The 72,089-nt window shown below is 34.9% G+C and overlaps 6 protein-coding genes across 7 annotated transcripts in view; 1 reads left to right on the plus strand and 5 right to left on the minus strand.

The window, feature by feature from the left end:
- LOC108981453 overlaps positions 1 to 573 on the minus strand; it is a 946-nt gene extending 373 nt beyond the window's left edge. The window contains exons 1-2 of the mRNA XM_018952633.2: positions 296 to 573; positions 1 to 105 (exon numbers count right to left, since the gene is read on the minus strand). The exon at positions 1 to 105 is cut by the window's left edge and continues 373 nt beyond it. Coding sequence (XP_018808178.1) covers positions 1 to 105; positions 296 to 395 — 205 coding nt within the window. The 5' untranslated portion in view covers positions 396 to 573. The remainder of the gene's footprint in view (positions 106 to 295) is intronic.
- Positions 574 to 2,747: 2,174 nt separating this feature from the next.
- On the minus strand, positions 2,748 to 6,041 carry LOC108981459 (histone deacetylase 6-like). Its single transcript, XM_018952639.2, has 6 exons — positions 5,391 to 6,041; positions 4,551 to 4,991; positions 4,296 to 4,438; positions 3,814 to 3,904; positions 3,595 to 3,710; positions 2,748 to 3,058 (listed from the first exon to the last, which is right to left on the minus strand). The coding sequence occupies exons 1-6, from the start codon at positions 5,934 to 5,936 to the stop codon at positions 3,004 to 3,006; spliced, it is 1,392 nt and encodes a 463-aa protein (XP_018808184.1). The 5' UTR covers positions 5,937 to 6,041; the 3' UTR covers positions 2,748 to 3,003.
- A 13,337-nt stretch (positions 6,042 to 19,378) lies between these two features.
- LOC108981451 (transcription factor MYB4-like) lies at positions 19,379 to 21,088 on the plus strand. Its single transcript, XM_018952631.2, has 3 exons — positions 19,379 to 19,739; positions 19,846 to 19,975; positions 20,066 to 21,088. Exons 1-3 carry the CDS (start codon positions 19,607 to 19,609, stop codon positions 20,913 to 20,915), a joined length of 1,113 nt encoding a protein of 370 aa, XP_018808176.1. The 5' UTR covers positions 19,379 to 19,606; the 3' UTR covers positions 20,916 to 21,088.
- A 3,132-nt stretch (positions 21,089 to 24,220) lies between these two features.
- LOC108981457 (copper methylamine oxidase-like) lies at positions 24,221 to 32,864 on the minus strand. Its single transcript, XM_018952637.2, has 12 exons — positions 32,381 to 32,864; positions 31,197 to 31,306; positions 30,783 to 31,088; positions 29,442 to 29,554; positions 29,013 to 29,343; positions 28,684 to 28,899; positions 28,360 to 28,596; positions 27,816 to 28,001; positions 26,893 to 27,033; positions 25,709 to 25,977; positions 25,255 to 25,336; positions 24,221 to 24,692 (listed from the first exon to the last, which is right to left on the minus strand). Exons 1-12 carry the CDS (start codon positions 32,670 to 32,672, stop codon positions 24,558 to 24,560), a joined length of 2,418 nt encoding a protein of 805 aa, XP_018808182.1. The 5' UTR covers positions 32,673 to 32,864; the 3' UTR covers positions 24,221 to 24,557.
- Positions 32,865 to 50,788: 17,924 nt separating this feature from the next.
- On the minus strand, positions 50,789 to 51,537 carry LOC108981460 (60S ribosomal protein L27a-3). Its single transcript, XM_018952641.2, has one exon. It carries the CDS (start codon positions 51,383 to 51,385, stop codon positions 50,945 to 50,947), a length of 441 nt encoding a protein of 146 aa, XP_018808186.1. The 5' UTR covers positions 51,386 to 51,537; the 3' UTR covers positions 50,789 to 50,944.
- A 492-nt stretch (positions 51,538 to 52,029) lies between these two features.
- On the minus strand, positions 52,030 to 56,673 carry LOC108981456 (DEAD-box ATP-dependent RNA helicase 20). 2 transcript variants are annotated; one of them, XM_018952635.2, is made up of 10 exons: positions 56,435 to 56,666; positions 55,632 to 56,323; positions 55,370 to 55,549; positions 55,100 to 55,261; positions 54,845 to 54,999; positions 53,962 to 54,054; positions 53,748 to 53,833; positions 53,446 to 53,672; positions 52,461 to 52,694; positions 52,030 to 52,352 (listed from the first exon to the last, which is right to left on the minus strand). In XM_018952635.2, the coding sequence occupies exons 1-10, from the start codon at positions 56,488 to 56,490 to the stop codon at positions 52,249 to 52,251; spliced, it is 1,989 nt and encodes a 662-aa protein (XP_018808180.1). In that variant the 5' UTR covers positions 56,491 to 56,666; the 3' UTR covers positions 52,030 to 52,248. The 2 variants fall into 2 exon arrangements, 1 of the variants encoding a protein (XP_018808180.1); XR_001994561.2 differs by lacking the exon at positions 52,030 to 52,352 and having other exon boundaries at positions 52,578 to 52,694; positions 52,845 to 53,672; positions 56,435 to 56,673.
- Between the last annotated feature and the right edge of the window lie 15,416 nt (positions 56,674 to 72,089).

The raw sequence follows: 72,089 nt of genomic DNA on the forward strand, positions 1-72,089 counted from the left end.
TGTTCACCCTTTCAGAGTTGCCACCTTCTTTTTCCCTGGGAAACATTTTCATGGAGCCATCTCTACCCTGCACTAGCCATAAACTCTTCCTGCCTCCTTTCAGGCCTAACAAAATGCAAAACCACATGATGAAATGAAAGCTGATTTCCTCGATTTCTTATCTAAATTTGAGAACCTCAAATTCGGATAACAACTTTGACAGATATTTCCGTTCAGCATAATAGTACATGAACTGCATGATGAAATGCTAATATGGAGTCTTAGCAAGATGTATGATAAAAATGAAATGCTATACCGGAAGAAAGTAAGGCAGAAGTTGTTGGGAGAACACCCACGAGAAGGAATACTCCCACCAGTACTGCTGCCATAAACTTTTTCAGAAAACCCATCATCATCGTGGAAATTAATTAGCTGAAACACAAACTTGTACAAGGAAGGCAATTCAATTTGTGATGAATTACTGGGAGTCTGGGACAGTGAGATCCCGGAGGAAGCTGATTTAAAGGGGCAGATAGAGACCTAAGAGCCATCCTTTTTTGTCTTTCGATGCATATTATTATACTATGATTAGGTAGATGAAGAATCATACAAGTACTTGGATATATATTATAAATATCATTATTATATCCACAATCTTGACTTCAAAGGTGCACTTTACCTTTAGTTGAAAGTGCTGGATACCATATATGTGGTGAAATGGTAATTGGGTTACTCTCATATGGTTTGCCAATTACTAGGTCGTAGGTTCGAATTTGAGATAAATTCATCTTAGACTATTAGTATTAGCCGCGTATAGATTCATGGAATTCCTTAGTATAACTGAAGTCTAAGTTATAGTTCAAATCCAATTTAAGGGAGCGTCTACGGCTTCCTGCCATCTAAGCCCCTCATATATAATTTCTAACGGATAGGATGTTACTATGTCTTTTGAGATTGGACTCTAAGGTATGACTCAAATTCAACTTAAGCGAAGTCATAGCCCCTCTTATTGAGTTCTCAATGGATAGGGTGCTATTGTAGGGAAGCCACATCCTACCCTTTTCACACGGCCAAAAAAAAAAAAAACAGTTTGAAGGTGCTTGGCCACTCATAGACCTAGGACTATGAAAACGTTGAGTCGGAACAAAACATTGAAACTTTGTACCCAATTTGACGCGCATATGAATGTGTCAAAGTAAACTGTTCCTAAGCAACTTGAGGATGTTGTCTTATATGACCAATGACCAATAAAGCAGTTTGGAAATTTGTACTTTGGTGTTTGATAGACTAGTGGAAGACCAACTAAAAGAACATGCAGTGAACCTAGGCACTGAATTGTCAAGTACACCTCACCATTAAGCCCCCCAAAACAACTCTATTGACTTGGCAATCCAATAGGCAAAGGCAAGAAGAAGACAGGCCCCCCAAAAGAGAAACTTTCTAGTGTGAAATTAAAATATGACTGACTAGTGGATATCAAGGATCTCTGTAATAATGCGGCATAAACTCATATAGTAAGTATCACAACTTTATTTTTCCCATTACAATTATCTGCCAAAGAACTTAAAATGAGTTCGTTTATACAATAGAAAAGGGCATTGGAACTTTCTCTACGAGAACAACTCAATAAATAGGTCGAGAGCGTGTGAAATATTTTAATTATATAGGATGAAGTATAGACTTCGTCTAATAACAGAGTTAAAATCACCGCTTGTCTCAAAAATCTAAATTCACTAATGAAAAGAGATACATTGAATTATTTAAATTATATATTAACCTCGAGTGATATGCCTCGTTCAAGGTCAAGTTAATTGGTCTCAAGTCTACCTCTATCAGCTCCCATTTCCCTACCTCACTCACAGTTGATTAAAATATGGTATTAATTTCTCAGTGAAACAAACTGACATGTAAGGTCCATAAATAAGAGTTGGTTTCAAAGAGGAATTAAGACGAATACAAGAACAGCAAGCATATGCAGGGTTTGTCTACATTATACACAGGCCAACAATGCCATAAAACCAGAAAGATCAGCAGCGACGTCCACATTTCAACATAAACACCTCAAAGAACAAGGAAGCCCCTTCTTCCACGAACTAGGATCCGTCAAATCACCGGTAAGAAAAGGAAACTCAGCTTCTCCCAAGTGATCTGAAGCTCCGGGATCAGACTACCTTGCTAAACAAGTCGACAAAGACCCCCCCCCCCAAAAAAAAAAAAAAACCTTAGGTGGGTATTGTTTCTCAAGCTTTTCAAAGCCTAAATACTCTATCCCCACAACCATAGACGGATGGATTCATCTCCCATCCGTAGATAACCAATTTGGAGGACTGTTCGGGGCACAAACAGGCGGCAACACTCAGCCCGAACCCGATAAATCCTCTTGTGACAGCAACTATTCTGGTTATAATGTTTTTTTTCCCCTCAAACTCTCGGTCCCTCCTCCTTTGGAATCTTCGATTTTATATAAATGTAGACATTCTTAGAAGAGAAAAAATAATCTCTCATGTGAATTTTTATGTTTGGAAAGGCTGGCACTAAAAAGAGAAAATTCAATGGCATTGCCAATTTCTTTCAGATTTTCTTTCTTTTTCTTTTTGCTGGAAACGGTAGTAAAACCTAAACAGCTAATAACAAGGATAGCAATTGGAAGTCCAATTAGAGAGAAAACTTTGTCCTGCTTGTAATCAAAATCTGATTATAACTGCCAGCTATCCAAAAATGGCCTAACATTCTTAATGATAAATCAAAATCCACTACACAATTAGCAATTAGTTGCAAGCATTAATAGATAAAAGCACGCTCCAACTAATTCGTTATGGACAATGTAAGTATCAAATACTGTGTATTCACTCTAATTCCGACTCTGATACATTGTAATTACCCCCGCCAAAAAAAGTACAAGAACAAGAAGAAAAATGAGTATACTTAATTATGTGTAAAGTTCCTATTCTAATGCTCCCTTACCAAATGATCAGATCTCGGCCAAATGAGACAGAAATATAGAAGCTACAAAGGTAATTGATGTCAAGATGGTGGATGCTCATTGCTTTTATCTTCATCCATTTCATCGACTACATTTCTGCATACACAATCACAGAAGATTGACATAGAGCTTAGACAACATTCAAAGACATTCTGAAAAGCCATCACAATAATTTGTCTGACTTATTATTATTATTATTATTATTATTATTGTTACTACTACTATGATGGATTGTGAGAGAAGGTTAAATATGCATCTCACGCTTCTTCACATCTCCATGACTAGGGCCATAAACAATCCCATTGATTTCCTCTCCCACACACTCCGTTTGTGTGCATGTGTTATTTGTCTACTAGGTCAACCTCCTAAAACCACCTTGGGTCATGCAACTCTATTTGAGTTGGGTATTTGTATACCAACCGTTTGTATCTAAACAACTACAGTAATCTGCATAGAGAGAGAGAGAGAGAGAGAGAGAGAGACTGATGCCAGCATAGATAGTATTTATATTTCTTTGAGGTTAACATAGCAATCCTAATCAAAAGGACCAAGTCAAACTGATGTTGTATCATAATTTCATGGACAAAAAGAGTATGACATCTCCGATGTGCATAATGAGAAATAAAGCTTACCTCATCTCAGAATTTGGCTCAATATGTCGAGGCTTCTCATCTTCATCAGGGTCAGAGTCATAGTCCTCACCATTCCATATGCGACATTTTGGCCTTCGGTCCATGTCCTCTTCCGCCTACATCCAACCAAATTCTCCAGTTAGACCAAAAACAAGGGCACAGTGATAAGGTAAACATTCTTGATAAATATAATTGAGATATTTGCTATAGGCTGCCAACCTCTTCTGGAACTTGTGACACAGGTGGTGTCGTCTGAAAAGGTACACTAGGTACATGGGGTATTCTGGAAAGTTGCTCTAGCAGCATAATCCTGAACAATTACTTAATATTTATATGAAACTAGCGCATATCTACAACAATAACAGCCATGTCAAACTGAAATAACCAATACAAGGTGCTGGAGAAGGGATAACTTCAATGAATGATGCTCCATTGGACAGAGACACACAAACAAAAAAACGAATACAAACACAGATTATTCAAGATAAAGGTACGAATTTTATTAGTGGTTTTGCCCCGCTAAAAGGTTTAGCTTAAAATTTTGCAGAGAATCCATCAATTCAATCACTAGTAGTGAATATGATTTTTTTTTTTCTTATAAGTACTAGCAGTGAATATGATATTAAGTGAAACAGACTTATGGTGGGGAAAGGGAGGAGGGGAAGGGGGACCAAAAAGCAAATAAAACTTCTTAAAAGTACCTAATTTTCTCCATGTCTTTGGGCAAGTTTAAATTCTCCATGTTGCATGGTTCTACATGAAGAGTATAATCTGGACCAAAATATTCATAATATTCATTGTAAGGCAATTTATTATCAGGCTCCACTCCAACTGCAACCGCTGTCTGTAACAAAGTAACAAACCAACTCATAAAGACAATGGTACAATCACCTCCTACAAAGTCACTGACAAGTGTGCCGAAAAGATAGAGAGAGTAAGGAGATGGAGAGAAAAACCTCGTAGCACCAGCAACGGGCAACATTGCGGATTGTATACCCTCCCCCACCCAAGACCATTAAAGGTACATTGAAAGATCTAAGAAAACGGAGGCAATCTGCATGGCCCTTCACAGACAAGTTGAAGCACCCCAACCTGTCACCAGACAGTGAATCTGCTCCACATTGAAGAACAACCGCATCTGGCTGATAGACCTCCATGACTTTGTGAATAATGGGCCTAAACAGACCACGGAAACTCTCATCATCCAATCCATCATTTAATGGGACATTCAGGGCATAATTCTTCCCAGGCCCCCACCCTGTATCCTTAATGTGCCCAGTCCCCGGAAAGAAATCTCCAAATTTATGGAACGAGACAGTCATGACTCTATCCGTGGCATAAAATGCCTCCTCAACTCCATCTCCATGGTGGACATCAATATCGACATAAAGTACACGCTGCCCAATAAAATAGTGTTCAGCAAAATGTATCAACGTGTGAGCCCAGAAACATTCACCTCTAATGACCAAACACCAATTAAGCTCAAAATTCAAAACTACATGGCAAAAAGGGAGTAACTTGTCTGGTCTTGCGGTGCAAAACATATCAATATCATTCATGTTTCACAATAATGAAAAGCCAAACAACACCTCTAAGTTTGAAAGAACAGAGAACTTTTCATGCTACTTGAACGCAACATCAAAAGCACAACCCAGCCAAAAAAAAAACTCAAAACTTGATCACAAATACTTATGAAATGTCTAATAAAACACGGCCCAAAATCCGAAGCACATATAACAAATAGCAGAGTAATGAATACTAGTGAATATTACGAGAATAAAAAAGAAAAAAAATACCCTATGAACTTTGAGCAGCTCAAGAATACCGAGCACAATATCATTGACGTAGCAGAAGCCGGAGGCCTCGGACTTCTTGGCATGGTGAAGACCACCCGCCCAATTAAGGGCGATATCGGAGTCGCCACGGTTGAGCTTGACGGCGGCGCCGATGGAGCCACCGGCGGAGGATTGGCAGAAGCCAAAGAGGCCATCGAAGACTGGGCAGTCCTCGCCGACGTTGAAGCGCTTAGTGTGGCGGGAGAAGGCGTTGTCTGAGAGGGTATCGGGGGAGACGGAGGCGAGGAAGTCCACGTACTCCTCGGAGTGAAAGCGGCGGATGTCTGCGGGACCAGCGGGGAAGGGGCGGCTGATCTCCATGCGACGGTGGAGGGCGTAGTGAACAATGAGGTTGTGGGCCATGCGGATCCTGTGGGGCTTCATCGGGTGGCCCTGACCATAGTAGTAGTCCCCGATGCAGGGTTCGTAGAAGTAGCTCACTCGGCGCTTCGTGGCGTCCGGTGCCGCTGCGGCCGGGAGCGAGGCGCCTTCTCTGCTATCACCCATTAGCTCACAGGTGAATCAATGAACCCCTACGATCCTCGCACCCTCCGAACGGGGAATGACGAAAGGGAGACAGTTCCAAAAAAAACAAAAAAAAAAACAAAGAGTGAATTCGTCTAGGCAAGAAGAATTGATTTAAAGCTTAGACTGGGCCCATTGGGCTTCAGATATCTAACCTCCAAGGGCTTCAAACCCAAACCCAAACCCACTTAAAGGGCTTACAAATAAGAGAGTGACATCAGAAGTATGACCTCGAGCAAAATTAAATCTTTGTTTTTTTTTTTTTTTTTTGCTAAATAAGAGCATAATTAAATAATGAGTTTTGCTACTCATCATAATCACACACCATATATCACACTTTATTTTTTTTTAGTTTTATTCTTCCTAAACTAATTAAATTTTTCTACTCATCATTCATACATCACATATTTGATAAGAGAAAGAAATTAAAAATTAAAAATTAAAATATTATGTATAGTGTGTGGTGTGTGAGGATGATAAATATAATTTTTCTTAAATGATATAGGACACATTCATGTAAGCGAAAATCTTCAAATCCCACATTGTGTAGAGTCGCATTTTACGCAATCCAATAAGAGGTTAACACGCGGTCACAATCACAGACCAAAGAGCATGGAACAATAAAGAGTAGTGCTACATATATGTACACTTTTACTTACAAGACTCATTTTACTAGTTTTCTTTTGAAATTTAAATTTTGAATCAAATTTCATGATTTTTAACATATCAATAACTGCTACATAGAGAAGTAAGTTTTGGTCGAAGCCACGGAGGGAGGGAGAGAGAGAGAGAGAGATGGCTCAGTTGATGCATTTGTGATGCCGTGCATCCTCAACGCTGCCAAAGGCCTAAAGCCACCGTGCATTTGTTTTGTCTAGAAGATGCCTTGACAAAAACAAAAATTGAAAATTGAAAACGGAGGAAACGAAGAGAGGAGAATCAAAGATTGAATACTTATATATGTGCACTCTATCTAAAAAAAAATCAAGCCATTGATGAAAAGGAGCGAGCGGTGGGGATTTGTACACCATGAGCCTTGAGAATATGCAAGATCTTGCTTCCAATAACTCTCTTGACCTGAGCGATACCATGAGAGTCACGAAGAATCACACCAATCAGGGACGGCGTTAGACCATTCTTCGCAAATTTATAAATGTTCTCCTCAACCTAAAACCCACACAAAAACAACAGCCCATCAATTCCTCAGAACTGGAAAAAAAAAATTTACATACATATCCGCACATCTCACACGAATCGAATGAGAGAGTTTAGGTTTTTTTATGGGTACATCTTGAAAAGAGATCTTAAACCAACGCGACAGAGTTCTCATGTAGGGCAGAGCCCAGGCCGAGATACCCTTACTGGAATCATATCGCAAAAATCAATTAGATTTTGCCATGGCTAGGAAGAGAGGCAATATGCATATATATATATATATAGAGAGAGAGAGAGGTACACGACTGTGCATACGACCCATGGTGGCAGCGAAGAAGTGGAGGTGTCGTTGCTTTCGTTCCTATGCTTAGACGAGCTGCAACAAACCCTAGGTATCCTTTGAAACATGCGGTAAATGAGATTTATTTATGAGGATATTAAAAAAAGACCCAAAATGACGGTGAATTTTGAACCCAAAGCAAAGAAAACAAATGTGACAAACCGATTGAGATAGACACGGATTGACATACTGGTGAGATAGAAAGACAAACAGACACACAGCTGACGTTCCTATGCTTAGACGAGCTGCAGCAAACCCTAGGTATCCTTTGAAACATGAGGTAAATGGGATTTATTTATGAGTATATTAAAAAAAGACCCAAAATAACGGTGAATTTTGAACCCAAAGCAAAGAAAGCAAACGTGACAAATAGATTGAGATAGACACGAATTGACATACTGGTGAGATAGATAGACAGACACACAGCTGAATTAGACAGAAAATGAAGATTTTGAAGACTTAGACAGATGCAAAAGGAAATCACAGATATTTTTTTGTTTAGTCGGAGTTCGGAAGTTGGAGTGAATTTTTCCTCTGACTCTGACTATTTTTTTCACAATAACTCCGACTCCAAACTCTGTTTTTTCCAACTCCGATGGAGTCAAAATCAGAACGGACATCGGCTGGGATCGAAGCCGGCGAAGTTTTTGCCCACCCCTACTTCATAGCATCTTTACTGCCCAGATGGGCAAAAGGTCACTTTGCCACTCGACTAATAGCAGGAGTAAACCTCATACAGCTAGCAAAAGAGAGCTTATCTATATATTTGGGCACCCCTCATATGAAGTCATAGCTCAAACACATTTTGGACAGAGACCCACAAAATAAACACCAGTTGGGTCAGTGAAAATTCTCCAAAAGGACCAATACGTGGATTAGAAGGCTACCCAAAAACAAAAAAACACATTGATGTGACACGTTTTAAGTATTTTAATAAATTAACTATTAAAATAAAATCCAACTTAAAATATGTCACATCACTTAATCTAACTGAAAATGATAAAAAAAAATAGTTCTTCTATACATAGTTGTCTCATGTAGATACTATGCAGTCGGCTGAAGTGGCATGATGCCATGTTAGCTAATATTAAAAAAAAGAACAAAAAACAAAAACGAAGACGAATACGAAATCAGAGATGAAAACCCATTTCGTTACTCGCTTCTGAGACCAAAACATTCTGAAGGTGCGCGAGAGGAAATCGTCCATCCAGAATCCAATGGGCTTCTTCCTTCCTCGTGTGGGTGCAGAAGATTGGGATGGGTACTACGTTGGGTGGGTCAACCCAACCCAAGGCCGACATCAATGTCATTTTGGGAGTCAGGGAAGTAGTGGCGGTGGTCGAGTTGAGATCGGGAGTGAGAGAGGTAGCTATGGAGGAGAGAGACCGAGAGGAGGAGGAAAAGAGCTGAGATGACGGCGCAAATGTGGGCGCCGTACCGTGGCCGCCGATGTGTCCGAAGGTTTCGTAGCATTTCTCGCCATTGGAATTAACTCGCAACAGACTTCATCTGCATGCAATGAGAGCAAGCAGAATGGTAAGGATTGTTTAGGTTCGAGGTTCTATCTTACTGTGGATTTTAGTGGGATCCGTGATCGACCATAGTCTAAACCTGCCCAAGGCACTGAGGTGTTACTCTATGAATAGAGGCAACGGGTACAAGCCTCGACCTTCATCCCTACGTTGTTCTCGTCGTACTCACCTATGGCATCAATAAACATACGCATGAGGTTGTTGTCATTGTCTTGTCGGGAAGAGATTAAAAAAAAAACAAAAAAAGCTTAAAATTATTTACTTAACTGTAAGACAATCCTTGTTTTGTCAGGAGAGAAATTTATTGAGGGTCATACAGATTATGCCATGAGGACGGACGGAAGGGGCAGCTGGGGAGAGAAAGGGGGAGAGAGGTTGAAGCAACACGATGAGGTCTCGGGGAAGGAGAAATACAGAAGAGGGATTGAAACTTGGAAAGAAGGAGGGAGAGCTGGGGAAATGGGAGCAAACTTAATAAAATTAAAACGGCGTCGTTTTGTTTTTTCCAAGTCAGCGTCGTTTGCCTCACGCTTGCACCAGCCGATTGCCTCCAGCATTTTTCTAAAAAAAAAAATTAACCAACATGTAGGTTCTAATTAATCCGTACACATTACTAGATTGCGTGGCCAATGATTTATACATTTATCTATATACATTCCTCACAGATTGCAATACATATTTATAAATTTGTTATGGTTTCTTTTTCTTTGTTTCAATAAGTAATATGTATCTAGGATTAGAATTACAAATATTTTAGGACTGATTTGGATAGAAAGATGTTTTCATCTCATCTCAATATCTAAATATCACAAACACAAATAATTTTTAATTTCAAATCTTTAATTTTTTTTATCTAATGATTACATAATTATTATAACTCTCCCAAATTTTTAAACGAAACACAAAAAATAATTTAACTTTTTCAAATTCTAAAACAAAAATAATATTAAAAAAATAATATTTTAACTTTATAATATTTTTATTGATCAACTTTTTATCTCTAATTTTTCAAAATTCTATAAAAATTTCAAGTAAAACTATATCATTATTATTCATAAAACATCTTATTACTATTCATAAACTATTTCATCTCAACTCACCGTCTGAACCGGCCTAAAGAAATGCGTCTTGGCAAAGATCTATCTATACTTATGATGGTGGTTGTACCATACATTCTTTGACTTTGAATGTGAGCCTGAAGAAAACTGAAGCTTTAATTTATAATTTTGAAGAGCTCCTTTGAAATATTCTAATAAAAACAAAATTATATATACACAACTAATGAAATTTGGAAAAATATTATTGGTTTAAGCATTCAATCATACAAATGAAATTACGTGTAGAATAATAATATAATAATTAAGAACATGAAGATCATGCAGAATCAAACTTTTCCAGACAACAAAATATTCGGATTTCATTTTCCAAGTCTGAAATAATTAATCATCGACCACTCAAGGAGTTTTCGCGGAAAGCAAGCGATGTCGGTCAGTCATGTGTTACATTAATGTTATCCTTCATTTTATATATAACACATGCTACTAAGATATATTTGTAACATAAATAATCATGTTGAATCCTATTCATCATCTATCTTCTTATATTTACGATATTCTTGTTAGGTCATACCGAATATCATTGTATTTAAGATTATTATTGATATTATTTATAACAATTCAAAGAAGACCCATTGAAGTCACATCTAAGTCTATATTTCAAAATGATTAGTCAGTATTATACCTGTATTAGCTCATTGTAATCATTATAAAAGGTAAGAATTTCTTCTTTCCACGCAATTTTAAATCACTTAATTTGAATTATCATAATCTTTCTCTTTTAAGGTCTTGTTTATTTTCACAAACATTCTTATCTTATATTATCTCATATCATCTAATTATTATAATTTTTTTAAATTTTTACATAAAATTAACTAAACAATTCAATTTTTTTAAATCTTAAAATTAAAATAATATTAAAAAAATATATTCTAATAATATTTTATTCAACTTTTAACTTTTATCTCAACTTATCTCATCTAATCTGTAAAAACAAATGAGACCTAAATCTCCGATAATTCTATTTGGATCATTCTCTCGCTCATACATGATACAACTCAAGTATCACATTTTTAACTAAGATTAACTCTAATATCATTAATTTATAACAACTCAATAAAGAAAGGTTTCAACCAAATACTATGAAAAAGGATCAGTCAATATTGGACATAACCATTAATATTCATCCAATTGGTTGGTTTTCTTTTAAACTAAAATTTAAAATTTTAAAAAACTTTCATCTCATTATTAATATTCATCATAAATAATTTATTTATTTATTTTTAATTTTAGCATAAAAATAATATTAAAAAAACATATTTTAATAATATTATATTTAACTTTTTAACTTTAAATGTTTAATTTCTACTCGATTCTTAAAAACAAACAAAAGGGACCTTCTTACGTACGTTAAACCATGAAATTTCAAAACTAGAAACCACTCTTGGTGTCGGCTGGAATCAACGTTGTCCTCTTAACGGAAGGTAAACTCGAATATATAAGGAATGGGACATTATTATTATTAATTATAGAACAGTTTCATTGGTGTCAAATCAAACATTGTCATGATCAATTGCAGACATGAAACTTTAATCAGGGTTATCATTTTGGCTTTATGATTAGACATGGAAGGTGTTGTGTTCTCAAGGCATTCTAATTACAACTTTTGACTTCGATTACTAGTGGATTTGGTGGATGGATGGACTCAAGAGGGACCAAGGAATATATTGGCACACTGTACAGCTTAGTTAGGGGAGTTGAAACAAGTTAATTAATGATCCCAGTTTGAAGTTAACTTATGCAATTATGTGCGATAAGTATATTCAAGGACTAAAGTAACTTTGGCATAGGAATAATAAAAGGTTCCCAATCATTTTTTTTAAGTTCTTGTTTGAATTTGAGATTTTAAATATAAAAAAATAGACATGTAAAGTGAGCAATATGATATTTATGAGTTATGCTACTTGCAAATTTGGTGTGTCAACACAACATTTACGAGTGGTTTGAATTCAAAGATAAATTGAGATGTATGGATTGAGATGATTTGTAAATAGTAAAATAAAAATTAAATTATTTATTATATTTTGTGTAGAAATTTAAAAAAGTTGTTTTGAAATTTAAAAAAATTTAATTGTTTATTATATTTTGTGTAGAAATTTTAAAAAATTGTAATTATAAGATGAGATGAGTTGAAGTGGGTTTTGAATGCAAACGAGACTATGTTACTCTTCATATCGATAACAATAAATGTTATATGGTGTTTATCTTTTTTTTTTTTTTTTTCATTGGCGACCTTCAAGTATCGATAAGAACTTAATTGAGAAAGATCTTAATCCTAAAGAACATAACCTTTCATGCATCCGTTTTTTCATACCATGCATTCATGTTGTTTTTTTAAGGATGCATAGCCAAAATGATATCACAAGCTATAATCTTCATCGTACCTCATATCTCATTTAAGCTATATGTTAATTTGATTGATTAAATTATATTCTAACACTAGACTTTATGTGTGTGTAAACTTTCTATAATAATTAAGTACTAGACCTAAAATATAGAATATATAATTAAATGAGATAAAGTACGGTAGAATTTTTCGAAACTCCTCTCTAATGAAAAGATAGAATTTTAGTTATTTAAATTATATTCTACATATATAAGTGAATTAATCTACCTTTTCTAAAGTTGATTAGAGACGTCACCTTCAATCTTTAACCTATAAAAAGTAATTTTACTCAATGCAACCTCATGAATCTCTACACTTATAAAGGGTTTATATTATAATAATAAGATAAGGTAAATCTTCTCATGATTATAAAAGAATTACATCTTGATATCTCGTAATGATAAATAATCAAATCAAATTCTTTGATCGAACTCTTAGGTCTCGTTTCTTTTCACAGTTTCTCTAAATTAATTTTATCTCATCTAATCATTATAATTTTTTCAAATCTCAAAATAAAAATAAAATTAAACATATATATTTTAACAATATTTTATTCAACTATTAACTTTAATCTCAACTCATCTACAAAAACAAATGAGACTTTAATATCTCTAACATTCCTATAAGAGAAAAGCACGCATATATCACATGGATGATATATATAGCAACAACATGGCATTAACATACTAGGACGCATGATGTGTGATCACCAACTAAAATTATACCATCTTGATCAAGACTCCTTTCAACCAAGTGGTAGATCGTTACATTTAATTTTAGGTCTCGTTTATTTTTACAGATGAAATAAATTGAGATAAAAGTTAGAAGTTAAATAAAATATTGTTAGAATATTATTTTTGTTTTGAAATTTATTTGAAAAAATTGAAGTGTTATTTTCTTTTGTATAAAATTTTAAAAAAATTATAATGATTAGATGAGATGAAAAATTTTGTAAAAGTGAACGATACCTTAATAGTTGACATAAGATGAGCTTAATTGAAAGGATGAGATTTTTGGGTAAGTGTATAAATTTGAGACTAGCTTCTAACAAATAGGACATGGCATATAAATATATACATATATATATATATATATATATATACACACTAGCGGTTATATAACGTGCAAATTACGTTTATCCATTTATCTAATTGAAAATGATGTGTTCAAAAAAAGAATATGATGTATAAAAATAATATATTTTTTAAAGAAAATTAATTAGTTAATAATTTAATGCACAGGAGCAGGAAAATAAATTTTAATAAGCATTATAATGATAACAAAACGTTACAGTAGTAATATGAGTAATATGAAAATTAAAAGATTTTGGATATTTTAACATTAGTTTTCTTAGCAAAATATATGAATTGTGTAGAATTCAATCACAATACTCAATGACCTAGGGAGAACTGAAAAAATACAGAATCTTTTAGTTAATTAAGAATATTATGAGATTTAAATTATATTAAAAACTCTAATTATTTATATAATTTTACTCTCTTAAAAATATTTAACAAAACTCTATCATTTATTTTATTATTTAGCATTGTTTATTACTATTCACGATCACTGTTTATCATTGTATAACATTACTGTAACACTATTCAGCACTGTTAGCATGTTTCAGGATATGGGTACTGTTTATAAATACTATTTATTATTGTTTATAAATATTATTCATTCCAGGATACGTATTTTTAAGATATAGGAGATATATAACTACACATCACTAATTGAAATATTTGATTGATTCATAAAATGCTTGAGATCCACGATATTTAAAATTAAAAAAAAAACAAAATAAAAAATTGCCACTACATGATCAGCTAGATCGGAAGATCATGTTCACTACCCCAAAACCAACTCCATGGCGGCCGACCACCCCCGATTGCCATGCATGCACCCACCTTTTTATTTTATTTTATTATTATTATTATTATTCATTACTGCGAAATAAACGTGTAGTTAAAGTTATAATATCCTAAATTATTCCTAACTAATTCAGAAAGAAATTGGTTGAAATCGCTATGAAATAATTGGATGGTCATGATCTTATATATGCCTTTTTGACTCTTATGTTGTGACCAAAATCTTACTCAACCTCTTAAATACAGCACTTAAAAATGGAGGAAAGGAAAACCCATCCAATTCCCATCATCAGTTCAGTAGTACTCTTCCACAGTACGTCTGGCAGAAAGTGATGTAACACAAAAAAGAAATCTCAAAGACCGATTCCAAGGAAAGAGATACTTCATGCAAAGAGACAGACACGTACAAGTCTAAATTTAATGCTAGTTATAAGGTTGTATTCTCCCCCACCTCATTCTTAATTTGTAAGCACCAATTTCTCTTAGGAAAAATATTTACATCAGCCTCACACCAGCACACACTCAACCTATTGAGTGTAAAAAAAAAAAAAGTGATATGAAGTGTGTGCTGGTGTGGGGCTGATGCATAGCATTTCCCTTTCTCTTAACATCTTGCTTACATCACTTTCATAGCCAATGGCTCATTTGTTAGTAAAAGAAAACATTTTTTTATGTATTTCTCTTTTAGTTTAATTAAACGGTTTTGAGTTTTCTTTTCAAAAAAAAAAAAAAAAACATTGTTAGATGTCATACGTTAGATTGTAAAGTTATTTTTATTATAAAGTAAATCTAATAGATCATACGAAATCACGTCAATTTATGAATTTACTTTGTGTAATTTCTTTGTATCGTAATACTTTTCTGCATATAAATTTTCATGATAACTTTACATTTTTAATAAATACAATAAGATCCACCTTATCATTGTTTTGTTGAAATAAATTATGGGAGTAAGAGGTTATATAGATAAAAAAAAAAAAAAAAAGTAAATAAGATTTAAAATATAACTCCTAAAGTAGCTAGAAAGTAGGAACTCCCAAACAATAATAAAAGAAGACTTGCCCAAAAAATTTGGCAAAAGAAAAACAATGATTTATTTGTCACGCGAAAAAGGTTACAAGATTAAAATCTCCATTGCTTGTTTAATTATGGTATTTTATTAGACAAACTAACGTACTTTAAAAAGGGAAAATTATTTGTTAATCTATCAATCGGATGTGATTTTTTCTAATAAAACAAATGAATTAAATAATATTAAATTATATAAATGACAATTCATTTGGATTTAGAGACGAAGTAAGATGAATTAAAATAATTTGTGAATAATAAAATAAAATCTTATTTTTTTAATATTATTATTATTATTATAAAATTTTAAAAAAATTAAATTATTTATTATATTTTATATAAAAATTTAATAAAATTATAATAATAAAATAAAATGAGATAAATTGGCCTGAGTATAAACTAAATTTCATTTTTTTTTATAAAAAAAAGATTTTTAAATCCAACGCCGACCGCATCGTGTTTTCTTTCACACTTCGACAAACCAAGTTTTCACGTGCGATACAAGATCTTCATGGCCCATTACTATCTGTCGTATGATATCATTGTTCTTTTTTCGAAAAAATAAAAGAAAAAATTATTCTTTGAAATTATTAAACAAGTAATCCCTGCCGTGCAACTCAATAATTTCCCTAATCTTCAATTCGCATCGACCGTCCATTAATATATATATAAATAAAAAAGCCAATCAGATTGATTGTGAAAGGACCAGAATCAATGATTGATGTAGAAGCATTATTCACTTGTCCTGAGATAGTACCACAATATAATACAGTGTCGATATACAGTTCATATTTTGTATGGATTCTCATTCTAATTAAAAAAAAAAATTAAAAAAAAAAATTATAAATAGATATAATTTAATATGTTAAATATAAAATTATTTTTATTATAAAATATATTTAAATTATAATATAAAACTATATCGAATTTATTTTTACAAAAAAAATTTGTAATTATAGCATTTTTATTTTTTAAAAATATTAAAAAAATATAAAAATAAAAAATAAAATACATAAAGTACGTAAATTTTACCTAAATAGTACGTCTAGCTATCATTGTTTGACGAGAACCTAACATTAATTTTTACGAAAAGGTGTATGAGCATAAAATCTTGAAAGACGAACACAAATAAAAAAGAAATATTTAGCTCATACATAAATTTAAAAAATAAATTATTAATTGATGTAGTTTATTATTATTAATATAATGATAAAATCATGTTATAAATTGTATATTAAATTTGTTATATAAATCAAGTATTTAATAATAATAATAATAATAATTATTATTATTATTATTATAAATTTTGTTGTAAATTGTATATTAATTTTTTTTATATAAATCAAGTATTTAATAATAATAATAAGAGCTGTACCAATTGGAGGTATGTGGGGGAGTGTGGCGCTGGCTGCGTAGCTGTCAAGACTACTTTGCATTTATAACTGCTGACGTGTAATTGTCGGTCATGGTTACGTCTATCGAAGGAACACTCCAATCATTGACTATTGAGACCAATTTCATTCGGTTTTTTACAATGTCATGTTCATTGTATTGGAAATATATCTCATCCCATTTATTTTTTTTTATCTCATTTCTTTTTCAAGGCTTTATCTCATTTTTTTAATATATTTTATTTCAATTTATTTCATCTCATTATTATAATTTTTTTAAATTTTTACATAAAATATAAAAAAGTAATTCAACTTTTTTAAATTTTTAAATAATAAAAATAATATTTTATTTAATTTACTTATCTTTAAATCCAAACAGAGCCTAAATATAATTCAAATATAAAATTTTTAAATTAATCATTACAAATTTTTTAAATTTTTAAATAAAAAATAAAAATAATTCAATTTTTTTTTTAAAATTTTAAACAAAAATAATATTATAAAAATATATTCTAACAATATTTTAACTTTATAATATTTTTTATTCAATTTTTTCTCTCTTATTTTCTAAAACTTAAAAAAATACTCGACTCAAACTATCTTATTACTATTTACAAATTATCTTACTATTATTTACAAAATTATCATATTATCTTACTCTCCAAACGAGCCCTAAATGTGTCCATCATATGTTCACACTAGTATAAAATAAAAAAATAAAAATATATGAGTGGACATATTTGGTGGGCATTTTTTATAGTCATACTATCATTTTCTTTCCATTTTTATGGTTTTTTTGGTTTCACTTTTAACTATAATGTACTGCTCAGATGGTGACAAGTCAGGGAATGTGTGATATGTTAAAGCCTAGCTTTTTATCTAATTTCTTTTAACTTAAAATAATAATTTCATAATATTACATATTGCCAATAAATTGTGTGAATTTTAATATTAATTATAATAAAGTTTACAAAGATATATTGTATTTGCATTTTTAAAAACTTCAATAAAAAAAATTATAAAAAAATCCTTTCCCCATACCTATGGTGAGGATTGAAAACTCATGTCATAACTTAGTGCTGGGTTATGGTTATGGAAAATCCATCGATCTTTTGCACCCCAAAAGCTAATGAACAACCATGCTAGCTAGCTACTTGCTATATTCAATACACACCTTTATACTAGGAAATTAAACTAATGTAGGGAGATCTAGGTTTGATGATGCAAAACTGCCAAATTCTACGTTTATAATATTGGATAGTTTTCTCTGTTCTGTATCTTTTCTTAATCTCAATTCTTAATTTTAGTTTATCAACTTGCCGCTAAAATAATTTTAATTCTATCGGACGTAAAAAAAAAATATATATATATATTTTCTAATCTATTATAAAATCTTTTAACTTGTAGGTGGTTTAATTAAGATAATATGAGATTATTGTCAATCATGGGACTAAATTCATAATGGAAGTGCACAATTGGAAGGTAAAGCTGCTAATTATGTTAAAACCAAGTACCCAAAAACAAAACAAAACAAAAAACTTTTCACTACTCCCCTCACATTCTCTCTCTCCATGAACATTTTATATGCTTTCAAGAGATTTTGGTCCTTTTTATTATTCCAATCATGCCTCTTATCTCTCTCCCATTAACATTTTGAGAAATACTTTAGTCACAAAGGAATTACATAAAAATAAATTCATAAACTGACATTACTTGATGCAATATGTCAGATTGTAAAGTTAATTTTAGTATAAATTAGATCTAACAGATCATGTGAAGTCACGTCAGTTTGTGAGTTTACTTTTGTTTAATATTTTTGTGTCTATAACAATTCTCTAACATTTTATATGCTTTGATCAAGTGATCTTAATTCATTATATATATATATATATATGTTATTATCTCAATCATATTTGTTGATGTTGTATATTTTTAATTACTGTCTATATATATTATTAGTAACACGTTAGCATGGAAGAGTAAAAAAGAGGATGCATGGAGCATATATATATATAAGATAGCCCACCCTCGTTGACACACTGTCGGTAGAGTCTGCAATACTTTTTGTATGAAATAAGGAAGTGGGAATTAATACAACATTCATGATCAAATGCATTGCATCGTGCATGTACAGATTGTACATTCGATGATAGCTGCATGCCCAAGCAAGAAAGTGTACGTGTGGAAAGGCTGAAACACTTGACTGCCAAATGCCGCAGGCAACATGTGGGAAATGAAAATATTTTTAAGTTGGTGATAAATATTGGATAAAACTCTCCCAAGGGAAAAAAAGAAAATGAAGGGTACGTAAATATTGCTCTGAGATCAGAAAGAGAGGAAAAAAGATTCTTTTTTTTTCTTTTTTTTTTTAGTTTCAAACACAAGCTGCTAGCTAGGGACGGCCTGTAGTACTGTACTATTAATTGCTGCAATTGTATATCTCAACATTAACATGTACAACTGTATTCTTGATCTTACTCATATATACACGTTTATGGAGTTGTTCTCGTTTATATATAGAGGGATATCTTAAAAACCAATCCATTCCTATGCAAAAGCAGCACCAGATTTGCGTAAAACCCACTTGATTGCTCTCTCTCTCTCTCTCTCTCTCTCTCTCCATAACTTGAATTCTAAGTATGAGTTATCCCTGTTCCCTTTAAAATATCAGAAATTAGTGTTGGTTTTCCCACTCTTGCAACACCTCTCAAACATCCCATGTCCGAGTGATCACGCTAGCAGCAGCTGCAATATAAACATAACATTATTGTCCTCTTCACAGCCAGCCCTTTGAAGAATGGGACGACATTCGTGCGGTTTAAAGCAGAAATTAAGGAAAGGTTTGTGGTCTCCTGAAGAAGATGAGAAACTGTTCAATTACATAACAAGGTTTGGTGTTGGCTGCTGGAGTTCAGTTCCTAAACTAGCTGGTATGTATAATTCTCCCTTACCGTTTGTGTTTTTTCTTGTTCAATGGTACCTAACGATCAGGCTTCTTGGTATTTTCAGAAAATCTAAATGTTCTGATTCTTGCAGGATTGCAGAGGTGTGGAAAGAGTTGCAGGCTGAGATGGATAAACTACTTGAGACCTGATTTAAAGAGAGGAATGTTCTCACACCAGGAAGAGGATCTTATTATCAGTCTTCATGAAGTTCTTGGCAACAGGTAAATGATATATTTGTTACATATGGCACTCATCAGGATTTCAATCTTTGTAAGAAAAATCTGATTTTTTTCTTTTTGGCTGATTCTTAGGTGGGCTCAAATTGCTGCACAATTACCAGGAAGAACTGACAATGAGATAAAGAACTTCTGGAATTCAAGTTTGAAGAAGAAACTGATGAAGCAAGGGATTGATCCAACAACCCACAAACCATTAAGCGAAGTTGAACCAAAAGAAGAGAAAAAACTAGCAGAAATGGCCGCTTTGTATATACCTGAGTCTCAAGAACTGCAAACGATATCAACCTTAGCTTCACAGAGTCCAGCATTTTTACTTGAAGACTCAAATTACTATGAAGGTGAAATTACAGAAGCTTCAGGAGAACATCTAATGTACAAGCCGGCCATTGATCCACTCCCCTATTTTCAGTTCCAGGAAGGTGCCAATTCAAATGGGTATGATTCAAGTTTCCTACTTCAGCATCATCCAACTATGATCAGAGCCCCTATTGACCAAAGCCATTTGGAGACACATTCCAACTATGGATTCACTTCAATGCCAAGTCTGGCCAATTCTGATCACGGAAACTTTTCCGGAACAGAGTTTTCTGATAATTCGGGTTCGAGAATGAGTTCCTTTTTCTTAGATGAGGTGAAGGAAAGTTCAAGCAACAGCTCAAACATGAGCAGTTACGCCGGCTTCCAGATGAACAGTACGGTTGAAAATGTAGCGTTTTCATGGGATTACGCCGACAAGAAGTTGGACTACTGTTCGTTTCCGTTTCAGGTCAACGAGATAAAATCCGAGGAACTGAAACCAAGTTCCTGGCAAGAAGGTCAGCTTCATGTTCATAGTTCAGATCATGATTTCAAGAGCTATTCCTTAACGTCGTTATCAGAAGTTCTAAGAGCAGCAAATTTTGATGCCTTTAATCAGATATGAACTGTAAATTCCTTTTTTTTTTCTTTACCTTATAAATTTAAATTCTCTCGACATTAATGAATCCGCAAAGATGTTGATAGTACAGGGAATTTCAGCAGAAAGTTTGAGATGAAGTCTGGTTTTCTAGCAGGAAATAACAATTTAGCTAATCTTTGTTTGAGCTTTGATTTGTATTTCTTTTTGTATTTGTTTTCATAAAGTTGAAAATAACTTTGTGGTCCTAATCCTTCCAAGCTGTCTTACTAATTATCATTATTAGATGCAGTTGTAGTGCTTTTTCTACCTTTTTAGAGAGACAGAAATTATCTGTGCCCGTACACAAAGGAGCATAGCCTTTTCACTTAGTCACAGTTTAGATAGTAAAATAAGATGAGATAAAATAATTTTAGATAAAAATTAAATAAAATATTATTTTTTAATATTATTATTATTTTGAGATTTGAAAAAATTAAATTGTTTATTAAATTTTATATAAAAATTTAAAAAATTTATAATAATAAAATAAAATGTGATGAACTGTTTACAAACTAGCCTTAGTATTTTCCCTTCCTTTTCCATATAAATTTGAGGCGATAGGTTCAGATTGTGATATTTTGAAGTGCTGGAGACTAATATCCGGGCCTACATTATAAGAGATGCTGCGGGCTGCATGCTCCTCCAGGCTCCATCCATCCTTTTGAGTCCTCCAAAAAGGCCAATTTTTTGGCTGTCCTCTACATTATTAGTGAGAGAGTGGAAGAGCAGAGGGGCTGTGGAGATAGAGTTTAGGGTCATCCTCTCCCATTCCATGCCCTAGGCATTGATATATAGTCAAAAGGCTAGAGGATAATGCTTGGGTCCAGTTATTGTTGGAATTGAATGTTAATCTCACCTAACGGCTGAAACTAAACTCAAGCCAAGTTGTTAAATTTTCTCAGCACTATTTCTCTTAACGAGTAATGCTGGACCTCCTCTATAGTATCGTCACTGCAGTAGAGTTTAACCACTAAATTTGAAATGGATTGATGTGGTTCCTCTATGCCTAGGACACCGTAACTAAGCGCATCTACTACTCTACTAGTACTTACTAAAAGAAGGAAGAGAGGCAGGTCGCTCTCTTATAGCAGGAAATATGAGGTCTATATTTTTATAAAGATTTGCGTGTGACTTATCTATTTAGAATTTGTACAATTCATTTCTCTTAATAGATATTTAGTACCTTAACATCTAACCTAGTCGTGAAAGAATAGAGTAACTAAGTTAGTTATCACGTACACAATAAACAACAGAATGTTACGTATGGACTTAACTCTTTTAACTTAATATTGGGTTAGAGAGGTCTGAATGATTCAACACTGGCCTCATTTGAGAACACTTCTCGTCTCATTTATTCCAAATTTTCTCATAATTTTCTTCACAAACATAAAAAATAATTTAAATTTTTTAAATTTTAAAATAAAAATAATATTATTATAATATTTTAATTTTATAATATGTTTATTCAGATAAGAAGAGCAAATACCCTTGAAATATAGATGATTTTAGAAGGGGTAATAAATTCCTTGGCAGAGAGGTGAGAAGGAAAAAGTGCTTGCTACTCATTGGCTGAACTACTCATTAGATTCTGTGTGCACCTAATTCTGTGGAAAAATGGACCAAAATCTAATTGGAACAATTATTGCTTATTGGTGATGAATATGATTGGATACTACATTCTGAGTTTCAGTTATGGTTTAGGGCCCTGCATTTACTTATCTACTTTTTTGAACTCATATCACATCACATGGGCTAAGGAAAATGTAACTAAAATCAAACATGTACTTTTTTTTTTCTTTTTTCCCCCACACATAAAAAAGGGTAGAGGGCCGATCGGAGAAGATGGGTAGGTCTAAAATCAAAGCTATTATATATGCATTACAAATCCATCTTTCTAACAATCATGCAAATTGACATTTTAAACAGTTTCATATATCATATACGCAGATGTAATTGAGAATCATAAACTTATAAGATCAACAACATCATTTCTCTTTCTCTTTCTCTTTCTCTTTCTCTTTCTCTTTCTCTTTCATATAGTTAGCAATGATTTGGGTTAGTAGTAATAATGAGCATAAACATGAAAGGGCAGAGAAACTTAAAAAAGGCTGTTTCTTAGTTTGAAAGTATCATTAAAGAAAGGTAAGCTACATATTGTCAAACTCCTATGGAGAGTGTTTTCACGTCCCAATTGAGATTGAAAGCCTATTGATTACTGGTTCAGTGAATGTGTCTCCTCTCCTCTGGTTTTGCTATGACTTGGGAATCGCTTTCCTTTCTCTCCTCCAATTACACAACTAGTTTTTTTTCTTGGTTTAACGAAGTTAGGTGGAAGGGGGAATATTTTTGGTATTTGCAATAACTCTTTTTCCCAACCTATTGCTTATATTTGAGGCATCAATTAAGGCTCTATTTGGATGTTGAGCTAAGTTAAATTCTTTATGAATAGTAGTGTATTGAGATAGTTAAGTGAGTTTTGTGTTGGACCAACCTAAGATAAGTTTAAATGTTGAGATACATTTATATGTATTTATAGAAAATTAAAAAAAATTGTGAATCCGACATATAAAGAAGTGTTGAGTTAAAAATAATTGCGGATCCCACGTGTTTCTATTCTCCCCGTCCCAATCTCTTACAGGTTTCTTGACCACCCTATTCTACCACTGACCCTTCTCTTTTACTCAAAAAATAATAAAAAATAGATCTGATCGTTCTAGTTAGTTCAATTACATTTTTTTTAATTTTTTTTATGAGCATTTAGTTTAAGTACATGAACGTGAAGAGAAGGCAACACTACCTCCCTATCCATATGACAAGAGATTGAAAGGAGAAGTCCCACATTAACATACAACTATTCTACAGAAAAACCTTTAAAATCTCTCAAGTGGATTCGAATGAATCACCTTTTCTGCTTTTTTTTTTTTTTTTTTTTTTTTTCCTTGGAACTTCTTGCCCAGTCCTGTTTCCTCCCAATTTGTAGAGTATATATATTGCAATACAAATAAAGTCAGAAAAGGTAATATTTCAGCCACAGATAAATTGACCATGTCAAAAATAAATCTCCCTAATCCCTAAGTTTCTCTTCAATTTCCTTTCTTTTCTTTTTCTCATCCCCTTCTCCTGTCCGTTTTCTTTCCCTCATTTCCTTTTCATCTATTTTTCCTTCTCAAGATCACTTTCTCAAACTTGCCTAGATGAAGGAAAAAAAACTCAAAAGTCATGCACGAGTTTTAAGTAAACTAGAGGAAACATCTCCGTGGTTCCTTGTGTCAACCTGTTTTCAAACTAGTACAAGAGTTTTAAGCAAGGTTATCCAATCAAGTTAAAAGGAACATCTTCCTGATATAAATGTCAAGAATACTGATAGCAGTACAAAACACAATCTGGACTTAATACAAGAAAAATTTTCAATCTAATAAAATTTATAAACATCCAAATCCATAACCATGAAGTACTTGCAGAGGAATTCAAATCACAATCAAAATAACGTTCCATTTGCAGAGAGACTGAAGTAGTGCATAGCTTGTGTCGCTTAGAAGGTCAGATTGGACAGGGAGGAGGGAAGCACCATAATGGAATCTTTCAGTTACCTCGTAAGACAAGTTCACTTGGAAAGCAACATTCTCTTCACATTTTTGCCAGCAATGCAGGCTGAATTGGCTTGGCTACCTCATTCTCCTTGACCTCATTGTCTTTGGCATCCAATTCGCAGGCATTGGGAGGAACATCCACTGCAGGAGAGCAGTTGAAGAACCCATGAGGCTGCACCCACAAACATCGTTAGAATCAATAACTGTGTATCAAACAAGTAAGAAGATTCAGGAGGCAGGACAGTAAATTGACACAAAAAAATAAATAAATAAATAAACTTTACGTGCCAAGTAAAGCAACTCGATGATCACAGTGTATACAAACTGCTATGGTGCCCATGCAAGAAAAATTTCTTTGGAGATGACAAGGGTTGTAGTTAAGTGTAGTAACTGTGGTATACTCTAATTAGAAGAGTAGATACAGCGATCTGAACTTGCTGCTATTACAGGCTTGGATTCAGATCACTCTTTTGAAAACAAGACACCATATAAAAAAAGGGCATATTTACACAGCTTGCCAGTTCTGCATATACAACAACATACACTGACAAACGCTAGCGTTCTCAAGTGCATGCAACGTGGCTAAATTCACTGATCAATACTGCCATTGCTAGAAATGCCAATTGATTTACACTGTCTCATAACTGTAACAAAAGGCCACAAGCATGTGCCAATTAGGCAAATTCAAGAGAAATGCCAACAAAATATACAAGGTAAGATTAACCAGCGATTACCGTAAGCATAAAACCAATGCGCTCCACTGGCATAACAGGCCAGTCTTCCAACCGAGGGACGTGTGTGACTCCAAATACATACCTGCTTGTAAAAAAAATACTAATCAACTAGTAGAACTAATTGTAGTAGAGACATCATATTGAAACAGAACCAACAGCAATAAGAAGAATCATGAAAAAAATGTAGAAAAATAAAAATAAGATGACACCGACCATCATAATTAAGATTTCAACCTGACCCATTAGTTAAGTTTCTCGATCATAATTTCAAGAAATAGCCATTTGTCATGTACCAAAGGAAATTTAGTGCAAGGCAAAAAATCCACAGGGACAAATTATATAACATGAGAAAACTGCGCTATATAATTACAGAAGTTCTGGCTTATTTATACAGAGAGAGCTGCCTATGTGATGTTATTTGCAAGGAACAGACAGAGAGAAACAGGAGACCAACCAAAGAACTATATCTGTTTCTTCCAGAGATCGATTCTGCTTAACCCATGTAGCCAATCCTTCACCAGCACGTGGATTTTGATTGGGGAACTCTCCTCCAGGAAACATTTCATCATGGGCATATTGTGTAACCCAAAGATTATGCTTCAAGAAAGTGGCTCTTCTTAAAAATTTAGCCTCTGAACCAGCTAATGGCAAACAGTTTGAACCAGGTACGAGTTTGTAGCCTGTTAACTGTCCGGTACGATTGACAGTTCTTGTATTCCTTACCTGGAGTGTAAATTATACAGATTGTCAATTAATGGAAACAGGTAGCTCTAAACCAGGCAGTGTAAGAGGGTATAATTCAATTTTCAGCACAAATTAGGTCAGCCCAGACTAATGTCAAGTGTGGACAAATTCCAAAATCCCATGTCAGCTCAACTAGAGCCAAACATTCCAGCATCCCATTATGTTAATTTGTCTTGACAGTATCATATAGACAGACTATAAAATGTTAAAATATTTGCTATGACAGTATTTGCACCTGATACCACACATTCATATGCTGATACCTAGAATTTAATAGCTATAACTGATTGGCGGGGGGAAAATATATTTTTACAAGCATTTGTTATGACGATATTTGTACCTGATGTCATGCTGTTATAGGTTACTACCTAGAAATTATATGCCAAAATCAATTTGCAAGCCTAAAATATTTACTAAAAATTTGTTACGACAATATATAACATACATACAGTAAGCTATTACCTAAAGCTGAATTCGATTGCTTTAGGTTGGTTGACTGGGCCTTCGCCAGGGCAGGCAAGAAAGCTAGATATCGTAAAGCCCAGTCAGTTTCCAGTTCAACATAGCTCACAAAATTTGTTTAGGCAGACTAAACATACATCAGGGATGAGACAAAGTCATTTCTAAAATTCCTACTGACTACAAATTCATTCTGATAGCAAGAAAAAAATATTTACTTTTTTTTTAAGTTGAACAAAACAAATTAATATCATTAAATTTAGTGTCCAAAACTGCTCAATAAACTTTTTGATAATTAAAATAAAATTTTATTAAAAAAAAGTAACAAGGCATAGCCCAATTACGCGGAGTATGAAGGAGAGAATGCAAAACTGCTCAATAAATGACAGAATTAAAGAATTCAAAAGCTCTAAAAGCAGGATAGGGATGTCTTACAATCCAATGGCGAGCAGTGAAAGGATCACAATCACGCATTGCTTCCATCTCAGATTTGAGCAGTCTCTCTTCAGCAAAGAATGCATTATTGTGAACATTGTTCTCTCCAGGTTCCTCAACTTTGACATTCACCTCTACAACCTACAAAATGGAGGAACAAAAGATCTGATATCATGAAGCAAACAACAAAAAAGCACTTTTTTCGATCTACAGTTTCTTACACACAAGAGTAAGAATCCATTATAGAGATTTTGATTTGTGGGGAGTAAGCTCTGTTGCTTACAACCAATGTTTTCCCATACTAGATTCTTTTTGCAGATTCCTCAGCTTTATTTCTAAGAGAACGCGCAAAAATAAACCTCAACATCTTTTAAATGCTCTTTTTACCTATCAAAAAAAAAAAATTCTAAGAGAACGAAATACAGATAAACCAATAGCATTCTTCACTAAAAGCCCATGCCCATGCCCACGCCAGAGAATACCATTCTTTGTAAGAATTTTAGTTTATGCCAAAGCCCAGGCCCATTAGTCCCCATTGGGGCATAATTGACAGTGTCATGAAACTTCATTGAAAAATATAACCCCAGGATTAAATTCTGTATGTTTAGTTCAGTGCTAAATGCAGAAATTGTGTAAACCTGAGACATACTGAAAACCAAATAGTTATTTTGTACCATATTAAGCCCAAAGTATGTCAGTGGCGTTTTTCTTGCTTGAATGCAGGTAAATATAGATGCTTAGTTGCTTTTGTTCTCAAAGATTTGCAGTATCGGGAACAACATAACTACCTACTCGTGTAATAAATTGGTGTGTCATGACTACCATGTGCTAATTTTTTTTAAGTTGATTGGTGAAGAATCATCATATGCAATTAGCAATCCAAACAAAGAAAAAAAGCATTGATGAGGTTCAAATCAGTGCACCTGGTTGAAAGCTTCACCGGGTTTGCAATCGACAGCCATGTCCATACGAGCAACAAAAAAATGCTGATGAACTGGTGCATATAAACCTGGTGCTATCATTGTACCATACTTTCGGAATTCTCCAGACTGCAATGCTCCTAAGCTGAGAATTCCTGTAAGTTTAACTTCAGCTTCAATTTTTCCATCCTGTAAAAGAATATAATTTACAACTTAGGGAGACCTGAAAATCACTTTACGCTGAAGAAAACAATGATATGAACAGATGCAAATAGCTTCTACAGAGGCCAATAGAAGATTTGGCATATGAAAACCTTAAAGTTGTTGTCCAAGTGGAAGTAAAGTCAACATTGAGCATGTCTCACATTATACATCTGCAAGTTAATCTCCTCTGAATACATTAAGTATCATAGGTATTAGAATCCTGGTCTAATTTCACCCATACAAAATTTCTTCCAGTACAAAAGTGGCATACTGGGCCAATTGGCATTTATAGAAACTAAAGCATACTAGTTTTTGCATTCAAACAATGTGGTCTTCAACTTACCTGATAAAAGTGCCAGAAGAATCCATACTCGTAATTAGCCACAGTACATATAAAAGACACCGATAGCCGTCTGGACCTTCGAACTTCTGCTAAGCCTGTTCTCCAATCTTGATGCTTCCATAGAATTCCATGGTCCTCTTCATGCAAACATACACAATTTTCAATCGTTTCAACACCTCCGGTGAAGTTGGTAAAGTGGGCATCAAAGTATTTGATATATCCCAAACAATCACATCCCTGTGAATCATAGTATTGTTTCATACTAATCGAGGAAATAGTAAAATTTCACAAAAAATAAATATGTAATAAGTAACAACTCTAAACCTTCTTAAGAGAGTGTGCATTTTTTCCAAGGCCATCTTCCCCTGCATCAAAGGCATTTTTTCTGTAATGTGGATCATTGGGATCTCCATAAGGAACAACCATCTCCACATAACTCAACCTGTGGGCCACAGGCCTTCGACCTCGACTACCATCAACGTATGCAACAGAATATATAACCAAGCCCTCTCTAGGAGTGAAACCAATGCGGAAGTTCCACTGCCAACAACAACAAAACATAGAAACTTTACATGAGTTTCTGATCTTAGAACAACAAAAGTTATATTTTCCAACATAAATTCTATATCATAATCTGGAAAAACAGCACCTGCCTTCTGCCATTCTACAAAGTAGCCATTAACACGAAAGCTTGGACCTTCAGGCTGGATAATTTGTAAAGGCTTTACATCACTTCGATCAACACCACCTCTGGTTTCACCAGCAGTATAATTCCTCAGTGGATCAGCTGGAGGAAGAGGCACAAATTTACGGTCTTCAAACTCAATCACCACCATGTTTTGCATATCAACAAGTACGTAGATGCCCTCAACTGGGCGTGCATATCCATTTTCCATAGGGCAGTCACTCTCAGTTCTACAGAATATAAGTGGTTTGGCAAGTCTTCGGCTGGGAGCATCGGCTTCACTGTGATAACCAACACACCTGCATACAGCACAGGTAAAAGCAAAGTCAACAATGGAGCATGCCTCTTATTTACACAGAAAATCTGCAGAAGCCACTGGCTTTTAAAATTAAATTACCATGGATCAACCATCACAAGATCCATGTCTTCAATACCCCTCCTCTTCATTGCCTCTCTAAATGGGGGGAAGTCCTTCACAACAGCTTCACATTCAGCATATTCCACAGCATCCTGGATATTATTGATAAAAATAACATTACACTGAGAATTTTTTAGACCAGCCGTGAAACAAATGCGGCAGTTTAGATAAACAAGGTGATACAAAACACAACAAATTTAGGATTGAGAAAGAGTAAATTTTTTAAAATACAATTCCTGCACATAGGTTGACCCTGACATAGTAGGCTAGGCTAGGCATGATAATATACGAAGAAGAACAGGATGTTATTTTACTGCAAATCAAAAAGATAAGATTCAAACTTTTACTAGGGGAAACCTTTCATGCTATTCATAATAAATCAGTTTGGGTTTTCTTGCTCTTATGCACACACCCTGGTGCATTGTAGCACAATATACAATCTAATATGCTCAGTCCCTAAATTAACATCAGCACCCTAATTGGTCATCTGACCTCAGAGAGGTGACACATTCTACGCAATTATCAGCATGAATGTTTATTGGATCCGATCCACAACGGAACTACTCGGCACAGGCTTAAAGAAGCGACCAGCTCAAGCGATTTGAGAGAGCTCGACCTTTGTGACAGATTCAAAAAGAAAGAATCCATTTTCGATCGAGTGGGACATAAAAAAGAGTTATAACAAATCAAATTGACAAAAGACCTTTAAAACCTCACTTCCTTTTAGGGCGGAGTGCCATCTCATCTCATTACAATACAAAGAGAGTGAAAGTGAATGCTATTTCCTAGTCTAAATTATACTTCCTCACAATTATCTGGGGACACAAGGTCATGAATTAAAGAGGAAAATAATTTGGACAACGCCCATCCCTACCATAGCAAGTTAGTTTTGGATTGAAAGCTTTCAGCCCACTAGTCAAACAAGTTGGGTTAGAACGAGCATAAATGTATTACCTACTTCCCATGAAGTAACAACCAAACCAAATCATTGTTACCACACCGCCCCGAGAGGGAAAAAACCCTCCTAATTACTTGCCTCTCAACTGAAGTATGCAACAGCAAAATGATATGCAGAATACTAGCAACAGTCCTTTCACATTTAACTTGACTAAAACAGTATCCAAAGTTGTAACGACCAGAGTAGGGCAAAAAACCAACAGTTGCAATGCTTTTTCTATGTCTGTTCCATGGAAATTTCAGTAAATTGTAAGTAATCCAAACTTCAAAACTCTTACTATACGTTATTATCTTAGCCTACATGAACAAAAGATGCAGCTGCGTGGTAGAAGATCAAACATGGTAGGGAAAAAAAGACCATACCATTGGAGGTTGAACATCTGGAACAACTTGTGATGAAATTACTCTTCCCCTGTGATGCCCACCACGGGTTACAGCATGTACTTCTGATAACTCAACAATCCATACACTTGTCTCATTTGATTTTTTGTTATAGACAATAAGTCTAGCTCGCCTTGGAGGGAGCTTGGTAGGGATTACGGGCCCACCTTTGGTTTTTGGAACTAAAGATGGTAGGAAAGGTGGGAAGAAATATGCATCTGCCAGAGCAACCACATTTTTATTTGGTTCAAACAGAACCACTTCTATGAAACGCATGCTATCTCTGACCTGAAATGGGCAATATTGATTAGTTTAATACTTCAAAAGAATAACGAAAATATTATTATATAAACAAACATATCTTTCTAAGGAACAATCAGTAGAGTGATTAACAACCTCAGGTGTGGCTCCAGCAGCCCTGACAGTAGCAACTGCCACAGAGATCTCAGTGGCAGATAAAGGATCCAAAGGATGACTTGTTTGAGCCCTCAGCATGATTGGGATCCCTGCACAACCCGCATAACATATGAGCGACCAACATATTGGAGAAGATAATATCTGCCACTTTTGTGATAAAAAAAACAAATGAAAGCAGCCAAGCAGTGCACAATTCAAGAACATCCAGAAGAACTAGACAAGGATGCATCACTTATCAGAGTCACAGAGTCACATTTGACATACTTCTAGTTTGGAAAGATTATAGAAACTCTTTGCAAAGATTTTAAAGAGCTGCTAGAAGCAATCAACAAACAAGCACGTAGCTTTTAAAATTTCTTTTAGGAATTCAGAAACTAAAGCCAACTGTTATCAATCGGGAGAGAAATGAAGCTGTAAATTCAATTGAAGCATCAAGATTTAAACTATGAGAGGGAGAATAATAAAATGACTATAGATGTGAAAATCTGGACCTCCAACCCAAGGAAAAAAGATCCAGACAAAAATGTATTCTTTTAATTGTTTAGAAGACATGATTGCTATCATAAGATTAAAAAAATTCCACTCCTAGACTAGCACTTTTTTACTTTGCAACCCAAACTACAAAGCTGACACACTACCACCACTGGTCAAATAGCATCCTCCGTTAAGATTAAGATTGTGTTGAGTTGCTTATTTTTCATTCTTATTGTCAGATATGGACGAATGGGCTATCTATATCGTCTGTTAGTCTAGGATGCAAAGTGAAAATGCGTCATAGTTTAGGGCTGAAAAGTAAAAATAATGAACTCTAACTGAAATGCATGTGCTCGTTAACTTGAACACTAGAATAAGCTCAGGAAACACCACGTCAATTTATCTTCAACAATCTCTCTCTGCTCTTTTTTTTTTCTTACTATATTTATTTATACAGAACTGATGAAAGACAAAAAATAAATAAATACGAAGGCCAAATACCTTAAAAATGAAGTACGGTCATTTAAAACCAGGAAAATATTTGAAGAATCTCACAAGCATCAATAAACAACACAAACGAAGAAGACAATACATAACATACAAGATCATCCATTTCTAACAAAAAAAAAAATAGAAGAAAAAGGAAATATAAGTGTATGCGTATATATAGAGAGAGGGAGAGAGAGAACCTTTGGCAGAGGCATTGGCGGAAGGTTCTGGAAGCGAATCGACGGCGCGGATCATGGACGCCATGGCAACCTTCTTGCCCAGCTGATCGTCTCGACGATCGGTGGAGGCGACGCTCCAATCTAGCGCGGCATTGGCGGAAGCTGATGCGGAGACCGGAGCCGCTGCCGCCGGTGCCGACGCAGTGTGCTCCCGGGAAATGGAGGAGGAAGAAGAAGACGGCGAAGACGAAGCGGAACAGCTGTTAAGAAAGAAAGAAGTAGAAAGCGTCGCTTTTTGCGAAGCTGAGGCCATTGCAAGGGATTAACGAGCTCTCCAAATCCACCGCAATAGGTCTCAATGCAATCCTCTGACATACAGCACTCTGAGCTTAATATCACTACCCTTCCCTCTCTCAGTCCTCCCCCACCACCTCTCCCCTCTCTCTCTCCCCTCTCTCTCGCTCAATCTCCGAGAAAAAAAAAAAGTCCAAGAAGGAGAAAAAACAAGGCCCGATTATGACCAATAACGAGTTTATATAGCCAAAGAATTTATGAGAGAGAGAGAATGAGGAACAGAGATGAAAGAGAGAGAGAGATGAAAGAGAGAGAAGGTGGGGCCAAAACAAAGTGGTGGGAGTGGGGCCCAATAAGATAAGTGCGGTGGTGTCGGTTGATAGGCCGATCTGCTGCCCCTACGAAAAAGGAAATTACATTTACGAAAATGAAAATTTGATAAGGCCGTTTAAAGATGGCTCTTATTTTCTTATAAGGACTTCTTTTTCGAGCATATGCCAATGGTGGCCCCCCCATTCTTTTTTCTTTTTTTTTCCCCCTATTTTATGAGAAGGATATCACTCTATTTAGAAAGCTTAGTATCTGATACATCTCTCTCCAAAATTATCATTTTTCCTCTTAAACTCTCAATTACTTCGACAGATGTGAACTAATTTTGAGTTATTAATTATTTTGTAATGTTAGATATAATTATAATTTATGCAATATTCATGTAATTTTTTAAAAAAATTGAGATCCACAAAAAAATTGACTTTTTTACTTGAGACTTAAATTTTTACAGGATTTACACTTTAAAATTGTATAAATTATTATTTTTTGGATTGAGAGAATGTTTCATCTCATTATTAAAATTTTTTAAAATTTTTACACAATATAATAAACAATTTAATTTTTTCAAATATCAAAATAATAATATTAAAAAATAATATTCTAACAATATTTTATTCAACTTTTAACTTTCATCTAAACCTATCTCATCCTATCTCACTATCCAAATCAGCCCTATATATGAATTAGATTAAAATGCGTTAAATCAACTTTGTGATTTGGAAATAATGAAAAATCATCTTGATTTGGTAAACGGTTAAAACTTATATGATTCTTATTTTGTTTCCTTAATCACAAAATGTAATATAGATTCTTGAAGTAAGCCTTCAATAATCATAATCTAATATATGGAATGAATTTAAATAAACTATGATCATGATAATAAAATAATAAAGATGAAATATAATGACGACAAAGAGGCACAAAGACAACCATATCCACGTACTTCTTCCCTTTTTTAAAGGGCAAAAAATAATAGGTGGGATCGATACAATTATAAATGTTAGTATCTAATTTATTAGCTTGGGTATGAGGAATTAATGTCCACATTCCAAGTTTAAGGAAAACAAACAAATATCACCAATCTCAACACTTAGCAGCAGCTAAAAAAATAATCTCAAAATCACAGAGATGTCTTTCCATTTGGGAACCCTCTCTCTCACTTAAAAAAAAAAAAAAACTTTCAAATCTAAGTTTCGTCAAAGGATGACTCATCCTTCCCCCTTTCCTTCTCTCATTTCTCATTTCTCCTCCTCCTCAATTTCCTTCCCTCCTTTCTTAGTTTATTAGTCAGATCTACAGTTTTCTGACAACTCTCGAGAGACACGCGCAGCACAAGAAGACTCTCAGGCCTCAAATCGTTCGGAAGATGATGACGGTTTTGCTAAAATCATCATGTGTGGTCCTCATGCACCGCTCACAACTTCATGTGGTCCTCACGCGCCGAATCAGCAAAATCAGCACATCAAATCTTTCAGATCTGACTTTTATGATTGAAAAAAGATAAGCTTGTTGCCTTTATCGATCTTTCAAAAATCTATTGGAGTTGGTCCAAATTGTAATTCATCCTTTTTCATTCTTGTTTACCTTATTGTATAGTAAAAAAAAAAACAAAGAGTTCATCTCTTGGACGGTTTGTCCATAAAAGTTGAGTCCTCACTTTCTATGAAGGGTGAGGTTGAGTCTCTATTTAGGTAAAGTGTTGTCTCTTGGACGTTTTTCTGTAAAACGTATCAGCAATAGTGAAGTCCAGACCAATAGTCTAGTAGTGTACTAGTAGAGGTCTACGAGCATTAGTATTGGTTTAATCAAAACCATCTTAAAATTTGGATAAAAATACATATTTTTCTTAAGTCCAAAACCTCCTTAGCCAAATCTAAAGGATTTCTATCCGACTTAATTACAAGATTTACCTTAATTTTATTATGAATATGTAGTGCATAATTAGCTTTTAATTATAATAATTTTGATTAGCCACATTTGTTAGTTCTACCATTAATGTATCAAGATCATATGAATTTCATTAACAGCAAAATTGTCCTCATTCTTACACCCTTCGTACGTATCAATCTCACTTGTAATAACATATTACTAGAAGTTGGTAGTTTAGGCTGTCAGTTATCAAGCTTTATCATTTGGGATACAAGTAGAAGTTGCATGTGCCGAACTGGGTTTTCATGAAATCTGTGAAAGAAGTAATGCTAGCAAGGTCAAACATTCCAGCACAAAACCATGCAAAACATTCCAGCCCAAATAAAGTTGCAATACCAGCATCTTCAACCTTCAGCTCTTGCCTGTTCTTTCATAAATGCTTCACATAATCAACTTCCTTCCAGAATGTCTTGTAACGGCCAAAAATACTGTATAGATCATAAGAAATAAGTCTCATAAAGTTTCAGATGTATGTTTATAAATCTGAAGTAAACCACAATAATATTTTACTCAAAGGTATAGAAAAACATGTATTTGTGATGTTAAGGTTTCTCCAAAAGAGGGGATAAGCTACATGGAACATTATCTAATTGACAAACAAATTTCAAAGGTATTCTCTCATTTAGACCAACTAGTATGAACATTTATAGTATGTTTTATTGAACTATGGTCTTAGTTTTGCAACAATAGATAATGAAAAGATGCAAAGTGTCAAATTTTCGTAATCATGGCAACCAAAGCAAGCATGAAAATTCAATTGAGAAACAAGTCTCATTAGTCATATAAGTGAGAACTTTGCAGATAATCAACAAAAAAAATCACAATTGTTATAGGTCATGATCTCAAAATGCAAATTCTAAGAAGAAATTGTGATCTCTAGACAAACTAAACCAAGTAAGGAAACCAAGATGAATTAACAAGTTGTTAACAAGAGAGGAAGTACTATCTAACCAAAACAAGGATCAAATAATAAACTTATTAACAAGGATCAAAACAAGGACCAAAACATGGTTTGATAAAAAAAAAAAGAGTAAAATAATAACTAATATAACAAACAACTACTAATTTCTATGAGCTTGACACAACCACTTAAAACTTTTAAGTAACTAAAGACCTTTTTCTGACGAAACAACCAAATATGCTAGATAGTATTTAAAATGTCAATTTTCTTCTCATTTACTTTCCTCGACAACAACCACAAAAGAGTCTAAATTGAGAGTAAAGCACAGTATAATAATTTAGAAAGCCAACCAAGTGAATGCAATAACGATGATTAGAAACCCAAAAACATAAAATAAAAAAGGAAACAAAAAAGAGAGAATACAAGAGAAATGTGTGTTGCATAGGATTCAAATTGCATTGAGCAACAATTTAATAAAAACTAACAATCAGAAACAAGAGATAAGAAGTCGAGGTAGACTTTTCGAGGGTCTCTGGACACACCATAGCCACTGCAATACATCTGGCCGACGAGGACACTACATAGCGCTATCACCGGCCTTGGCCTCCTTGAGCGTTTCCTGGAACCATCTCTTCCCACAGTTGATGTTAAACATCCAGAGGGAATTCTTGATAACGACCTAAATTAAGGACTCATTTGGATAGAACTAAGACAGAAGCTTGAATCCAATCGAGATCTTAAGAACCCAAAAAGAAACAGGTAGCTTTAAGATGATTTTCAGGAAAAAGCAAAGCAACAGGATAGCTTGGCAAAAAAAATGGAGAGGAAACGGAGGGAAGAAACAAAGAGGAAGAAAAGGGATCTGGGAATTCACGGGCTGTTGGGAGGAAAGAAAGGGAGAGAAAGAGAACAGGGATTTGGGAATTTCGGGCTGTTGGGAGAGGAAGAAAGGCAGAGGAAGAGAAAGGGTATAATGCAACGAATTCAGGGGCGAAAAATGATGATTTTCCTAATAAAATAATGTCGATAGCCATGAACATGAGCTCTTCAAAATTGAAGATGAAGGGAAATGTATTGTAGCTAAAAGCTTGACATTTGAGCATATGGTGAATCCAATGTCGGGGTTTTAAAGCTAAAATTATCAAATTTTAAAAATTGGACTCATTTGATGAGTCAAATGCTAGTACTCTAAATGACTGATATGGAGATATTCTTGCATGTATCCGGTCATAGATGTAAGTTTCTATTGATGAATAATTTCTAGTTGTACTTGTCCATGACCATGCAAAGCATATTCCCTTGACTTCCTTCGCCACTTCCTAAAGCATTCCCCACTTCCTAAAGCATTCCCAAGCCTTGTCAGCTGCAAGTCTAACTCTAGCCTCCAATTTCATTTTGTTTTGGTTTTCCAAATTTGTAATTGAAACCAAAATCTTTTTTAAAAAAGAATAATATTAAATATAATTTTAAAATGTACATTCTTTTAAAAAAATGGAATGTATCATTAAAAAAAAAAACTTGGGTACCCTAAATATCATTTCTCTTAAAAAAATTCAAAGACAATTTTAGGAGGGAGTTAGTTATTCTGTAGATAGTACAGAAAAATTTTCATTCTAGGGGGGAAAATGGAGTAGAGAAATCAAATATGTGAATTGAGAAATTACTCGTCCATTCGTTATTACGTTACAAAGCTCTACTTTGGTACAAATTGGAACAAATATTTTTTTAACTCTACCCCCCAAGTTTAATGTGAAAGAAGTACGAAGCTCTCTGCAAAATAGATAGGGAAAGTCCGTCAAAAGACACGTGTCTTGATTGGTATAACCCCTCAGCTTTCAAATTAGAGATATGAAATTCGAAACCCTCTCCTCCAAATTTTTCTTTTTTTAAAAAAAGATAAGACAAGTCTATAAAAACTCATTGATTCGCTATCATGTTCTTTGGCAGAAATAATCACCGTGACGATTTTTGTAATGTTTCAATTTTATATCGAGAACTATTATAGATATAAAAAAATTATATAAACTAAATTCATAAACTGATGTAGTTTTATAAAATCTGTTAGATTTATTTTTATATTAAAAATAATTTTACTAACTGACGTATCATATCGACCCACATCAATTTATGAATTTATTTTTATATAATAACTTTGTGGATAAAGTATTGGAGCACCCTTATCTTTTGGGCTCTATGTTACGAGTGCCAAGACAAACTTGCAAAGAACTGGCTAAATGGGATCGAATGGTGAAGCCAATGGATATGAATAAAAGATAACTCTCATCCTCCAGCAAACAAGCTCATTATATATGGGTCCTTTCTCAACAACTTCTAAAAGACAAGCATCATGGTCTAAGGTATAAAGCTACAAACAGATTATACCTTTGAATCTATTTATATATTGTATTATAAAAACATAAGTTTTTTCTTTATTTTTTTTTATACAGTTGGTGGGAGGTTCGAACCTGATTCTCCTATTTGGAGATCAAACCTTATGTCATCTGGTCTAAAAAGACCTTTGCCACCACGCCTTTCCTTAAAGACCATTCTTGCATATTTTCTTGCTTACAAGTGAACCTTCTCAATTTTCATGATATACACCATATTTTAATCATTTTTTGCTGGCTAATTATTCTATAACAAAGTTTCGCCTAATGTTTGATGGTTCTTATAATGTGAATAGTTTTGAACTCGTAATTAACAAACTTTCCAAATCTATTATTATTCTGTTAAAATATTAATTTTGACATTTTCATTTATTTTAATTATAATTGTAATTTGAATATTTATTTGTTATTTAAAAAATACATATAAATTTGTTAACGTTGATATTAGATTTTAAAAGAAAAAATTGGCATCAACTAATAATAATGTTATAGAATTAGAACTTGAAGCACTCTAACAAAATGATACCACGTTATTGAAATGATGAGTGATAGAGACTAACCGCCTCCTATGTTTGAGTTTGAGATTTGGGTGCTTCGTGCTTTTGATACGAAGATGAATTTTTTAGAATTGTGAGCTCGTGCGAAACGAATAGCATGCAGAAAATGAGATTTTTTATACCAAAATAATATATGGCCAGCAACTTGGACTCAATAGATTTGGTTGGTGAAAATTATCAAAGTTAAAAGTATTGTAGTTTTGTTAACTCCACTATAGTGAATTTTTATGCAATCTAGTTAAACTTTGGTCAAAATATAACTTTATTGAGTCCATTATTAGTGCTTTGAGATATGAAAAAACACATTCGAAGACAAACAACGAGCGCCCACATGAAGGCAAAAATTAGTTAGGAGAGTAATGCTAAATATAATTATGAGTTGTGTAAACATCACGCACTCTTTTTAAAAAAAGAGTAAAAGTCTATCATTAAAAAATTAATTTTTTATATAAATTCTATATTTATTCACTTTTCTAAAATGAGTGTACGACAATTGTGCACTCTACGTTTATAAATATCATTTCGGATGTTGGGTTTAAAAAATAATAAAATTAAATTCGAGTATAGGCTTGTTGAACCTCGATGATTTTGGATTAGATGTCGTGGATCAAACGTAGCAATTATGTTTAAACTTTAAACTTCTAGCTCGACTTCTTACAAGTTTGGTGTATCAACGCATTATTTATTGTGGAACTCTAATTAATTATAAAATATTCAAAACTCTAACTATTAGTTAATGTGGCATGTTTATACCTCCTTTCACATTATTGGTATAGTTACAATAATAGATTGTTTAAGTGTCGCGCACTAATTAAAAGAGTGAAGTCCACTATATGCACGAGTCTCATATTTATTTATTTTTTTCAAAATAAGTGTGCGACGCTTGCGTACTCTATAATTATAAATATCATTTCTCTAGATACAAATGAAAATATAGATACAATAAGTAAGCCCAGCACATGAATTTATTTTTTAATTAAATGAAATTAAGTGTAGAGTTAGAATAGTAGTTCAGAACATCTATTCTGATACTATATAAAGTAATCACTTATTCCAAAATTTAAGCTGATGTAAAGAGTTACATAATCATTTATATATATATATATATATATATTTTTAACCAAAAAGTCAAGTTTAAAAAATACTAAAAAAATAAGGTCTTAGAACCAAAACAAAAAAAGACAAACATGATAGATAGATAACAATCGTAATATCCGATTTGATTATAGATATTGGAGATATCCACGAGGGTGCAGCAGCAGCACCCCTTTCTCTTCTCTTTTCTATTTCCGTTTAAAGGACAGTTCTTTAAAGTTCTGAAGTATCTCATTGCAATGCAGCTGGGAAGACCACAAATACAAGCAATAAAACAAAAGTTCAAGATGTTTGTAGAGGATTCCATGTCTCTTATCTAAAGCCAAGACTAGTGGTTTTTTTTTTTTGGATTCATAGTCGATCTCATCTCATCGCATTATTATAATTTTTTTAAATTTTTACATAAAATATAATAAACAATTTAATTTTTTTAAATTCTAAAATAATATTCTAACAAAATTTTATTCAATTTTTAACTTTCATCTCAACTCAGATCCAAATCTAACCTAAATATATGGTATTGAATCTCTTACAACTTATCAAATTTTTTTTTTTCTTTTAAAAAAGAAGAATAGATTAGATATGCATCTATGTCTTTTGGTTCACCAAATTGAAACAGAATGTTAAACATATTTATTTAATCTTATAAGATGTCATTTTCTTTTGTTTTTTCTGTTCTTTTGACCCATGAACAATCAGAACTGGTGACAACGTATGTCATTGTCGATGGTGGAAAATAATAGACATCCACTTGGATAATTATGCTAATTTGCTTTAATCACGACTGACGTTCCTCACCTACCTCCACTATGCCTTACGTTTACTTTGTAATCTCCATCTCTTCTTATTGCCCCCACAAATGTTTTACTTATCTTTATTTAATTATAACTGTTTCACTTACATATAAATTTTATAAAAATAAATTTATAAATTAACGTGATTTTATGTGATATGTTAAACTTATTTTATAATCTAACGTATTACATTAAAATATATTAATTTATCAATTTATTTTTATAAAATTTATTTATAACTAAAGCTTGTCTCTTATTATATATTTCTTACAGTAAACTCTTGGATTCATTGCAACAAACATTGTCTATGCCACGTATAAATATATAAACATATATAACACATTATTAATATGAAAATTTGTCAAATCAATTAACATAAAAAGAATACTCAAATATCATGCATTTTTTTTTAAAAAAAATGAGTAAATATAAAATCTATAAAAAAAATTAATTTTTTAATGATAGATCTCACTCTTTTTTAAAAGGAGTGTCCAACGCTTATACAATTTATAATTCAGAAATGCTAAATCACTCGAAGATGTGTCTCGAAATCATTTTTTTTTTACTTAGTGATTAAGGAATTGTTTTTTAATAATATTGTGAATTTTTTATTTTTTTATAAATATTTATTATGATTAAAATAATACATCAAATAAAAAAAAAAGTTTGCCTGTTTGGTGGACTTTCAGGCTACATCTCTCGTGAGATGTAGCACTGCTCTTTATAATTATATCTAATATTATTCATTGACATTAATGAACATTGTTGCTTTTCAGTTTCCACTCTCTTGGTATAGACTTAAAATAAAGAGAAATGATAGTTGCAGTCGTGAGTGTGTAAATGCCGTACAATCACTTTGAAAAAAATAAATAAATACGGAATTTACATTAAAAGAAAATTAATTTTTAATAGTAGATCATACTCTTTTTTAAAACGACTGTACGATATTTACACACTCTATAACTATATATAGCATTACTCTAAAATAAATAACCCAAAAACAATATGGGAAGTTTCAACATTTTTATCGTTAATCCAAAAAGGATAAAGTTTATTTGGCATTTTTTTTCTTTTTTTTGAGCAGATAGAATCAAAGATTTCCTGTTCAAAAACCTGCTGACGAGATTATGATAACACTTGATGCAATAAAATAAGGTTGTTTCATACCATAAAAGAAAACAATGAAAAGAGACAACTAATCACGAGGAATCAGCAAAATAAATATTAAAACAACAAGTGGTGTTTTGATTCAACCGATGGAAATCATGCCCACAGGTTTTTAGCTTTCAAATGTGCTTATACAACTGGCCTTGGCTTTTGTCCCACTTAAAAGCAAGTTTACTATGAGACAAAATAATTTATGCAAATTTAAGATGTACATATCTTTTTTAAAAAAAATGAAATTCGTCTTTTAAGTTTTTTATTTTTTATTTTAAGATGAATCCCACATTTTTTTAAAAGAATTATATAAAATTCATATGACTTAAGACGTCATCTTCATCATCATCCTGAGTTTGATGGGGTGTTAGAATATTAAAAAATTCTATTTATCATCTTCACGCCATATATTATACATATTTTTTTATTTTTTATTTTTTTCTTCTTATCATATATGTGGTATATGAATGATGAGTAGAATAACTCAATTAGTTTAAGAGGAATAAAAAAATAAAATAAATATAAATATAACATGTGATGTATGGGATGATGAGCAACAAAGCTCTATAAATATAACATGTAACCCTTAAATCCTCTCTTCCTCCTTATGTGTTCTTAATCTCATTTTCTATTTTATTTTATTTTATTTTCTACACAAAATATCTTGATTCTAAATTCATTAATTTTAAACATGGTCGTTAGGATAGATTTTATAAATGAAGGGATTTAAAGTTTATTATAGTCTATTTGTTAGAATAAGAAATTAATGTCTAGTAACATAATTTAAAATCAAACTTTTTGAGTGATTTATTCGAGACCTAAATTTACAATATTACATTCGAATGAGTTGTTATTTACAAGTTTAATGTATTTTTAACGTGGAATTTGTTATACTCATAAAAAAAAATAAAAAAAATAAATATTTTCTTTATATAAAATAATGTCGGCAGACTTCCACATCAGCATCGTATAATATGTTAATTAACATAATTATGAACAGATTTAATCATAATCCTAATGGGAAGTGTCACCCATTATTCTATGTGCCGGAACCCAAAAGCAAATGGTGGAGCCAACATGGTTTTGTTCGTTGTTTTTTCATGTCCATTATCATTGGCTTTATGATTATAATAGGGAGAAAGGACTAATTCAATGTAAAATTGTCAAATGGTTTTGTAATGAAGTCAACAGAAATGGTTTTAAACAAATGCAGAATGATTAGAGGTATGTGTAGAGGCCCTAATTGTAGGTCAATTTAGGTGCAACTTAGGTTGAAAGGCCACATCAGAAGTGACTTTGAGTTTAAAAAATGGATAAAAGCTGTGTTAGGCTGATTATGTGCCAATTTGACAGTGCCCAAGTTTTGTTCCTAAAGAATAAAGGCAAAAGAAGACAGCTTCACCAATTTTGTCTTGGTGGAATGCCCATCATAATGTCGAATGAATGTAAATGTTGCTTCTAAACTTTGTCTAATCTCTATGCCAATTACAATATTTTAACTTAAGAATTATTAGGCTATTGAATTTTAGATTTGAAAATTGCAGCTAGGTGACCATTCTCAATTGGGTTTTCTCCTAACAAACGTCTTCTAGAGGAGGGTTGTTGGCCTTGATTGGGCTTGGCCGAGTTCTCTGAAGTCTAAACTTATTTCCCTAGTAGTCCTTCGTGGACTTGCTTTAAGAGCCAATAGGGGAGAAAAACTCACTTACAGTTATTCCGTTAATTCTTATCTGACTAGTCTAATGAGAATTCATTTTTGCCTTCGTCTTCATGCCATATGATTTTCTGTTGTTTCTGCCGTTGAGATCCTCTTCCCTAGAAGTGGACAATTATTACTCCCTTGGCTCTTCTACTTAGGTTTTAGGCTCTAGATTATGCCCGCATGGCTTTTTCGTTATTCTAATGATGCCGGGTGAAGTCCTCCTCCCGACTTTATTGGCACGTTTCCTGACGGTTAGATTTCACACTTGATTGCGTCCTTCCAGTCATCTTAGTATTGATGGTGTCAAGTGGCTTCTTCTCTCCACGTCGCATCGTACGGTACTTGCTATTGGATGCCTCTGCTTCTTGCTAGCTTCATTGGGCGCATCATTCAAACTTGATTGTGGCCTACCCACCTATTGGTTCTCAAGGGGAGGTAAGTTGCAGGACAGTTTGAAATTGGACCCGCTCCCACCCGTTGACATCACAGAGAAGGTAAGTGTTGGGTTAGGTTGGCGCTGATCCCACTCTTCGTCGTGGCGGAGGTAAAGGTAAGTTGTCGGGCAGCTGAGGGCTGGCCCGCTCTCCACCGAGAGAGGGATAAAGCAGCTTTAGGAGTAACTCATCCATTTGGTACCTCACAAGGAGGTAAGTAGTCGTCGATGGAGATTGTGTCGATAGAGATTACGTTGATGGAGATTACATTGATAGAGATTACGTTGATGGGGAAGGAGTTGAGATAGGCGAGACGTATTTTATCCCTGAAATGCTACACTTTCATTAATAGAGGTTACACTATTGATGTGGAAATATAAATTACAAGTCATGGAGTTTCTTTCGCAATAACACTTACGTATGTGCTCAGTGTTCTAGGGGCGTGGACCATATGCACCCCATTATCCTTTGGCTTCAATTCTTCCATGTAACACTTCTGCGCCCGGACTTGTTCTCCTCAAATTTCTCCCACCCCCTGAGAGGTCGGGAACTTCATCTTCAAATGGTAGGTCGACGTTACCTCCTTTAAACTGTTGAGGGTGGGGTCTGCCGATGAGGGCGTTGTACGATGAATGAGCCTTGATCACTAGAAAGTCGACCATGACAGAGGCTATCAAGGGGGCGCTGCCCGCCAAGATGAACAATGTGATGGTTCTGACTGGCTGGACCATGTCGCCAGAGATACCCTTCAATGACATGGGGGCTGGTTGGAGTCGGGAGACATCTATTCACATCCATGTATAGGCTTCCCAAAATAGGATATCCGTGGAGCTGTCATTGTCGATAAGGATCCTCCTAGTGGTGAAGTTGGCGACCAGCATAATCACCACTAGGGTATTGTCGTGCTGATAGAGGACCCCCTCCTCGTCATCATCTCTAAAGGAAATGATGGGGGTCAGGTTGTTTCTCTTGTACTTGGTGGAGCGACTCTCTGCCGAATATATTTCTAAGTATCTTGCTCGCCTGGCAATGCGCCTTTCGCTTGGATTAGGTTGCGCCCCATCCAGCAAACCCTCATGCGATGGTTATGATTTCCCCCAACGGCGGCCTTTCTTGATGCGGTGCGCGGGGGCAATCGCGCAAAGGTCTTTTCGTAGCTACCCTTTGCCTCGGGCTCCTTTCCTTAATTGGCTTTATGGCCTTTTCCACACTTCTTTCTCGAGACCTCTGCCTCCACTCCCGCTCTGGCCTCTTGGCGGGAGGGTACCACGGCCTTGGCCGCCTAGCCAGCTCTATTTCCTTTTTTCAAGGAAAGGAAATCTTCGATCTTATGAGTGGTGGACTAGTGGTAGGTGTAATAGCAGCGGCTGGTGCTCTTGTAATCATCTTTAGGGGGTTGGTGATCGTCTTTCTAGATGGCGAGAGCTAGCCGGTCAAACTGAAGCCCCAAGTCCTTCATAGGGGATTCCTCTCTCATGTTATCGTGTGGTCCTTTCTCTTGCTTCTTGTGAGCCTTGCCCCTGGTTGGCGCTTTCCTTTTCTTTTCCACCTGTTCCAGTTCTTTCCTCCTTGGCTCGATCAAGGCCCGAAGTGTATCTTCGGCGTTAAAAAAGTTGTCGACTTGATCCATGAGTTCTCGCAATGTGGCGGGAGTTCTTCTCGTTAATTCTGCCATGAACTGGGATCGGGGTTACACTCCTCCCAAGAGCGCCGCAAAAGTTATCTTCTCATCCTGATCGTCTATGGTCATTTGTTCTTTGTTGAACCTGGATAGGTATGTCTTCAGGCTCTCGTCTTCAGTCCTTCTCCGGCTCACCATAAACTACGTGAGGAACAGACTGGCTAGCTCCCTAAAACCGTCTATGGACCCGAGTGCCAAAGACCCAAACCATACTCTCGCCAGCCCCCTCAAGGTCAATGGGAAAGCCCTACAGGCCACTTCTCCCTGGAAACCAAGCAGAGTCATGTGAGTTCCGAAGGTTTCCAGGTGTTCAAGAGGATCTCTAGCCCCATCGTATGTATCCATGAGGGCACTCGAAACTTTGGTGGCAGGGGCACGACCATCACCTCCTCGTTGTAGGGTAGGCCCGTACTATGAGCAATTGGTTTACCGATGACGATGTGCACATCTTCTTCATCATTTTTTTGTACTTCCCTTTGAGGTTACGCAACTTGTCTTGCATGTTTTTTCTTTCTTCCTCTACGTCACCTCCCCCATGTGTTTCTGGATCCCAAATGTTCGTTGTTGCTAGGTTCTGCTTCATTTTCTGGCTTGTTAGTGTCTACTATGAGCATCTCATTCTCTTTTCGGAGTGTTTCCACCTCAGTAGTTAGCTTTCCTACTAGTTGTTCCATCGCGGTGAGCCTCGCTTCCATGTTTGTAGACATCGCTTCTTCTTTTCTCCGAGTTGTTTGACTCACTTTATCGTGCGGGCATTCTCTATTAAGTCTCTCCATGTCTGCTATCAGGAGATCGAGGATTCACCATATTTCCCTCCCACCTACCTATGCAGGTTCCAGAGGGAAGGGTGTCATCAGGGTGGTTCAGGGCGATGAGTTTCATCTACCCCTATAGTCCGCTTTCCCTGTGAGTGGGTTGCTTCGGGAGTGAGTTTTGCTCGTGGACCGAGTACTCTACAGAGGCCCACTGACCAATGTTTTGAATACCATACCGGAAGCCGTACCGATCAAGGCACTGAAACGAAATATTTTGGTACCGATATCGTTTCGTGTATCGTTTCGGGATAGTCGATATATGAATAAATTATATATAAATACACACATATATATATATAAATAGCCTAGTCTGAATTGAGGGTAAAAAAATAGACTTGTAGTTTGAAAAAATGAAGGAAAAAAAAAACTGAAGGCCGAAATATAAGCTGGTACAGGTCGAAATTGAGGCCAGTATTTGGGCCGGTACGAAACATATATGGTATTTGTACTGGCCCAACGGCTGGTACAGAAAATTATGGTACGAAATTGAAAACAGTACCACTGACTCCGTTTAGAGGAGGGTTGTTGGCCTCGATTAGACTTAGCCGGGCTCTTTGACTTACCTCCCCAATGATCCCTCATGAGCTTGCTTTAAGGATCTATAGGAGAAAAAACTCCATTACGGTATGTATGATTAATGGGTTTTTCAACTACTTGGGGGGGTTGGGGGAATTACCAAAAGTCTTCATGCAAAAATGGCACCACGATTGGATTGAGACATATTTTGGCTTAGGTCCCCAGAGGAAGTGGTCCTGGTTCCAAACTTCCCGATTTGTCAAACAAAGTTACTGCTTTTCTCTCCTCTTTCTCCCCCACCCTTTACGCTTAAAAGTACTGCATCATTTGACTAGAATTTACAACCATTTCCAAAATTTCAGAACAGACCCATCTATTATTGAATGTGTTTGTATGTATGTACGTCTTGTTGGGTAGTCCTCCCTGGCCAGGAGAATGGAAGCTGGATTGAAAAGACACTCCAAAGGACAGACCAACATCCTTATTTTTTTGTATGTTTGTTTCCTACTGGTTTAAGGTCATCTTCTACATCATATTCATGGCCACAGAGGCATTAGTATTTACTATCGCTGTTGTATGGGATTTTAGCTTCTTTTTTCTTTTCTTTTTTTTTTTTTTTTTTGGTGCGTTGTATTGGTACAAAGTGATGTTTGTTTGGGAAATTCATTAAACAAATCATTCCATTCCGAAAGCTCCAGAGTTTTACAAACTATACAATCATTCCAGTCTTATCCCACTATGATGAGATGATATTATTTATCAACTTTTGATTTACAATGAAAAGCGACATTTTTTAAAATGGAATGATGGTAGGAGGATAGTAGTGTGGTATGTAGTATTAGTTGGGATTGCTCTATTATGATATATATATATATATATATATATTGGACATTTTTCCATTGAACTAGGTATGCCGAAGCCCGGAAGGGTGAAAAAGAGCTCTCTCTCTCTCTCTCTCTCTCTCTGTGAAAAGGCTCTTTGAATTCAAATCTTTCCTAGCTGTCCATCTCTTGCTGTCAAATCTTTCCTAGTTACCATCTCTCTCTCTCTCTCTCTCTCTCTCTCTCTCTCTCTATATATATATATATATATTACTGTTTCTCCTAACTTGGGATCAATTGAAAGATGAAGTAAATTTCTCATTCTGCCAAATTCAGAACAACAAAATGCAGCCACCACCAATCAAGAATTTACAACTGTTTGCTATGGCACTAGAACAGTACACAAACTAGACTATATCAAAACGAAAAAAACCTACAAATCATCCATTTTCTCATCATTGGCCAGCCCTTTTTACTCATCCATTGTCTATCAAATACACACTATGCTGCTTGGGGAAAAGAAAAAAAGACCCAGAATTTCTCGAGTCTTGACTTGGGAAGAAAGACTTTGTGCTCAAAAAAATAATAGAGAAGCTGAAATTGAGGATCGCACATGAATAATGCACTTGAGTCTTCTGTTTGACTTATTGCCATAGTTAGCAAGGTTAATATTTCTCTTTGACATCACAAGGGTTGAATTTGGGCATGCAGTACTGATTGCAGAAACTTCTGCATATTAACTCGTTGAAAATGCTGCTCAGTTTATAGGGTAAAGGAACAAGATAAATCACACGACACCAACCTCTTACATGTCATATACAGTGGTTTTCCTTCCATTGGAAAAGACTAATGGAAAAGACTATAAGCGTAGAGGTTTGGAAATTGGGTTGAGTTGTTAAGCTGTAATTTTCACACAAAAGTTGTCTGGCTTCTAAATTTGACTCCAACTTTGGTTATTTTTTGACAATAATAGAGACAATGATGGTCACTGTGCTTTGTCATCATCATGTTAATCTTCTTAATTTTTCCGAAAGGAATCAAACGGCAAGTGCCCCTCGTTTTGCATGTGAATAAGATGGCAATTAAGTCAGAAAAAATGACTAATTCATGCGTTTGCCTCTGACTGCTTAGGATTGCTAATGCTAATTTGGGTTCTAACTTCTCAATCTCCATTTTCTAAATGGCACGTTTCTTTCAATCCAGCCAATGGAATTCAACGCTGGCCATGAGTCAGATAGGTTTCTCAGCCAACTCTCTCTCGCAAGTCATCTCCAGGACAACCTCATCCAACTGAATGACTGTAAAAAAGAAGCTTTGTTTTTCACAACTTTATCTACTATGTGGTTCCCAAAATCAGCCCATCTAAAATGTAAAAGCCCAACCCAAATTATGAACACAAACCAAACTGAATACGGCCCAAGGGCCAAACCCAAATTGTGGGAAATGCAAATCTCATGTGGTTTTTATGCCCTACCGCCCACAAAAATACTTTGATGCAAGGGGTTGGGAGTGGGAGGGAAGAATCAAGTGCTCAAAGCGCAAACTGAACAACAAAACAGAATGAGCTCACAAGAGTAGCCAAGGAACGAACATGGATACTGAGAATTTCCAATATCTAAAACCATCGACAGCATCAAGAAAAAATGGTGTTCAGCTGTCAATATTCACGAGTCCCACTTCGATGCTCAATCTCGCTTCAAAATTAGACTGGAATTTTCTTATATTTTGGTCATTAGAGAAGATGTTTATTGTGCATCGCTTTGCCCTCATGTCCGGTCTTAGTGGGATCTAAGATTACGAATCTTCGAGTGCAAAGAATTTCTAGAGATCAAGTTCCATTAGTGAATAGCTGATGGTTTAATTTATCCGTACGATGAAACACATTACATGAGTATGAAGTTAAAACAAATAAAAAATATGTTGCAATGCAAACTAGGCTGTACACCGATGGGTTTAGCATCGGTTTCAATGCCAAACCGAGACTCCATCGACGTCTTCCATGAGTCTATTAAATCGACGGAAACAGTCAATTGGAGAGAGAAAACCAATCATATTGATCTCAACATGCATCGGTACGGTCTTCAGTTTACCATCTGCATCTTTTTGAAGTAGGAGGAACTGAGAAAGAAAAAGATACGTCGCGCCGCATCTACCATGAGAGTATAGAAGAAAATTGCAGACAAGGAACTGTGCAAGAAGAAGGGGAGTGGGTGATTATTAATCCATTTTGACATAGCAAGCACCATTTTATTATATATATTTTTTTAACTTTCAGATCCTAAAACGACGTTGTTTCACTCATTTAAATAAAACAGTGTCTAAAGTATCTTTTGACTCTAATAAAAAAGTAAAACAATATCATTATATATATATATTATATTAAAAAAAAATAGACCGGACCGATCGGTTCAGCGGTTTCCAGCAGTTCATACCAACACCGAACTGTCGATATTGATTTTCTCTCAAATCATCTCGCCTGCCGACCGGTTCCTTGCCAGTTTCGTGCTCCGACAGCTGGTCTGATCGTTCCTGACCGATTCCGGCAGTTTCTATACACCCCAAGTGCAAACGAGTCTATAAGGATATGAGTAACTCACAACTTTTTCCATATGAATGAAAAATCTATAAATAATGAACGTGTGGAAGGCTTAGTCCTTGGGTTCAAACCAAATTGGTCATTCATACGAGCTTTATCAACGTGGATACTCAAAAACCCTAATGTCTAAACCCAACCACCCAAGAATCATTCAGCATATGCCGAGTGATAAAACATTTTCATCTTATTCTTCATAGCACCATCTCTGAGTGGTTATCGAGTCTTGACAACATTTTGTGCATAGCTGCCATCTGTTCGAACAAAATGGTCATAGAGCTCGGATTTCCCAAAGCATAAAGCCTTATCATGTAGAAAACAGCATTGATCTTATTTTTTTCAGATCTTTTGAACATTTCCCGTCTCAGGATTTCACATCCGACATACAGACATCTGCAAACAATTAAATAGCACAATCAAAGTACCATGATCAAAATTTGTAACATTTCCCATTCAAATGATATCCAAATATGAGATCCAACAGTAACTAAACAAGTCATATCAATCAAACCATAAAACACAAAATCCCAAGCATCTGAACCCACAAATCGCAAAACCCGAAATTATCCAATGACCTCCTAAGCAGTGAGAACCACGGCCCCACCCGCCTCCTTGATCTTCTTCTCGGCGATCTTGGAGACGAGTTTGGCCTTGACAACGAAAGGCTGGTTCTCGGGCAAGACTCCCTTTCCGAGTACTTTGAAGAAGCCGAACTGGGTGACGTCGACCAAAGGCACGCTGTCCTTGGTGGCCTTGTCCTTGGCCTCCTGGGGCACAAGCGACCAGAGCTTGTCGACGTTGACGATTGGGCAGTAGAACTTGTTGCGCAGCTTGTGGAAATACCTCATGCCGACCTTGCCGAAGTACCCCGGATGGTACTTGTCGAAGAGGATGCGGTGGTGGTGCATCCCTCCGGCGTTTCCCCTACCTCCCGGGTGCTTCCTGTGCTTACCGATACGGCCGTGCCCAGCACTCACGTGCCCGCGCTTCTTCCGGTTCTTCTTGAAACGGGTCGTCATGTTCTCGCTTCTCTCCCTCTCGCAGCCTCGCTCAGTTGGGTTAGGGTTTCGGGGGAGACGGCAAAGACTTCAAACTAGGTTTAAAGGGCTTTTATAGTGATACCCAGACGAGGGTTTGGGGTGGTGTTTTTACAACTTTGGGTATTTATCACCATCTTGTTCTTTTTTTTCTTTTTTTACAAAAATATATAGGCATAATTATTTAGTAAAAATATTTTTTAAAAATAATTTATGTGGATTTTGTTTGATTATGATAAGTTTAAATTCAAACATATTATAATAAATTTTTTTGTATTATTCCCTTTTTTTTATTACGAAATCTTATATAAAAATAATATTAATTATCTTTTTAATCATGGTTATTCTTTTCTCTGACATAAAATATAGATAAATAAGTAATAAATAATTTTTCAACTATTTAATATCATGTCAGAAAATAACGAAAGAATGATTGTTAGAAATATATAAATTAACATTTTTCATTTTAGATTCGTATATTCCAAATATTCTCAATAATTCTAAGAAATTATTTATAAATTATAATTTTTTCTGCTTTATTTTACAAACATATTTATGTGTGGTGTAGAAATGCTCGTCAGTAAAAATGGGAAAGATTCAGATAATGCAACATCCAAAGTCAGCAATAAATGCAAATAAAAATAATTGCTTGGATAAATAAGCAAGCAAAATGTAAATAGAAGTCTCTACTACACAGTATTAACAAAGCATTTTTTTTTTCGGTCGTAAGAACATGAATCAGTTTATCCAAACTAACAATAAGCAAACTGCAATTCCTACATATATCGTAAGTTTACATCAAAGACAACACAACTAAAGCCTAACTGCAGCAGCAATACTGCCAACTACCAAGCTCTCTTTGCACCAATAGGAATAGTATTAGAGCCAGAAATTAGTGCTCGATTTCCATACCCTCCTCGTCCTCTGGAGCGGAAGTTACCCCCAGATCCTGCAAAAATTAAAAATGAATAAAGAAAACCCCCCCAAAAAATGTTCATCTTCCTAATTTAGAAGTCAGACTTGAGAAGCACTGATACTTCCAAAATAAACGAGTTACCTCCCAGACTAGAACCAGCTGAGCGGGCCAAGGCAGACAATGAGGGACTTGCAACCTGCCCTGCTTCTTGCAAGATCTTGGTCAGTTCCCTAGCAAACTTTGCATTTGCATGTGTGAAGAAGGTGAAGGCAGTCCCTTTTGCACCTGCACGACCAGTTCGGCCAATCCTGTGGACGTAATCTTCGAGGCTCGATGGAAAATCATAATTGATCACACATTTTATGTCTTTCACATCTACAACCAATAAAGTATTGAGTTAAATTAAGATAAAGCAGTATGTGATGTTTCAAACAAGGAGAAAACTGTGAATATCCTTATCCCTGCTCCCCTAAGATCTGAGAGATCAAATTTAAGATAACACATTCATCACATAAATGTGCCCACCTTAACCTTGCAGGGATAAGGAGCAGCTTCACAACCACATTTCCACATCCAATCGATGTATAAGAATGTATGAGTCAACCGGGCTGCAAAAACAACCAGCTCCATAACCGTGGATGGGCAACGATAACTTTAACCATGTTAACTAGACGCTTGATGATAGGAGCAATGACCACTCAGGCAAAATGTTAGTAGCCAACCTCATTCGGCCAGCTATACTTCCTAATGCCATTCAAAAAGAAACAAAACCCTGTGAAACTATACACCCTGCAACATCAGTGAGTGCTCCCGATGTCCATAACATGGACTGCCTGATTAAGATAATACCCACAGAGAGTTCTATTAAGGGACATCCTAGTACAAGAAATCTCACCACTTCATCAAACTCATAAATGATAAATCCCTTAATGAAGTAGAAAGATAATACTTGCTTGCAAATAAAAAATGAGCTTTCCCTGTCATGAATATCATGGTTTCTCCCTTCGCACCCAAACCACAAATTATATTCTCAGGAAACTGGACAGCAGCCGGCCAACTCGCCTATTTTTGGAATTTCAATACCTAGATGCAAAAACCTAAGACTCCAAACACACAGTGATCCTACCAAGACCCCGGGCAGCAACATCAGTGGCAGTCATTATAGGACTTCTGCCACTTTTAAACTCAGCAAGAACCCAGTCCCTTTCAACCTGGCTTTTATCACCATGAATGGATAGAGCCGGCCATCCATCCATTCTCAATTGCCTTGTAACTTGGTCACATCCTTTTTTTGTCTCCATAAATATCAGAATTCGGCTCCCATCCATCATTTCTTTAAGCAGTTTGATCAGCCTGTATGGACATAAGCAAATAGCATAATCAGGATTAAAAAATCAGTCTCAACCGACACCAGTTGTCAAGACAAACCTGTTATATTTCTCTCCCTCCATCACAACTTCAACAACTTGAACTATAGATTGGTTTGCTTTCAGATCCGGTGATCCAATAATGACCTTGTCAATCACAATTATGCAAAGGACATTACATAAGCATCAAGTTTTCAGCCACCAAAAAGAGAAATAGGGCAGTCATCAATTTGCAATGGTAAGTGCATGTGTGCAACTCATTCTAGAAGATAAACCTTATATGCATTGCGTAAAAACTGCCTTGCTAGAGTTTCAACCTCCCTTGGCCATGTGGCACTCCAATACAATGTCTGTCTATCTGGCCTGATCTGAAATGAGAAAATCACTTGTTCACGAAATGCAGTAACGCTTAATGCAGAAAGACAACAGTTAAATTAACGTGAGGCAAAGTCTATCATGGATCAAGTATATGGCTAGAATGGAATTTCTTAGCAAAGCCAAAGTAAAGCTTCTTACCACAGGACAAGCTAGAAAATATAGGTTTTTTTCATGTCAATCAACACATGAATTCTATACCTGCTACTCTCTGTTTTTCAATAAGTAAAGAGAAAAACTGTAAAACGTATGTGGCAACATTTGCTGAACCTTAAGGCCTCATTTGTTTTCGCATATGAGATGAGATTAATTGAGATTAAAGTTAAAAGTTGAATAAAATATTGTTAGAATATATTTTTTCAATATTATTTTGTTTTAAGATTTGAAAAAGTTGAATTGTTTATTTTATTTTGTGTGAAAATTTGAAAATTTTGTCATGATTAGGTGAGATGAGATGAGTTGAGAGGAGAGGAGAGGAGTTGTAAAAACAAACACGGCCTAAGTCACTAACAAAGAATTATATACCTATTTCAACCAAAGAAACACACACTACATCAAGGCGACCAGTGCAGCTCAATATAAAACTTCATAATCTTGGTTTATTTACAAGTTCATGATCTTGAATTTGGAATAAATCGGTCAATTAAATGAACCAAGGGTATCTGTTTAAGGACGGGATCCATAAAAATGCTACTAAATTAACACCCTCAGATGCCAAGTCCCTTCTTTAATCCACATATTCCACAAATTAACTACAATAATTACAGAGTGAAAGTCTCATACCTGGGCTACAATTTTCCTAATTTGAGGCTCAAATCCCATGTCCAACATTCGATCGGCCTCATCCAACACAAGGTAACTCACTCTTCGCAAGTTTGTGTGTTGGGCCTCCAACATATCTATCAGTCTACCAGGTGTAGCAATGACAATCTCCACTCCTGCCACATGGAGAAGTAAAATCATCACACTCCTATCAATCTCAGTCCCTGAAGATCTATGAAAAGCGAGAAGAGTTACACAGAAATGCAACACAAGTACCTCTTTTAAGGTCACGGATTTGAGGTCCTTTCGGAGCACCACCATATATGCAAGTACTTCTAATATTAGCACGTGAAGAAAATTTCACAGCTTCTTCTTGAATCTGAACTGCTAGCTCTCTAGTAGGTGCTAACACCAATACAATGGGACCTTCACCTTGTACTGTGTAATTGAAATAAATAAATAAAAAAAATACTTCAATGAAAATACAGATTTATTGGAAACCAAAGAGTGGAAACCAGAACTTAAACTACGGCCAACAATACTAACCCAATCGAGGCTGTGCACTAACATGGACCAAAGCAGGAAGCAGATATGCCAAAGTCTTACCAGAACCAGTCTCAGCAATACCAATTAAATCCCTACCCTTAAGAGCCATTGGCCATCCTTGAGCCTGAATTGCTGTTGGCTCAACAAAACCCAGTTTTGCAATCACATCCAGGCAATAACCTAGCATCACAAATGACATCATTCAGATAAAAGTAAAACACACAAACTCAATAGTAATATACACCCATGGACGAAGATATACCAGGGAAACTAGCTTCCTGAAACATCCTAATTGGCTTTGGCACATCACGCCCTTCAACCGTAATATCCCGCCTAGCCCGATAAACCATAGCTTCCTGCTCACTCATCGCCCGCACCGAAGGACTCTCAATGTAAAAATTCTTCTCGAAAGGGACCAAATTCCCAAAATCCTGCTTGGGCAAAGAAATGTTGTCCAAGTCCCCTCTGGAACCCCCACCCCCATGTATACCTCCCCTTCCACCACCTCGCCCCTCAAATCCCCTCCCACCACCTCTCCCACTGCTAAATCCGGCACTCCCACCACGACCTCCACCAAAGCTCCTATTCCCAATCCGGCCCACTCCATCAGAACCACCCAGACCACGACCACCACGGCTTATACCAACTCTGCCACCACGACCCGAATCAAAGCCTCTTCCACCACTACCACCACGGCCTACGTTCCCTACTCTCCTATCACCAGCTCCAACATGTCCACTCGTCGTATTTCCACCGCCTCGGCCGATTTCGAATCGGGCAACGGGAGGCTGAAACGGCGGGTACCCGTTGAAATTACCGGCGCCGGGTGGTGCCGATCCTCCCCCACCTCTTCCATAGACCGGAGGAGGCGGGACTCCGTATGGAACAGGTCCACCGCGGCCATAACCGCCTGCCAGTGGCTGACCCACAGGAGGAGGTGGGCCGATTAGGTCACTGCAAGTAGTTGAGATTCAATCACCCAACAAAAAGCAAAACTTCGAATTTTAAATCCCAAAGACTCTTAGACCTAAACGTGAAAACATGGATCTAAATAAGAGAGCTTACCTACGACGCTCGCGATAGGAGGTCGGATCGCCGTACCGGTGGTCGTAGTGATTCATTAGGGTTTCGAATCTCAATCAGCTTGCAGCTTTATTTACTTGTTTTGACTGAAATTGCTTTGCGTTATATTTCCCGGTTGGAGAGGAGGAGGATTTGCGATTTTGGGAATAATTTGGGGGTAAGCAAACTGAAACAGTTCAGAGGGTGGCGTCTCAGCAAATTTTATGCTTTGGGAGGGAAAAGTATCTGGCTGATGGAACTTGGGATATTTTTTTCCCTAACGCATCGTTTCGAACATCAACTCATCTATTTAAATTTAAGAATAATACTCTATTATTACTCCTCAATTTATCTCTTTATTTTAACCATTTATATATTTAATTTTTTTTTTAAAAAAAAAATCTTGATAGTTAAAAAGTAACTATTAGTATATTTATATTTTTTTATTTTTTAAAAATATTTAAGTATATTTAGAAATGTTAAAAAAAAAAAATGCAATATACACTAGGCGCACAATGAGCAATCAGCTGCAGACGGCAAAGTAACATAGATCTTAAATTTTATTTTATTTTTTTGATACATTATGGTTTTTTTGATACATTGTGGAGAGGGATTCGAACTCAAGACTTCTATTTTAGAAATTTAGGTATTATGCCATCAGGCCATAGGCCTTTAGCAGCACTGCTCTAAATTTAAATATAACTCAACATCCAAACACACAATTCACAAATCATTAAATATCATTCAACTCAAGACCTCTTTATACGTGGAATCCAACTCACTCTACAATCTCAACTTACTAATATTCATAAATAATTTAATTCAACTCAACATCTAAACGAAAATATAATCATATATTAACAAAAAGTATTTACAGTCATTGTATATTTTGCAGTCTCTGCCTACTTTTCTTTTTGAAAAAAATGAGTTGTTATTAAAAAATAATATTTTCACGTAGATTCTAAATTTTAAAAAAGAAAATATGCAAAAATTATACGCTATAAAATTAAAATATCATTTACCATTAATAAAACTAGGATGCATGAGCAAGAGTGGGCAGCCCCACCAAGCACGCTAATGCAGCTAAATACAACATCAAGAAAAAAAAAATGGTATGGAACTAAAGAATTTGTCCGATCATTTCCTATTTTCTTGGATAAACTAAGACCCGATTTAGATATATAAAATCATCTCTTTTCATTTTATCTCATTTTATTATTATAAATTTTTTAAACTTTCACACAAAATATAATAAATAATTTAATTTTTTCAAATTCTAAAATAAAAATTATATTAAAAAATTATATTCTAATAATATTTTATTCAACTTTTAACAAAACATCTCATTTCATCTCATTTGAACTGTGTAACTAAACGAGGCCTAAGAAGATACTTGAGGAATGAGATAAGATGATAATTTTATGAATAGTAGTAAGATGATTTGTGAATAGTAGTGAGATAGTTTGAATTAAGTATTTATTAGATTTTAAAAAAAAAATAGAAAAAGTTGAATAAAAAATATTATAAAACTAAAATATTGTTAAAATATTATTTTTTAATATTATTTTTATTTTGTAACTTGAGAAAGTTGAATTATTTTTTATGTTTTGTATAAAAATTTAGAAAAATTGTAATGATTAGTTTGAAAGTATTTATATTTAAGTGATATTTGAGAATAAGATAAGGTATATGTTTTCTTTAAACAACTCCTAAGAAATGGTAGCTACTTAAAATAGTGACTTTGATACACTTACATGTGAGTTGTGAGGTCAAGCTACAAGGCTACAACTACAAGCCATGATATGTTGAGCGGTGTTGCACGTTACTATTTTGAACCGGTTGGTTTTGTTTAAATTCAGAACTCATCTCATCTCATCATTATAATTTTTTTAAATTCTCATATAAAATATAATAAACAATTCAAATTTTTTAAATCTCAAACCAATAATAATATTAAAAATAATATTCTAATAATATTTTATTCAACTCATCTAAAATCATCTTAACAAATCTCTGAATCTAAACGAAGAATTGTTTCCTTTTTCTCATGATCATTAGATAGACACTACAACAAATAGTGGTTTTGGGACATAAATTTTTCCTGAGAATACTATTTGGTAGCATATAATTACGTTTTGCCACCAAAATCATGTTGTCGGAAAATTCTCACCGCAAATAACTACATTAGACCATTTTATTTGTCACGATTTACAATCTATGAAAATTAAAGATTTTTTTCCCACAAAATTAAGCTCATCAAAAAACATTTGTAGATAATATTTTTTTACGGTGATATATGTATTTATTAGTGACAGAATTAGTTGGTGACAAAAAAATTACAATTCTTGCAAATACAGTTTCATTGCAAATAATTACAATTTGCTGCCAAATTCACGTCGTCAAGAAAACCTCGCTGCAGATAATCATATTAGACCATTTCCTATTTGTCATGAGTTACAATCTGTGAAAATTAAAGACTTTTTTCCACCAATTAAGATCATCAGAAAAAGTTTGCAAATTATAGTTTTTACTTTTCCCACAAAATTAAACTCATTAGAAAAAGTTTGCAGATAATATTTTTTCATGCTGACATATGCATTCCTTAGTGATGGAATCAGTTGGTGACAAAAAATTAACGGTTCCTGCAAATACTATTTGGTAGCAAATAATTACGTTTTGTCACCAAATCACGTCATTAGAAAATTCTAGTCGCAAATAATTATATTGGATAAAATTTTATTTGTCAAGAGTTTTAACCTGTGAAAATTAAAGACTTTTTTCACAAAATTAAGATCATCAAAAAAAATTTATAGATAATAATTTTTAATAGTGACATATGCATTCATTAGTGACGAAATTGGTTAGTGACAAAAAATTTAAACTCTTAGATATAAACTCAGCTTATTCTCTTTTCCCTCTCTCTCTCTCTCTCTCTCTCACACACACACACACACACCACACATAGCCAATAGCCCCCTCTGCTCTTCCCTCTCTTCTCCTTCGGCCACAGTGGCGCCACCGCTGTGCAGCCACACAGTCACCGGCGTCAGTCTCCCCTCATCGGCACCAACCTCCCCCAGCCCCCACGTCGCTGGCCTCTTCCCTCCATCCCGAAACAGCCCCTCCCTCACCCGATATGCTCTCCTCTTCAGCCCAGCGCCGCTGCAACCTCCCACCGTCGTAGACCACCACCACTAACTCACCGAACCACCCCCACCTTCGATCTGGCTTCCCGCATGCCTCATTCCCTCTCCTCCTCACCAAATTGAGCCCTCTCCCTAAACGGGTTCTCACGGGTTCTATCCCGTTGCAAGGCCTAGATCCGCCGCTAGCGGTTGCTGCAATACCTCCTCAAGGCTAACAGCGATCCACCGACACCCCTTGCTCCCCCATGTCCAGTCGAGTCCCCTCTCCTCTTAGATCTGTGTATACCTCGCTCTCCCTCTCCTACATGTATCACGGCCTCCACCACCCATTTTGTTTTTCTAGTTCTATCGCATTCATTCTTTATTGTGTGGTGAATTGTGCAGATGGAATCTTTAGTGTGGATAAGAAATCTATAGAACCATTACTACTTCAAAACAAGGAAAGCTTCTATGACTTCATGAATTAGTATCAGCTTGTTAATGTTGTCAAATGCATTTCATGCATATTTGATAAGTTATGCTATGTTGTAAATTGCAAATGTGAAGAGTGTGATCTGATTGTGCTAGTTGAATATGTATATACTATGAATGATTAGTTGAATCTAATCACATTATATTGTGTACACAGAAACAAACTTGCATGTTTTTTATTGTGATCGGATCTTAGTTACTATGTCCCTGGTAATTGAAGTAGATCTTTGCAATACAAGTTTTAGGCTCAAATTGATCATGGCCGAGAAATGGATAAAAATCTAAAGTAAAGTTAATCACTTACAGTAAAGCAGCTCTCTTAAGCCTAATTTCTTATTGTGCTAGTTTTTCTTGTAATGATGGCTTGTGCTCTGATAATCTAGATTGGGATGGGAAGAAATCCTACTGATTAAAGTTGTGGCTTGGGTAGTTTTAATCATTGAATTTAATAGTTACCAGCTTCTTTTTTTTTTTCCTTTTATTTGGTTGTAAATGCTAATTTGTGAATGTTTATACCTTGTATATTAGTCCATCTTTTATACTCTTACTTTTGATGTTGGACGGACAATGTCAATTGAATATCAATAAAGCTAGTTTGAAAGTTTTACATATATTGTGATTAAGTTTTTTAATTAAAATGGTTCTTTTTTTTTTTTTTTTTTTTTTTTGGTGTAAGGGCTGCTATAGTCAATAGCTAGCATTCAAAATAGGAATATGAGAGGGATCAAGGTGGGCCAACGCAATAATCAAAGTTGTAAATTTTTCTAGTTTTACTTTTCTGCAGTTGTAAATATTATTGGTATTGGTAATATATTATTCACATTTTTGTATTTTAGGTATATGGTTCTGATACTGTTTTACTAGTATTTTTTTTTTAATTTCATAAAAGACTATTTCCGACGATCATAAATAACTAGAAGTATTTTTTTGGTTGTAAATGCATATATACCGCGATTTCCACCACAACAGATAAGTATTTTCGACCTCAGTTAACCATGGTTGGCATATTTTTTGCGATGAAAGTTTGCACTTTTGCGAGGAAAAGAATCGCCAAAAATACTCTTATTTATGGGGAACATTTCGCTTGCAGGATTAAGTACTATATTTTAGGACGTAATTCCGGAGAGTCAACTACGACTTGAAGTGGCAGAAGAAAGTCATTTTTGACATAAATATGGACTAATTGTGACAAAAATGCTCGTGGGAAAAAGCCTAATTTTTTATAGTGAGAAGAATTTGATACTTATAACCAAAGATACATTTTGAGAGTCCATAATTCATCTCGTGATCAAGGTACGCACCCAAAGAACTTAAGCAAATAGACTATTGGAGCTGTTATAATTGTATTAATCAATTAAGTATATCATTGTGCAATACAATGTGGCCTATATATAGAAGGTCAAAGGTTATACAAGAGCCTTACTCAACCAATATAGGACTCACATAACCCATATACACTAACACTAACATATACAGGGCTGGTTTGAATTTTGAGATTAGATGAGATGATTTTAAACGAAAAAAGAAAATTAAAAAAATATATTATTAGAATATTATTTTTTAATATTATTATTATTTTGAGATTTGAAAAAGTTGAATTGAAAATTGAAAAAATTGAATTGTTTATTATATTTTGTGTGGAAATTTGAAACGTTATAATAATGAGATGAGATTAGATGAAAGACTTTCTGAATCCAAAGGGGCATAACATCCCCCCTCAAACTCAAGGTGGATAAGAAACCACCTTGAGATTGTCAACCAAATAACGAAATCAAGCTATAGGATGAGACTTTGTAAAGTTATCGGCAAGTTGATCTTGAGAGGAGACAAAGAGCAACTAAAGAGAACCTTGAAGCAAATTATGAACAACAAGATGACAATTAATCTTGATGTGCTTGGTCCTCTGATGGAAAACATCATTATGAGCAATCTGGATGGCACTGCGATTATCCCAGTAAAGAAGATTGGCAGAGGTGAAAGGGAACCTTAAATCCTGTAACCATCGGAGCCGAAGGAGTTCAGCGGTGGTGTCTGCCAAGGCACGATACTTGGCCTTAGTGCTGGATCGAGAGACAATAGTCTATTTCTTGCTACACCAAGTGATCAATGAGGAATCGAAAAGGAAGCAGTAACTTGTAGTGACACGCCTATTAGTGGAATCATCTACCTAGTCAACATCAAAGTATGCTTGAAGAACCAGTGGAGACTTAGCAGAGAAGTGCAGACCGTGGAAGAGAGTGCCCTTAATATACCAAAAAATGCTTAGGACAACAGTATAATGTGTTGAGGGGCAGACATGAATTGAGTCACCTGATGCACAACATAAGAAATGTCTAGACGAGTGATTACAAGGTAAACCAAGCTGCCAACCAACTGTCGATAAAGTGTGAAGTCAAACAATTATTCAACACACGAGGGGGTCAGATGTGCACAAAGCTATTAGTGGAGGCCTCATGATAGGAGTGAGGCTCGTGCAAAGTAGCAAAGACAGTGTAGCAATGAAAATCATGCAAATGAGTAGGCAAAGATCTTACCCGAGAAGAATGATGAAGGGAAAGGTTGGCTGTGTGATCCGCAAGCGGGGCAGGAATAAGGATTGCAACCGGAGAGGGAGGCGGCTCAAGAGATGGAGATCCTCGCCTATGAGTGTCCAAAGAGTGAGTAGGTGGAATGCATGAAACATCGGACATGGACACAAGTGGAAAATGATGGATTGCTCATTTGAAAAAAGTTAAAGCAGATGATTGAAAAATAGAGGGACTAAAAGTGGATACCTCAGTAAACAGAGGATGTTCCCAGAACACAACATGACAAAAAATGCAGAGGCGATGAGCAATAGGATCATGACACTAACAACCCTTATGAGTAGGGGTGAAACCGGTCCGGTTTTGTACATTTTTTACAATCGAACTGGTATACACTGGTTTTAAAAATTTAAGAACCAATTCACTTTTGAAACCAGAACTTTCAATTTTTCTAATTTCGGTCTAGGCCGATTCAGTTTTTTCGATTTTACGAATTATCTATGTTAGTAATAATATGATGTTTATATTTGCTAAACTATTAGTCTATTTATATTATAGTATAAGTACATTATTTTATAATAATTAACACATACTAGTATAATATTGAATTTAATTGTAGTCCATATAAGTTCTAGACTTTTTATATGAGTATATATGATCAAATGTGTAAAAATGTATTTACAAAAACAATATATATTATAATTTATTATGCCAAAAATATATTTATCATTCATATATACATATATATATATATATCAAAAGTAAGTTTATATTAATAACTTGATATTAATGTTTATATTTAAAATTGAAATTTTATGTTATATCAATTTTATATTGTAAGTTTAAAATTTATATATTATATCAAATGTTATATTAAAAACTATAAAATTAATTTTATGTTATATCACATGTTATATTAATTTTATGTTATAAGATTAATAGACTTGAGTAATAAGATTTGAACTTCATGTTATATTAAGTAGCAATTTAGCATATAATATATATAATATAAAAAATTATAAATATATATACCGGTCCAGTTCGGTATAAACCGGTTTTCAAAATAGGAAAACCGGTACCACACCAGACCGTTTATAAATAGGACCAAATCCACTTGTTCGGTCCGGTCTGGTCCAATCGATTTTTCTTTTTTTTTTTACACCCTTATTTATAAGTCTCGATGTAGCCAAGAAAAGCAACAAGGACGAGAATGTGGCTCCAACTTTGTATATTCATAAGACTGAATAAGGACAAAGCAGACAAAACAAAAGGAACAAAGGTGTTGATAGTCAATAGGAGATCCAAACAGACGCTCACATGGAGATTAATTTGAGATGACCAGACTTGGAAGGTGCTTAATGGTATAAATTGCAGCAAGCGCAACTTCACCCCAAAATGGGGTAGAGACTTTAGTATAAAGGAGAAGAGTCCGAACCATGTCAAGGATATGACGAAGTTTTCGTTCGGCTCGCCCATTCTGCTGAGAGGTGCCTAAACAAGAGATTTGATGGATAATGCCATATGTTTGCAAGATACTTTGAAAAGTAGATTGTTTGTATTCAAGTGCATTATTAGATCGAAAGATTTTGATATGTTCAAAAAATTGAGTTTCAAGTTAGAATAAATATGTAACAATTCTGAACCATAGTGCATATGTTAAATCCAGCTATAATGAGTGAATTCATCAATAAAGATAACAAAGTAATGAGATCCACGATACTAGTTATGGGGGCAGGCCCCAAACATCAGAGTGTATCGAATCAAAAATACTAGTAGACAACGACTTATTACTATGAAAATGCAAAACAAGTAGTTTTCCTAACTGACAAGAAACACAATCAAAGGTATCTTGGGACACAGAACCTAAAAGACCTCAAGAAACTAGCTTTTGTATTCAAGAAGATGATGCATGACCAAGTCAAGAGTGCTAGAGGGTAAATGAAGGAGAAATAAATGTGACAACATAAACACCAGCGGATGGACTAGGAGGAATTGAGTGAAGATGCAAAGTGCTCATTGGAAACATGGTAGCCAAAGTAGTAAAAAATAACACGTTAGCCAAGTTGAGCCAATTGCCCCACATACACCAATTATAAAAAAGTTTAGGAACATGAAACACTTCAGAAATAGAAATGTTGAATGTAGAGATAGAGCCTATATTTGGAGCAAGCATAGTGGATCAATTGACAGTGTGTATAGCAAGTGGTGAATGTGCAGAATGCATTTTAGAGAACAAGGACAAGGAGGGTGTCATATGATTGTGATAAGCAGAATCCATAAGCCAAGAGAGAGACTTACCAAGCAAAATAGAAAGAGCAGAGGAGGATGATGCATTACCAGACCGGATCAGGACCTGATTTATGAGGTTCTCCAGGTTAGTTATGGAGTAAGGCCATGAGAAACTGATAAAGACGATGTTGATCACGACGAATGTCATACATGTCATCATCAGTGAGATCCTTCATGAGTGGGTCAAAGAGATCAATCAGATTTCAAATGTGAAAAAGACGATCAAATAAGTCATTGATGGATTGGCCCGACTCCTATCTGAGTTGATAAACCTCAACCATAAGTTGGTACTCTCTGGACCCATGAGGAGTAACATAACGATTGGCTAACATGATTCAAGCAGATAGAGCATCATCATAGCTACCAAGTAGGTTGGAGATGGTCGGAATAGAGGTCTTGCGCATCCAAGTAAGGATCTGGATTGTATTCATAATTCATAATTCCTTATTTTCACATGCTGTTTAAAATTTTGTAAAATTTCAATATACATAGAAATGTCTCTCTCCAATTTTTTCATATAACCCCTAGACTTTGTATAATTTCTATATATTATCTATTTTTAAGTATGTGGCCCAACTAAAATTAAATTAAAGCTAAGATTAGGAGAAGTAATAAACTATTAACACTAACTCCAAAGTTTTTTACTATACAATATTAAGTTTCTTAATATAGAATTCAAAGTGAAAATACAAGAAAAATCATTTAAGTCGATGATTTATATGAAAAATCGTGAAGATGTTTTATCCTCTAAACTTCATTGAGTAAGGAAAAGTTTATTTAAGGTCTCAATTGTAGCATTTTATACTTAATGTGACACTAAAATAGATAGATTTTGCATGAAATTTGATAAACTAGCTTAGACGTTAGAATAAAATATGACATTCTAAAAGATCACTTGATAGTTTTTATGAAGAATACTAATATAAAAAAAAAAAATTTATGAAGAAAAAAATTTCTAAATATTTCATATTTACCAAAATAATAATAGATGAGTATTATTCTATGAAATATTGTCGTAAAAAACATGAAATAGACATTAAGTTTTGATTTTGAAATTATATTTCTACGTTATTTAGTAAATTATTGAGATTTAATTTTATATATAGTTATGCTTTATGATTTTGTAATATTTTTTCATTTTACATAAATATTTTGTGCGGTAGAAAAGTTGCCCCCTAAGAAAAATTACTAGTTCTGCCACTAGAGAAGGCGTTGTTAAAATTTTTTTGCTTGTTCATCTCCTTTTTGCACTATCTTTGTCTAATCACCCGTGCAATAGAATCAAAGTTTACGGCCTTTAAGAAAGCTGCGAAAAGACTTAGAACACACCAAATAGTTTTTCCCATCTAATATCACATGAATAGGACAAAGAATCTCATTGTTTTGATTCATTATGAGATTAGATATGCAGGGAAAAAAAAGACTCCAAATGAGATCAACACGTAAAAATATGCAAAAAACACCTGGATAGAAAAAGTCAATGTAGTGGTCATAGGCAAAGGTCAATAGTGCTGACGTGGCACATGGTTGTTGACATGGTAGGATGATGTGGCAGTGTGGTGACATGGTTGCTGACAAGACTAGGGTTGCATCATCGATGAGACGAATGCATGTGGCGCGTGGGTGTGAGGTTGCATAGGAGGTGCATGAGGTATGTGGGCAATGCGACGGAAACTCAAGACAGCGCTTGGAGGCAAGTGCAAGCTTTGATCTGACTGATTTTGAGGGCGTTGAGTCGGTCTCAATGAGATCTTCCCAATGCTATGCTGCATGATCAAAACAAAGTTTTAGGCACAATGATTCTGAAATGTTGTAGTAATCCTTACAATGATTGCAACTAACTGACGGCAGTGAGCAACACTTGGATGGCTCAGCCATAGAAAACAGTAGCCTATGGCCCTATATATAAGAGGCCAAAGGCTATAAAAGAGCTTTACTCAATCAAACGATGTTGTTTCAATTTAAACTCATCTTTTTCCCCTCCCATCTTCTTCTTCGATTTCTTTCATTCCCTCTCTCCTGTCTCTCAGACTGAAAGACTTTCTCTCTCTACTCTCTCAGACAAACCTCACCGCTAGGGGGAACGATAACCAATCGAGAACTGCCAGAATCGATACGGCTGGTATTTCTCCTCCAGTCGATTCTTCCATGAAAATCCCCTCCATCAGTCGATGGCAGTTTTTGTCAAAAACTGCGCCGATTTGGTCGGTTTTCACCCCTAACTAGCATATATACTAATAGGAGTGTCGTGAAATTTTATTGACTTAGATATCAGAGACGTTCGTCAACACTTCGAGCCACTCTCATTCTCTGGTTGCAGGTTGTATGGACTAGTTGTAACAGTACGAAATACGTCTTCAGCATGAACATAACAAAATCTGGTATGAAATATATCATTGCTCCTAATCCTGATTAAGGTCATTTGAATTGAATCAAACACACAAAAAAAAAAAACTCTTATTAACAAGTGCTCAACCACAACGAATCTCACAAACTCAAATTGTGGAAGAGAACATGCATCATTACCTTGAGCAATGTGACAGTTGTTTGGTTCTCATGACAAGGTTGGTAATTTTAAGAATAGGAACAAGTTCGAGGATTTCTTAGGTTGTCACATTGCTCTTGAGGAGCATTGTCTCCACCGTGACCTGTAGTCAAATGGGTTGGAAAGAAAAAGGGTTTTGATCAAATCCATTCTCTGGCATCTGTGATTTAACTGACATTTGGTTGCTAAAGTATTACCAAAATTCTGCACCTTGGCCTCATTACACAATTAGATGTATTTCTACGGGAAATTCCTCCTCCTATTGTGCTCTTCATTTGAGTAAACCCTCACCTGTTCTTAGCTCAATTGGTTCCTTTATAATCTTCCAACTATCAGCAAAAAGTCCCAAAAGACAATATAGTTGTTGTAGTTTTAAGGATCAGTTAAACCAAGGGACTTCACATCTAAATAGATAAGTCTTACACCTTTTTATTTGTACTTATTGTTAGAAATTATAATAAAAATAAGGAATCCTGAAGGTAGAAAATAAAAATTTGGACTTCAAGGTTCAATCGTAACTATGATTTCTTTAGAACATATTTTGTCCCCTTTCAACGTGTTATGAAATATTGACAAAATTGTTCTCAGGATACCATGAAGCCCCCTAATTCGTTGTTCTAAAGTAGCACTTTTTTTAGAATAACTCAAAACACCCTTTTTTTTAGAGTTATAAGATAGAGTTTTTAGAAGAAAAAGTTATTGTCTGTTTCAAACTAAATAAATCAATTATATGGCCACCCTAAGTTAATGGTGACCATTATAACATAATTTGAAATCTTTTATAATGGTCATCAAATAACCTACTTATTATTGATCATAATTTGCATCATAATCTCTGGTTTTGAATTTCGAATTATAAAACGTCTGTTAATTATAATGCATTCCAACAACTAGGATACAACTAGTTTTATTTTATATATCAGATGTAGTCAAACTTAATATTTCCAAAATAAATGTAGAGCTTCCAAGTCCATTGCCCTTGCTCGCTTGTGTCCCATGACATAAGCGGCTTATGTAACTCTCTCTTCTCCTTCACGCTTATGTAACTCTCTCTTCTCCACTTTAAAATAATATTGTAGTGAGGATGATTCAATATAAACTATTTGTCTACACTTTATTTGATCAATGTCGGATTAACAATTCCTTCTTCATATACTTCAATGAGTACTTGACATGCTCCATCAATGCACAAGATATTATATATATATATATATATATAAAGATATCGTAGACAACATCATTAAACGAATATTTTCTTCAGATGGAAGAGACTTGGTATAGATATTCTTATAAAAGTTATATTTGCAAGGCGATGCTGAGGGTACGTAAGGCAAGATCAAATTTTAGCATTTAACAATATTGGGGAGAGCGTATCCTCCATGCACCGACTTACAAATAGAATGATATAATCGAAAGCTGAACCATTCAAACTAAAATGTCCCATGGGCCATTACTATGAGCTCATGAATACCTGAGATAGAGCAATATAGGAGGAAAAGAAGAAGAATGAGCAAAACATAAGTTGGTGTCACCAGGAGTATGTATATATGCAGGTGATCATAGGAGACGAGTAAAACCCGAGCACTGAGGAAAACTACATGATCAAGAGCTAGCCCATTTCAGCACATCCATGCATGAGGTCATGATCTTTTCCCACAGCTACATACGCTCGGTGGAGCCAAACAGTACTCGTAAACTCCCGGTAGACACTATAAAAAAAAAAAAGCATTTGAGGCAGATTATTTATAATGAGAATGGCCATTTAGGATAAAAACATACTCATTTTAGTAGAAAATAATCATTTTTACAGGAAATAGCTGACAACAAATAAGCTATTTTCTTATAGTGAGAGTGCTGAGTGTATATTTACAAATTAGTCGTAATCCAAAGAAATTTACTATCTTTGTGAATTGGTTTTGAAAAAGAAAAATGTACGTTAGAATTGGGACGTAGCCATATCTCCATGAATAAATATAGATAGAAGCCACTATTAGGAGCATCCATTTTACACACGTGATGTGGCATCATCTAGACCACACATCTCCCCAAGTGAGTATTGGGAACAATCAACTAGAAGCAGCCACGCAGTAAGTGCAAAGTGTGCACTGCTATAGTGACTTCTCTCTAGCATTACTTTATCTTCATATCCTCGTAAACTTTGAAGACAATAGGCCATTTCCTGTTTTGTAAACCGCATCTTTTCACACACAAATACAAAAGGGTCGACTTAGGTAAAGACAGACAAAACAACAACACTAGTCAGTAAGATAGAGCAATGTCCATACGTAACATTATCAATGTAATATTGACATCGACATGATGCATATAATTATTGTTGGTGAAAATAAAATCTTATTGCAGGGCTCACAACAATGATTAAAACCAGCAAAAAACAGCATGATTGAGACAATAGACACAAAACTCAACAATAAACTACAAAAAGTATACAAGAAGCAACAATAAAATAATGATATAGTTAGAGTTAAAGATGTTTTATTAAATTTTGAAAAATAAAAGAATGAATAAAAATATTATAAAGTTAAAAAATTATTTTTATATAATTTTTATTTTGAAATTTAAAAATGTTGTATTGTTTTTTATATTTTATTTGAAAATAAAAAAAAAAATTGTAATGACTAGATAATGATTAGATGAAAAAGTTAAAAACTTGAAATTGAAAAGTGCAGTATTTTATGTTTGAGTGTCGATGTTTGAGAAGAAAACTATGAAATTTTTTAAGATCATCTCACTTCCTTAAATTAGGCCATGTTTTTTATTTTTGGATGAGGTTAATCTTTCACTTTTTGTATTTTCAAATACATTTATGCTTTGAATATAATATTTTTGTATTTTTTTTTAAATAGATCATGAGGAACTACGTGATAGTGTCGCATCGAGATGTCATTTGAGCAATAAGTTTCATATGACCCAGCAAACGTATCCATGCAAATATTCGGTTACAACCCAAATAATTTAATATCAGAATTTTTTTAACCGATTAAGGCCTGATACCTGCACAAATTATATATAACAGGATAAATCCAAACGAGTACCTGAACCTCATTATAAACCTGAATGCAGACCTGTGTAAAACTGATTACCCAAATCCACTTCTTGATTTACACCCCTTCACCCATGCAACAAAGGAAAAAAAGTTAGTATTGCTGATTTGTTTTTGTAGATAAGATGAGATGAGTTAAAATTAAAGTTAAAAAATTGAATAAAGTATTTTTAGAATATATTTTTAATATTATTTTTCTTTTGGAATTTGAAAAAGTTAAATTGTTTATTTTATTTTGTATTGAAAGTTGAAAAAGTTGTAATGATGAGATGAGATGATATATTTTCTAAAAATAAACTAGACTTAATGTTAGACGTGCATTAAGTAGATTTTGTTTTTGTAAGTAAAACAACCAAGCGGGCCTTACGCCTATCTAGAGTTCCATCTGACTTCTTCTTAGATTTAAAAACCTACATTGAACCATCAATATTCATACCTGGTTGGGATGGAACAAGAGACCAAGTGCCGTTTGCCATCAGGGCAGTGAATTCGGCGTCCATGGCCAAGCGCCAGTCAGCATGTTTGCTAGCTTCTGAGTAGCATGTTGGGGCATCAGGCACGGTACTGAATGTGAGAAGTGCCTTGGGTAAAGGGTATCGGACAGTGCCATCGTGGAAGCTCTTGGGTTTGACAATGGCATTCTGTGAGCGTGTCCTCATCTAGTGGGTGTGAGGCACAGGGACAACAACAGTTGCGGCAAGTGTAGGAGGAGAAGAAGACTCATAAGGTTCGGAGGTCACATGAGGATCTGTATGGGGTTGCTCATGAGAAGAAGATGCAGCATGTGAAATGTTGCCCATGAGATGTGGAAGATGAAGTGGAGATAAATGGGATAGACTGGGGATTTCGGCTGCTACAGGAGTAGCATGTGAGGGAGAGTGGGGTGAGGACGTGTGATGATGGGAGTTGACAATTGGGTGAGTTGCTTGGTCGGTGTGTATTAAATTTTTGGTGGGTGGGGACATGTGATCAGATTGAGTTAAAGTGAAGGGTAATGACGTAGTTTCAAGCGGAGTTTGTGTGGTCAGAGTGGGAGAGTAAATGGAGAATCGAAAAGGAAATAAAGTCTCGTAAAAAATTACGTATCGTGACAGAAAAATTTTCCCAGTGGAGGGGTCCAAACATTTGTAGCCACGATGCATGTTATTGATGCCCAGAAAAATACACATTTTTGAATGGAAATCAAGCTTGTGAGAATCAAAGGGAAGCAAAAAAAGGAAAGCAAGCACACCCAAAGATTTTTAAAACAGTAAAGTCCGGAGGTTTATTGTAAAGTTTTTCAAAGGGTGAGATGCCAATGGAAGATATCGGCAATCTATTAATTAAGTATGTTCCCATAAGAAAGGCATCATCCCAAAAAGAGTGGGGAACTAAGCTGTGGGATAAGAGAGAGAGACCCGTTTCGACAACATGTCTATGTTTTCTTTCGACTGACCCATTTTGTTGGGAGGTATGAGGGCAGGTAATTCGATGTTGAATTCCAATGTTTGTAAAAAATTTATGAAGAGAATGGTACTCTCCCCCCAATCAGTTTGAACAGATTTTATTTTGCAATTGAATTGACGTTCAACAAGTTTTTGGAAAGAGCAAAAAACATTGTAGACGTCAGATTTTGAGGGAA

This window comes from Juglans regia, chromosome 9 (assembly GCF_001411555.2).
Source record: "Juglans regia cultivar Chandler chromosome 9, Walnut 2.0, whole genome shotgun sequence".
Taxonomy (NCBI): domain Eukaryota; kingdom Viridiplantae; phylum Streptophyta; class Magnoliopsida; order Fagales; family Juglandaceae; genus Juglans; species Juglans regia.

Bases quoted from the DNA above. Each gene is read 5' to 3' on its own strand.
- LOC108981456 (XM_018952635.2), bottom strand. From the start codon at position 56,490: ATGAATCACTACGACCACCGGTACGGCGATCCGACCTCCTATCGCGAG. The intron at 55,000-55,099 runs GTACTTGTGTTG...TCCATGTGGCAG, and splicing joins AATCCGTGACCTTAAAAGAG to GAGTGGAGATTGTCATTGCT. The intron at 53,834-53,961 runs GTTTATCTTCTA...GTGATTGACAAG, and splicing joins TTTTACGCAATGCATATAAG to GTCATTATTGGATCACCGGA.
- LOC108981460 (XM_018952641.2), bottom strand. From the start codon at position 51,385: ATGACGACCCGTTTCAAGAAGAACCGGAAGAAGCGCGGGCACGTGAGT.
- LOC108981459 (XM_018952639.2), bottom strand. From the start codon at position 5,936: ATGGGTGATAGCAGAGAAGGCGCCTCGCTCCCGGCCGCAGCGGCACCG. The intron at 4,992-5,390 runs GTATTTTTTTTC...TTTATTGGGCAG, and splicing joins AGCTGCTCAAAGTTCATAGG to CGTGTACTTTATGTCGATAT. The intron at 3,059-3,594 runs GTAAGCTTTATT...TTGTGTATGCAG, and splicing joins GAGCCAAATTCTGAGATGAG to AAATGTAGTCGATGAAATGG.
- LOC108981457 (XM_018952637.2), bottom strand. From the start codon at position 32,672: ATGGCCTCAGCTTCGCAAAAAGCGACGCTTTCTACTTCTTTCTTTCTT. The intron at 29,344-29,441 runs GTAATTTAATTT...TGCTGTATGCAG, and splicing joins CTTGTGATGGTTGATCCATG to GTGTGTTGGTTATCACAGTG. The intron at 28,002-28,359 runs GTAAGTTGAAGA...ATTCTTTTACAG, and splicing joins TCTTCTGGCACTTTTATCAG to GATGGAAAAATTGAAGCTGA.
- LOC108981451 (XM_018952631.2), top strand. From the start codon at position 19,607: ATGGGACGACATTCGTGCGGTTTAAAGCAGAAATTAAGGAAAGGTTTG. The intron at 19,740-19,845 runs GTATGTATAATT...TGATTCTTGCAG, and splicing joins TTCAGTTCCTAAACTAGCTG to GATTGCAGAGGTGTGGAAAG. The intron at 19,976-20,065 runs GTAAATGATATA...GCTGATTCTTAG, and splicing joins CATGAAGTTCTTGGCAACAG to GTGGGCTCAAATTGCTGCAC.